Source organism: Carlito syrichta, unplaced genomic scaffold (assembly GCF_000164805.1).
Source record: "Carlito syrichta isolate Samal-C Ts95f unplaced genomic scaffold, Tarsius_syrichta-2.0.1 Scaffold288347, whole genome shotgun sequence".
Lineage (NCBI taxonomy): Eukaryota > Metazoa > Chordata > Mammalia > Primates > Tarsiidae > Carlito > Carlito syrichta.
Window position 1 is genome coordinate 100,397 of NW_007232443.1, and position 57,361 is coordinate 157,757.

A 57,361-nucleotide genomic window follows, 5' to 3' on the forward strand; every position below is an offset into this window, starting at 1 on the left:
CAGAGGGGGTAAACCACCAGGAAGAACAACTGCATCAAAACTTTCTTTGGAAACAGGTGACACCTAAACAGTGAGAACTGTCCCCAGATGGAGGGATGATATTTTCCACTCTCTGGAGCCATCTGGGTGCAGGGAGGGCAGCTACCAGGCAGGAGTGTCACAGAAGGTCCGTCCGAGACAGCTCAGTTGCTCTGATGTGGGAGATCCTGGAGGGCCAGGGCAACTCCCTCCCCGCCCACGACCCACTGCCCACTCTTCGAGGAGGCGGGGGCCAGCTGAGGGTGCCAGGGGTCCTGTCAGAGCCTTCTTACCCAGTTTACTACATCTAATCATGGGTTGTTAGTGATACAACGAGAGCCATGCCGATTATGAGAAGAAGAGAGGGGCTCTGTCCCTCTCCGCTCCCTTCATCTGAACAGGACACCAAGGGGCCGTAAACTCCATGACTAAGAGAAACACTGTGGCTCCTGGGCTTAAGGTTCTAGACTATCTGAACCATAGATCTGCTGGGGGGGCATCAGGTGGTCCTTTAGCCAACCTCACACATCCCGCTCATGTTTATTTTCTGGCTTCCCCTTCCTGGGTGTGCCTGTTCTTTCTCCCTACCCCTTTCCTTTTTATCTCGCTAGAAATAGGAACCCTCAGAATTGCCCCAACAACAAAGTGCCCTGCAAGTCTTCCTTGGGGTTGTCTGAGAGGCCAGCTGTGGACCAAGACTCTGTTTGGACTCATGGGCTGCTTCCTCTAGGCTTGAAAAATAAAATTCCTCCACCCTCCCTGGACTCCTCTTATAATACCCAGAGGCATACCCTCTGACCAAGCACCTGTTGTGAGTTCTGGGACAGTGGCCCTACTGGTCTGTGCTTGGAGATCAGCATTCAATCTTAGGGCAGATTTATACAAGATTCTAGAAAAGCGAAGATTAACCTCTAGGGATGGGAAGCAGATCACTGGTTGCCTGGGGCTGAGGTGGGGGTAGATAGTGGGGAATGACTGTAAGAGACTAGAGAAAAATTTTGAGGTGATGGGAATGTTCTAGATTTTGATTATCGTGGTGATTACAGGGTATATACATTTGTCAGAGCTCATTTAACTGTGTACTTACTAATAATGCATTGTTAATACACACGCACACACTCACACAAATCTTAGAACAGATTGGTTACAAATACTCGTGTCTGGTCATGGTTAGGCAGGCACTGGTGTGCTTGCTTCTGAGGACTCCTGTTCAGCCTCAACAAAGAATACATAGACTGTGCGAATTCATGGGAGACTCAAAATTAAGTTATACTGCACAAAAAAGGATGAACTCACGGTGGATGTTCCCAGTGAAGAGGGCAGCCCTCTAGGGCTTGGGCTGCTCTGAGCAGAAAGGGGCTCACCCTGGGGACGAGTGCTCACTTGCTCTTGGTTGGCCCAGATATAAACTAGAAGGAGCAATCACGAGGGAAAGTGGGGTCCTGCTAGCAAATAGGTAATGAAACGACAAAGTCTAGATGGGAAGCTGATCTTGTCTTTACTCAACATGTTGATGTTTTTTTCCTTGTAGACTTTTGGCACTAATGTTGATTTTTAGCATATACATTAAAATATGACTTGTCTTAATTATTCGGGCACCTTCTTAAATTGTGCAGCCTGGGAGAGTGACTTGCTTGTTAAACCTTCCTGCAGCCCTGAGGAAAAAACAAGAAGAAGAGGTCATTTGGCCAGAGGACTGAGATCAACCTTCTGCAGGCCTGGAGTGGGGAAAGGCATGGCTAGGACCGCTGCCTGGAGAGACCCAGGACCACAGGGGAAGTCTGAATGGGGTTGGAGAGACCAGCCTGGAGCTGGAGCTGGGAAGACTGCTGGACTTCGGGGGGAGGGGATTATAGACTCTGGGAGGGCTAGGTGCCCCTGGCCCAGGGGTGACACCCTGCAACTCACTCCTTCAAGGATGGGCTCAGTGTGTCCTCTCTGACCTGCCAAGCCTCTGAGTATGTGGTCTGGGCCCCAGCTGTTCTCAGGCCTGGAGGGAAGCCCTTCTGTGGTGCCCAGAGTAATGGAGAAGCTCAGAAGTGGAGGGACAAAAAGGGAAAGGAAACTTGGGGGCCCCAAGGGGAGAGGTGGGGGGTAATTCAGGATGAGGCTTGGGAAGGAGGAGCATGGGCTGACTTGGGAATGAAGGAGAAGACCACAAGGCAGAGAACAGAGGGGCTCAGAGTTCTGTTTCCCAGGCTGGAGCCCCAGGAAGGCACTCCCAAGGCAGTGTGTGGTGGCGGCTGGGGCAGCCATGGAAACAGAGCTGGGAGTTTAAGCTCAGAACAACAGTGCGGTTTCCTCACTCCTGACTCTCTCGGCCTGTGCTTGTTTGCATGGATGACAGGGTTTTTGTGTTAAGTTCCCTCACCCCACATAGAAATGACCCAGGTAGAAAATGATCAGGGTATGTATGGCCTAAGAGTTGACCCGGGGTTCCCCTTGGGGGTAAAATGTGGATCCCAGGTACTGCGTTAGTCTCTGGGTGAGGAGTAGCCAAGGGTGGGCCAGACAGGCATCCTCCTAGAAAGTAATGAGGGAGCTGGAGGACAAAGGGCAGGGACCAAGGCCACACGAGGGAGGCAAAGGGAAGTTGGTAGCCAGAGGCAGTCAGGAGGGGGCCACTGCAAGGTCTGGTACTGAGCAGTCAATGCTTATGGAACCAAACTGCCATGGGCAGGGATTCCATAGGGGTCAGATGACTTGGTCAGCAAGGACCCTGGGTCAGGTCAACTTGCATCCCTGATGGGAAGCCAAGGAAAAGAGCAAGAAATATAACCAACATTCCTTCAGAGCCCACCCAGTGCCCAGTGCCAGCTGCACTCTCTGGTTTGATGTGCTGTCCCCATGTTCCAGATGGCAAACCTGGAAGACTTCCAAGTTCACACTGCCGGTCTTCCCCTCAGAGTTGGGTCTTCATTCTCCCTGACTGGCCCAGAACCCCAAACCTGAACTCCTTCCCAGATTGGTGGAGCCTTCAGGGAAGGAGGTTGAGGGTAACCCTCGGAGGCCAGTGGCCTGCCTGGGAATGGAGTGGGAGCCCTTAATGGCAGCCCTGTAGCTCCCTGGTGACCAGAGAGGGGGCTGGGCACCTTTCTAAGAGAGAGGGAAGAGGAAGAGCTGAGAACATATGCTGGCCTCTCCTCAGGACTGGATGACTAGGGGGGAAGGGTCCCTCTTCCATTGGGGGCTGGTGGAGGGCCAGGAAGGTAATGCTGCCTGTACCTGAGTTCTGTTCTCTTGGAGAGTCAGGGAAGTGGCATCCCAAAGCCACCCAAGATTAGAGACCCCCAGGGTCTCTGCCCGAGCCCTCCAGAAGTTCTCTCCTCCATTCTTCTGCCTCTGGATTAGATTTCTCTGTCAACATCCTGAGCTGGAGAAGTTTCCACCTGAGCTAGAATTTTCTGCTGTCTTCAATGTAAATGGGGAAGGATAGTGGTCACTTATTTTTATTTTATTTTATTTTATTTTTTGAGTTGGAGTCTCCCTCCATTGCCCAGGCTGGAGTGCAGTGGCACGCTCACAGCCACCCCAGCGTCGACCTGCTAGGCGCCGGCGATCCTTCCACCTCAGCCTTCCAAGTAGCTGGAACTACAGGCGTGCACTATCATGCCCGGCTAATTTTTGATTTATTGTAGAGACGAGGTCTTGCCAGGTTGCCGGGCTGGTCTCAAACCCTCAGGTTCAGGCAATACACTCGCCTCGGCCTCCCAAAGTGCTGGGGTTACAGGATGAGCCACCGAGCCTGGCCATGGTCACTTACTCTTAAGTCTTTGCTCAGATACCATCTCAAGGGGGCTTCCCTGACCACCCTGCTTCAAATCATGACCCTGCATCCTCTGCCCTCTTGATCCCTTCCCTGCCTGGTGTTTCTGCACAGCACTCTCACTTTCTAAGGCACTGCATTACTGGTTTATGGACTTTAGTCTGCCTTCTCCCCACCCCCAATGCTAGAGCCGTAGGGCAGAGGTCTTTGCCAATTTTTTTCATGTGTCCCCAGCACCCAGAACAGTGCCAGGCACAGAAGAGGCACTCAGTAAATATTTGCTGAATGAATGCATGCAGGATGCATGTAAAGCATTTCCTAGGACACCCAACCCCTTATGATTATTGCAGCTGTTGTTTGTTGTGTGTGCCTTGTGCAGATTCCTTAGCCTCTCTGGCTCTCAGTCTCTCTGTCTGTAAAATGGGAAGATTGAGCCGTTCATGATCTATGAGCGCCTTTCTAAACTGAAACAACTTAGTGTCCCCAAATACTCGAAATTGGGAGGGTTCTTCCCAAAGCTCACCTGAGACTCCTCATGTGGTTCTCAGCAGCAGCAGTGCCGGACTTAGAGGGGCTACGCACCCCCTTCTCAGCAGCGCCCCCTCCATTTTTGCCCCCTCGGCAAGGTGGGGTATGGACCATGAGTTGGCCCAATAGTTGTTGGAACGGTTTCCATTCAGATATTTCTGTTTTATTTTAACTGACTTTGATGTGTTGTTTCACAACATGCTTTCAATAGAGGCAATTCATTACGTGCATAATTAAAGGCCATTTGATTTTAATTTCTTTGTTAAGAGTTTTCATAGAAATAAACAGAGTTCAGAAAAAGAAAAACTTGCCAGCCCATGGGCCCTGATTTTGGGATTTGGACATGTGGTCCTTGGAGATGAAGATTCACACTATCCTGCCCCAGGTGGGGCCCTGACAAGGTTATACCTCAGAGAGCTCAGGAGCATCTGTTTCAAGGGCTCAGGCCAATAGGGCTAAGACCATGCTCACAGGGCCCCAGTCCTTTCCCTCAGAATCCCCCTCTGAAAGAACCCACCCAGCTGCTCCTGTGGGAGCAGTTTCAGGAGTAAAGGTAGCTTCACATTCCCGGTGTTCGTATTCGCTGAGTAACTGGGATGGCCTCGGATGAGGGGCGGAGGGACAGGTCTGGCAAGTTCTGTGTTGTTTATACTGGGGATTACCTCACACATCCCAACCAGTTTCCCCGCCCCATTTGGTAGGGGCTGACCCTCGGCCCTCCAGCCCCCTTTTCCCCACATGTCTAGGAAGCCAGGGGCCAACATGGACCTTCTCTTGGATATCAGTTAAGCCTCGAAGACTCATCCCTCGGAGACCATGGAGAGGGACAGCAGCCGGGTGAGTGTGACTGTGGGCCTCGGGCCAGACCCTCCCGGCACTGAGGAAGCCGGACCGGCCTGGGAGACAGGTGGGGCCGCTACGCATGCGGCTCAGGTTTGGGGGAAATTAAATGTGACTTTTCAAAGTTTGAAGCTACTTGGGATCAAGATTTCTTGACCTCCTTTTAACACGGTTCTAGAATGAGCCCCTGGGAGGAGAAGCTGATAGACTTTGGGGTCTGGTCAGTAAGCACCGCAGAGCTGTGTGGCTGAGTTCTGGATTCCTGCTCTGTGGCTGTGAGCACTCCTGCCAGACATCTATACTAAGAGAATGTCTACTTTGCTGGTGGAGAATCTAATCTGACCTAATTTATTTTAGTCTGATTTTTGCTGTCTTGAGAATCAAATGCATTGGAACTGGTCTTCGAGATCACCTTGTCTAACCTCCTCACTAGACTTCTAAACCTTCCCAGAAAATTGCCTTTCTGCGTGTACTTAAAATTCTCAAGAGAATACTTCAACATCCCTTGGGCACTTATTTTGGGGCTTAAAAACCTTTGCACTTGAGAAGTGCTTCCTGATGTTTAATCACGATTCCTTCTACTACAATTCAAGTTTCTTTCTTCTGCTACTGCTCTTGGGGTGATAGAGAGAACAGCCAGATTGTCCTCTGTGGAAAAGCCAGTCACATACACTTGAAGGCTGCCAAAGGTTTTGTTCAAGTGTGCCTCAGCTTTCTTCTCTTCCAGGAAATCCCTCTTGTGCACTCACTTCTTGTTAGGTCTTGTTTTCCACTTCTCTCTACGTTCTTTGTACTTTACCAATATGGTAGAATCTGGAGGTCTGGGAAGGATGAACCAGCATCAGGTGTGGGAAAAATATTCTCAGCCTATATTCTAGTTTATAGCTGGCTTGTGGTCCCTTCTGAACCTCATATGTGTTTCTGTGAACTTTACCATCATTTCTCCCACCATTCTTCCAGCTTCCTCTTGACTTATCTTTTCCAGGCTGCCTCTCTGCCCTCTGCTTTGGTCTCCTCAGTTTATGTGTCTCAGCAAGGTCACCTGGCTGTAGACATCGGGGGATTATCAGAGTCTCTGTTGAGCAGTAAGGGTGGTGTACTGGGCAGAATGGAATTTTGTCTGGGGCGTGGGGAGGCTGAACCCACACTCACAGCCATGGGGCATCCTTCTTGGTAACTTCCTGGGAGCCTAGAGCTGATGTTCCCTAAACCCAAGGTTGAGAAGGGCCAAGTTATCTGAAGAGCTGCCATGCCCACATTGGAGATAGATGGGGGGGCCCATCCCAGGGACAGGGTCGTGGGGGCAATGTCTGCCTGGGAAGTTCATCTCTCCAGACTCAGGAACCAACATGGAAAGTTGCTGGAGAGGCACAGGATGAAGAGCAGACTTTTCATTGTTGATGGAAAATAAGGATTCCCAATTAATCTATGAATCAAATGCCAGGTAGTTTGGTAGGTGCTGTGTTCATTGTGGAAGATTGTTCAAACTTACCTTGAAATGGAAGAACTGAACCATGACATCCTTACTTAAGGTTCTTAAATTTGCCCCCTGTTTAAGGTAGAACCCCCAAGAGATTGAGCCTGGGGCAGGAGCAGGGGGGCTATAGTTGGAGTTCTTAATCTTATCTGCAACACATTTCTTAAGAATGAATAAATTGGAATTGGCCAGGAGAAAATGGTCATCTGAGGTCATCCTTCTCCCTAAGGTCTTTATGGCAGAGAGATGCATTGTGGTTTTGTCCTTCAACTCCAAAAGGCACCGAGAAAGATAGTGGTCAATAGCTTAAGCCCGATGTTGCTCCCATGGCAGCTGTTGGTGCTCAGAGGGAATTTGGAGAAAGGGTAGAGAAGGCTCTTAGCGTCTCAGATTCAGAAGAAAAACTGCATGTTGTGGTAGACAGAGAACTGACTGCATTCCAGGTCAGATTTGGGCAAACCACTTAATCTTTCTGTGTCTTAGTTTCTTCATCTGTAAAATGGAGTCATAATGGTGTTGTTAAAGAAAAACTTCAGGCAAGTTAAATTCTACAGAATTTAATTGAGCAAGAATGATTTGTAAATCGGGTGGTCCACAAACCAGAATAGGTTCAGAGAGACTCCAGCACTGCCGCATAGTAGGAGAGGATTAGGGACAGGAAAAGGAACGTGATGTGTGGAATACGGAAGTGAGGGCAGAAACGTCCGGATTGGTTGCAGAAACGTCTGGATTGGTTGCCTGGCTTGAACAGTTGGCCGCCTTTGATGGTCAAAACTCAGTGACTGATACAAGAGTAAGGTTACAGTCTGTTTACACGTCCATTTAGGTTACAGTTCACTAGGTACCAAGAAATCTTTTGATCCAAACTTAAAATATGTAAAGAGACAGCTTTAGGCTAAACTTAATTGAACAGTACCTACCTCAAGGAGTCTCAGAATAGTGTCTTTCTCACAGCAATGCTCATTTAGAATAGCATTTGGCATTGATGGATCGACGTAGAGAGATATCACAGAGTTCTGTGAGCCTTATCACCATCACCATCTAGAGTATAGTACTGGCTCATCGAAATTTGGACAAATATCTTCTTCTCTCCATGTCTGTTTCCCTACCTACCAAAGAGGGTTGGACAAATTGTCCCCTGAAGCCCCTTTCTGGTTCCATGGAAGTCTCTGGAATCACAGAATTGCATTACAGATGCATGCTATATGCATTTGCTCTTGATAAATAATGCATATTTTGTGCTTTTTCAAGACGGGTCGCACTTTTAATGCTTAGGGAAGCACAATGCTTGTTAAGAGAGACTGAAGTAGACTTATTGACGAAGCAACATTCCTCTGTGGAGTGGATTTTCTTATGCTAGGTCTTAATGTGGAGCAAGTTCCAAGTAAGCCCAAGACCACAGATGCTATGGACTAGTGAGAACAGGGCTTGGACCCTGGAGCTGATCCAGGATGAGGTACCCTCCCCAAGAGGGCTGGGAAGGTTCCCAAGATGGCATACCAGTAGGCTACAGTGATTACCCAGGCCAGTAGTAGCTCCCAGCCCCAAAGGGCAGGTGTCCTGAGGACCCTGGTACCTGCCCTCCGCTCCTGCAGGCATGCGGCCCTCCCCACGACTTCTGCTTCATGCTCTCGCTGATGCTGGGTAGCCTTCCCCTGCACAGCCTGCCATGACTTCCCCTGCATTGTCCCCTGTGACTCGGCAACTGTGAGTGTAAGCTTGTAGGAGTGTGTGTATCGGGTTCCAGGCTGGGGTGCTGGGAGGGAACTGATGTGACAATGGCCACTTAGTTTAAGTGCCTTGTTTTGGCACACAGCTTCCTCTTGGTATAGCAACAACAGGGGTGGATATGCCAGCCAGGTGGGCAGGGCGCTGGTAGACAGACAAGAGGGCAGCCACCACAAGGAATCCCAGCTTTGTCAAGTGGAGGGTGGCTCTGCTAAATAGAGAAGCAGTTCCTAAGACTGTACAGGGAGTCCCCACTGTGTACCAGCCTTGAACTGATTGCATAGACAAATGGCGAAACTGAGGCTGCAAATTCTTGGGTGATCACATATTATTTGCTTGACAATAGTGGGACTCAATGTTCTTTAAGGTATTTGATGAATGAATGAATGAATGAATGAATGAATGAATGAATGAATGAACGAACAAGGAAATGTTTTGATTCTGATCTAACAGGGTCTCCTAGGCTTTTTCATGTGTGTAGGAGGCATCAGAAACTACAAGGAACTTTAGTGCTTACCTAGGCCAGTAGTTTTTAAGTTATTCATCACAGCAGCCTTTTTTGGTTCAAACAAAATCTTATATGGAGTCCAGTATATAAAACTGAAAAATGGGTCTTCTCTGTTTGAGGTGGGGTAAGGGTTCAGAGCCCCACACCACAGGGTCTAGCAGCTGGTCTGCAAGGCACCTCCATGGAACCTATAATGGTCTGTGGAACCCCATTTGGAAACTGTTGATTGTCCAGACCCTTCATTTTTTTAGATTAGGGAGCCGAGCCCCAAAGAGGGATATGACTGTCCCCAAGGTCACATGACTGGCCGGAAGCATAAGCAAGGCTCTTTTGTGCCTCCCACACCAGGGAAAAGGGAGGCTTTGAGGCTCTGGCTTCTTATCCTGGAGCCCAATCTGACTCAAGGGCTGACCAGGATCCCTGAGGATGACATTGTGTATGCACTGGGGATGTTGGTGGCCAATGCGAGGAGGTGGTGGAGAATGTACCTGTGTTCTGAGGGGAAGCCTGTATTTGTGGGGTTTTTCTGGGTTCCTGGAGGGAGATAGTAGGAGAGAGCCCTGTGTACCCCGTGATACAGTGAAACCTGGGTCTAGCAGTGAGAAGGGGACAAAAGCCACAACCCACCCCAACTCAGTACAGTCTAGTCCTCATTGGGATGGGGTCAAGCCTCCCTTGCCCCAGGCTCCAGAAAGGCAAGGAAGGTTTCCTGTCAAAGGGAGCTCCTGAACTTTCTTGGTACCCCTAGTGCTTCTGGTGGGGTTTAGGGGCATATCTTCCTACCTAGAATGCTGGGGCAGAAGCCCATGGTCTGCCTGTGCCCCCTTCTTTGAGCGTCTTCCATATTTAGAGTCAGTGGAACAGAGAAGCTACCATAGGGGCCCAAGTCTGGATATTGATAAGGGGTACACCGTGGGGAAGCACAGTGTTGTCAACAGCCCAAGGATGGGAGCCAGAAGATCAGGGTTCTATAACTGGCACTGCCCCTGATGGCTGTGTGACATTGGACAAGTCACAATTTTAACTAGGCCTTCATCTCTTCACCAGGAATAAATGGCTTGGGCTTGGACTAGAGAAATTTCTCTCTCTTTCAATCTCTCTCTCTCTCACTCTCTCTCTCTCTCTCTCTGAGATGAAGTCTTGCTGTGTTGTACAGGTTGGAACTTGTTGAATTTCTGGCCTCAAGTGATCCTCCTGCCTCGGCCTCCCAAGTAGCTAGAACTATAGGCACTGCACCACCATACCCGGCTTACAGGGCTTTCAAAGTCCTTTCAGCTCTGATAGCCTGTGATATGCCCAGCCAGCCCTGGGGTGTCGCTTTATGAAGAGATGACCCAGGATTAAGGAGGGTGGTCCACTTAGTTTAGACTGGACTTAAACGGGCATTGATGGGCATTGATGCACCTGCCCTCAGGCTATGAAGGTGTGTCATTGTTGCTGCTGCTGAATATTCTTCAGGTCTAGCAGGAAAGTTCTTTATAGGGGTATTCTCACTGCAAACCTGGGGCTTGAGGTGACCCACAGCATGTATTTTCCAGAGTTCAGACTGTTGCCTGTGGCTGGAGAACTCTGTCTATGCAAAGTCTGGGGCTCAATCCATGGAGCAGTCATATAACTGCTAAGACAAAGCAACCCAAGGACTGGCATTACTCACAGACAGAGGGTCCTATCCTGGCAGTACTGGCTGGACCCACAGAAGATTCAGAAAAGGCCAACAGCAGGACACACTTAGGGGCTTGTTAACTAACTCCCATCCCCATCAGGTAAGGACCCATGGGGCAGAGTCTGTTACAGGAAACAGTTATAATGGCCTCTTCGCCTGGAGGTAGAGGGTCTACCCCTGGAAGCTGTGGTATAGAGAGCACTGGGCTGGGAGCAAGGGCCCTTGGGCTTTAGTCTCTTGTGCTATAAGATGGACCTGAGCAGCTTTGGGCATATTTGGGGCCTCTACTTCCTTTCTGAAAAATGGGAATAATAATCTCTATAGACTTCTACTCAGGCAAATGCTTGGAAAGGGTCCCAGAGTCAGGAACTGCTCTTTCTAGCTTTCTACTGATCCATCCCTCACTGCTGCCTATGGACCTCTGCCCTGCCTGCCTGCCATGCTGCCTCTTGCCCAGAATTTCTGGAGGCCACTGAACAAGCTCTGAGAGAGGACCCCTGGGAGCACAGTGTTGTCAACAGCCCAAGGATAGGATGGCTGGGAGCTATAGAGGTACAGCCAAGTGGCAGCGACAATAGTCTGAACTGTGAACCTGTTTCATGGCATGGCAAGGGCCCACACTGCATCTCCCCAGGGAATGATCCCAGAGACCACCACAGGGGTGACCCCAGAGACCACCGCAAGGTTGAGCCCAGAGACCACTGCAAGGGTGACCCCAGAGACCACCACAAGGGTGATCTCAGAGACCATCACAGGAAATGACCTCAGAGAGCATCACAGGTGTTGACTCCAGAGGCCAGCACAGGGGTGGCCCTAGAGACCACCACAAGGGTGACCCCAGAGACCACCACAGGGGTATGTGGGGAGGACAGGCAAAACCAGGAAAGAATCACTGGCAAGGCTGGACTAGGGAAATGGTCTGGAGTCACCAAACTCTCCTGCTCTCCCCTGTCTTCCTGCCCCTGTGCAGACTGAGAAGCCTCTGGTCTGCAGGCAGGTTGTGAGGAGGCCAGGGCACATCAAGGAGTTGGCCATTTGAGTTCCATTCCTGGGTCTTCTGCTCACTGGCAAAGGCCAAGATTTGGGAGGCCTGGGTTTTGGTCCTGGTTCTGCCCCCTGTAGCTCGGGACCTTGGACAAGAAGTTTCCTCCTTCCCATTCCCCACCTGCTCAAGGCATCTGCTCTGAGGGTGAGGTTAGGTCTCTAGTGAGAGCCTGGAGTCTCTACAGTTGTTCTCCAAGAATTGAGGAAAGGAAACGAGTTAGTGCTACAACAGGTTAGACAACAGGAAGAACTTTCAGCAGGGTGAGGTGGCAGCCTGTAAAATGCCCAAAGAAAGATGGCTGTGGAATCTCCTATTACTGGGGTCCCTGAAGGCAAGAGCTCTTCCTAACATCCTGGAATTGTTTGTTTGAGAAGCAGAGTTAGGAATGGAGCAGGTGACCTAACTCTGGGTGCTGCTGTCTTCTGGTCTGGGGGTTGCTCTTCCAAACAGGTCTTGGGATCCCAGGACTCTCCTCTTGGGCAGGTTCGAGGGACTGATCACTCTCCATCTGCCTCCGACCAGCTCTGACAGCTCTGACCAAGACAAGGGCTGGACGCTTCCGACTCGGGGCCTGCAGGGCCTCACGCCCTTTCCCGGATATTACCCTTTCTGGCTGCTCCTGGTATCCTACCATGCCTGCCCATTGCCAGTTCCCTCTCTGGTCTTACTCCCTCCTGCTACTCCAGCTTCATAGGCACACCATCCCCCCACCCCCCAATCCCCACCTTCATCCAAGGCTTTCCACCCAATTTCCTCTATGTCCACCCATGTGGGCTTCTCAGCCCTCTCTCCTTCAGCCCCAGTGCCTTTGTTCCTGCACACCACGATGGAGTGACAGGGGCAGGATTACAGGGTCTCATTCAAGGGCAGGCAACCTGAGCATTAACTGGAACTTAGAAGGCAGTGCTAGTGCTCTGAAACCTGCCGGCTAGGTTGGGGAGTTAGGCTTGCTGTTCAGTCCCTTGGAGTCCGGGTCCTTGTGTGTAAACGGGACAGTCATTCCTGCCCATCTTGCTGACCAGGAGCCTTACGAAGATCAGATGGTATACTGGGTGAGAAACTGCAAACTGCAAGCCCAGAAGCGATGCAGGAGACCCCTTGGACCTTCTCAAAACTGTTGGTCAAGACTTCTGTGGCTCCTAGTAGGCCTGCTTAGAAGCCAAGCCCTGTCACTTAGCTGATATGCAAATTGGAGCCTGTTCTTACCTCCCTGGACCTTGGTTTCAATATCTATGAAATGGGACTAACAACACCAACTTTAAAGGGCTGTCATGAGGTTGAAATTGGATCCAGTAAAGTGTTAGTTGTCATGGTTCAACACACACTCATAGAGAGACTCTTTCACGTGTATTTCCCATTCATCTGGGGAAGGAGGTAAGATGTGCCTCATTTAACACGTGCAGAAGCAGGCTCTGAGAGGTTACTTTACTTGCCCAAGGTAACCCAGTTAGAAATGGAGGTTGTCATATTCAAATAGATCTTTCTATTTCAAGCCCAGCATTCTTACACAAACAAACAAAACACTGCCGTCAGGGCTTATGTTAATCAAGCCCTGACTGTGTGCTGTGCACTTTGGATATATCATCTATGACTCCAATGCTGTGAAGCAAGTGATTAACTCCACCTCACAGTTAAGGAAACTGAGATGTGAAGAGGTGAAGTCACTTGCCCAGGGCCACCCACTTGGCTTAGAGGCAGGACCAGATTCCAGCGTGGTCACTCTAACATAGAGTACTGGATGACACACCTTGACCCTGCCACTCCCAGCCACTGGGCTCTGCCTGGTCCTCACAAACCTCAAGACCCACTGTGGGTCACATTAGAAAGTATCACAAGACGAGCCAGGCTCAGTGGCTCAACCTGTAATCCCAGCACTTTGGGAGGCCGAGGCAAGTGGATTGCCTGAGCCTGTGGGTTCGAGACCAGCCTGGGCAACTTGGTGAGACTGCACCTCTACAATACATCAAAAATTAGCTGGGCATGGTAGCGCACGCCTGTAGTTCTGGCTACTTGGAAGGCTGAGGTGGAAGGATCTCTGGAGCCCAGCAGGTTGACGCTGGGGTGGCCATGAGCGTGCCACTGCACTCCAGACTGGACGATGGAGTGAGACTTCAACTCAAAAAAAAAAAAAGAAAGAAAGTATTACAAGACCAAGATCCTGCAGGAACCCCAGCATCCCACCCCCCAGGATCCTGCCCCCCAGGCTCACAATGGTGCTCCTGATCCTGCAGGGCCCAGGTTCTGGTTCGTAGGCTGTGTCACAAATGTAAGATGAGCGCCCTGTACACATGTTTCAGGGAGATGACTGCGCCAGGAGACTCTTGCTCTGATCCAGGAAAGGCAGGGGACTCAGATGCAAATGGGCTTGGTGCAGAATCCTGACTGTGATTTTGCAATCTAAGCTCTGAGTCTTGATTTTCCTTATCTGTAAAATGGGCTTTTAAGAGTACCAACCTCCCAGAGATGTAGGGAGACCTCATGAAGCCATAAATGTGGAATCTTCTTATATACTCTAAAGTGCCAGACGCATGTGAGCTGCTAGCATTTTATTCTCCTGGCTTATGGGAAGTCCCCCTGACTTTGGGGAAGACCCAGAGTGTGAACATAACCAGGAGGGAGATGAGACAGTCCACTAGAGGTGCCACAATGCTAGGATCTGTGGCAGGGGCCAAGGCTCAGGCCACTACTCGCAGGAAGCACAAGGCCATACACAGCTGGGGCTTATCCCTCTTATTGAAGGACCTTAGTCTGGTCTTTCCCTGGCACCCTCTTTCTCCCTCAGATGAGCTCACACCACCTCTCAGTCCCTCCGTCACGCCCCACGGCTGTTAAATGTCAGCACAACTGGTGCTGTGATTTCCCATGCAAAGGAGGGAAGGAATGGCCATTCCTAGGTAACTGCTGTGTGGCAGGCATTGGCAGGAGCACCCCCATTTCATCTCATTGGATCTTCAGGATGATTAGTTCTATTTTACAGATGAAGAAAAGGCTCAGAGAGGTACGTGGTTGGCCCAGGGTCACACTGCTACCAAGTAATAGGCCTGGGATTGGAACCCGGTCTTCCTGACTCCAAAGCCAGCGCTGTCGGTGGACACATTCTCTTTCTACACAGCCTCGCCCCCAAGCCTGGTCCTGTTTCATGTGAAGCTGCTAGGAGCGAACCCTTCTGTTTTATGGAAATCCAGTCTTTAGACAATGGCCACGAGAGGCCGTGCAGAATGGGGACAATAATGGTTCCTACTTCATAAGGTTCTCAAGAGGATTCAATGAGTAAATATTAAGGACCCAGACCTCAGCTCTGGGTCTGTTGGGTCAGCGGAGACCACAGGTGCCCTCAGGTTCCTAAACACACACAAGTGTGTCCCCGCTCAGCCACTGGAGCATCAGGACCGGAGGGTATGTACCCACACCTGCCAACTAACCCCGGTAACTTCCTGGAAAAGCTGCTCCTGGGCCCTGCTTCCGGCAAGCCAAGTGTGGTCAGGAACTTGAGATTTCTCTTTGAATTCATCTCACAACCCCAGAAAAATGAGGAAGTGACCAAACCAATGACCTTGATCTCCCAGAAAAGGAAATTCAAAAAATAAAAACACAAGGCACTACCTGGCAGGGATGATGATGTTGACTTGGACCAGGTGTTCTAATCAGGAGGACTTGTACCCGGTCTGCACAGTAGTAACGGTTACATGGTTTTAAGCACAGTGGGAGGTGAGGGATGGAGACAGATGCCAGAGAGTCAGAGGTCTAGAACTTTCTGTCTTCTTTACACAGCCCTATGGACTCTGGCCCCAGGATAGGGTACCCAAGCACAGGTGGGTTTCCTGCCTCCATTCCTGCTATGCCCCAAAGAGACCCACCCTCCTGAGCAGCCAATCAGTTCTCAGCAGAAATTATAATGGAGGTCAGATATGGTCCATGGGCCTGGCCAGTTCCCACCTCATCCTGCTGCTCTGGGGCTGAAGAGGCAGAAGCAGTGGGAGGGAGATCAGAGACCTCTGTAAGGGGCAAGAGGGAGGGGAGAAGATGCCTGCCTGGTTGTGGGTGCCCAAGCACTTCTATCACCCTGATCTTCCGCTGGCTCCCTCTCCCAGATACAGAGCACCTCACAGGCTCAGGCTCTCCAGGGAAGGAGAAGGACTGGCATTCGTCGATCCCCTGCCAGCTGCTGCCTTCTCTCCTCTTCTGCATCTTTCCTCAGAGAGACAGCAAAGCCTAATGATGGAGAATGTGGCCTCCAGAGTCCCACTTCCTGGGCTCAGATCCTGACTCTGCTACTTTCTAGCAATGAGAACATGGTTAAGTCACTTAATCTGGTTGCCTTTACTTCCCCTGTGCAAAATGGGATAACAGTTCTTACTTCACAGGGCTCCTAGGAAGATTAAATGAGTAAAGCATATAAAACACTTAAAGCATAAGTCCTCTGCAACTCTAAATTAAAGTATTAAATCCAAACTAATAAATCTAAAGTGATAAATCACTCCACCTACAGCTGGGTAAGGTTACAAATCTCATCCAAGAGTGGTGAACTCATACCCCAGCCTACAAACACCTGCATCTTGCCTCTCCAGTTTCCCTGATGTACTGGGGTGTACTCAGGTGTGTGTGTGTGTGTGTGTGTGTGTGTGTGTGTGTGTGTATAAAACTCCTGGTGTTACTGAGAACGGTGGGGTTCAAGGCAGGTCAGGTGTTCTTGAGAAGTGCTTTTCAGCCGGGCTTGGTGGCTCAGCCTATAATCCCGCGCCTTTGGGAGGCTGAGGTGAGTGGATTGCCTGAGCTCAAGGGTTCGAGACCCACCTGGGCAGGCGAGACCTCATCTCTACAATAAATAACAAAAAATTAGCCGGGTGTAGTAGCACGCGTCTGTAGTTCCTGCTACTTGGAAGGCTGAGGCGGAAGGATCGCCAGAGCCCAGCAGGTGGAAGTGGCCACTGCACTCCAGTCTGGGCAACAGAGTGAGACTCCAACTCAAAAAAAAAAAGGAGTGCTTTTCACGCTTTTTGACTACAGTTCATAGTAAGAATAATATTTTACAACCTAACCCACATACATGAAAGAAAAGGGTGAGGATGTAAGGGTGGGAGAGGGCAGAAGGGGTGAGAGGTTGGTCACTTCCCCCACAGGTGACCACATTTCCTTGACACCAGGTCTCTCAGAGTGAGTGACCAGCCTGGCAACCTCTCCTTTTCACCCTCCCTAGACATGTGCAGCCTAAGCAGGTGCCCCCATCCCTGTGGAGACTATGGGGAGCTAGGGACAGCGGGCTCTGAGAACTTTTACATGGTCCTTGGACAGGCTTCTCTTCTCAGGTGCTTCCTGGTCCAGGGATTCTGCTCAACTCCCAGCCCACAGCTGGCAGTCGGGGGTGCTGGCAAGGGAGAAGCCTGAGGGATGCTCTTCACTCTGCTTTCAGAATGCTTCCCCTGCAAGGACATCTCCGGCAAGGACATCTTCAGCCAGGGCATCTCTAGCCCGGGCGTCTCCAACTCGGGCGTCTCCGACTCAGGCATCTCCAACTCGGGCATCTACAGCTCGGGCATCTCCAACTCGGGCATCTACGGCTCGGTCATCACCTTCCAGGTCATCGTCCGGCAGGTCATCATCTGCCAGGTCGGCCACCACGACATCCTCCCCAACCAGAGTGTACCTTGTTAGAGCAACACCAGTGGGGGCTGTGCCCATCCGTGCATCTCCTGCCAGGTCAGCACCAGCCACCAGGGCCGCCGGGGAGAGCCCAGGTAAGGGGAGGAACAGGGTAGTAGTCCATGGGCAAGGAGGAAATCGCAGGGCCAGCACTCTCTGCACCTCATGATGGACAATGATGTAGGAGGAGGATGTCTAGGGTGGGTAGTGCGAGACCTGGAGAGGCGGGTCAGAAAGGAACCATTCCGTGAAAACCCAAGACAATAGAAAATCTGGGGCAAAGGGGGCAGGGGATAAGAAGCCAGGACCAAAGAGGCAGCGTGTAACTTTGGAATCTGTACAACTGGGACCAGAGTGCTGATTTCAACAGCAAAGACCCTGGTTAGTGACCAGTATTCTTTCCTTGGGCTGCCCTGTGGTCTGCCTAAGAAGCTGGGGAAGACAAGGACACGATCAGTGGGCCCGTCTGTGGGTGGAGGAGGAAAGAGAGATTCTGAGCAGGCATGCACCTCCACCCCCAGTCTTCCAAACTGTGGGGTGCGTCGCTCAGCAACTAAGAAGTCGGTGAGGTCAAATGCGACTCGGGGCTGGTTCTGCCCTTAAGGAAACAGTTGTTTCTGTCCATCCCAATTTTGCCCTCTCCCATCAAAGACTTCAGATTGTCCCCATGACCCCAACACAGTATGGACAATGTCTGGCTTAGGAGGATCACCCAAGGTTCAGGGTTCATCCCACAGCCTTGCCCTCTCCAGGGTGGGTGAGGTACTTTGGTGTGGTGGGCTTCAGAATCAGACACACTGCATTTGAATCTTGCCACTAACTAGACAAGTAATGTTGGGCAAGCTATTTCACGAATCTCAGTTTCCCCATCTATAAAATGACCTAACAAGACTCAGCTCGCAAGTTTGCTATGAGAGTTAAGTAAGAGAAGGCATGCAGAGTGCCTGGCTAGAAAAAGCACAGTACAAGACAGCTGTTGGCATCGGGCAAGCTGGTGCCATGTTCTGGGGTGGAGTGGTCCTGACGGGACCCTCACAGGCCAGCCTTGTTTCCGTCTTCCCCCCTCCGCTGTGCCGGACTCCTCCAAACAGCCTTACCCTTCCCTGCTGCCGCCCCGCCCCTAGGTCTCAGCTTACCCAAGTTCTCCTGGCAGGAAGGCCAGAAGCGGCTGCCACTCATCGGGTGCGTGCTCCTCCTCATCGCCCTCGTGGTGTCGCTCATTATCCTCTGTGAGTTGAACAGGGGAGCAGGGGCGGGCTCTGGTCACTGCAGGGTGGAGTGGGACCGGGGATGGGAGCATGCTGCAGGGACAGGCATGGGGACCACATGCTCATCCAGCTACCATGACCACAGGGAGACACTCCTGCAAATGCCCTTGGACCATGGCGCTCCTGGCCCCTTGGTTTGAGGGAGCTAAGCTAAGAGTGTGGGAAGCCAGAGGAACCTGGACTTGGGTCTCACCTGTGCCACTTAAGTGCAGCTTCCTTGGGCAAGTCAGTTAACCACTCTAAGCTCAGTGTCTGCATCTTCAGATGAGCTAAAATTCATTCATTCAATTGACTGTGTGCCCCATAGGATCTCATCCCAACTATCATGGGTTATAAGGTAGAAACGAGACAATGGCACAATGCCTGGCACAACGTCTGACTCGCTATTAAAAAAAAAAAAGGGCCGGGCTCAGTGGCTCAGCATGTAATCCCAGCACTTTGGGAGGCCGAGGCGAGTGGATTGCCTGAGCCTGTGGGTTCGAGACCAGCCCTAGCAAATCAGCAAGACCTCATCTCTACACAAATTTAAAAAACCAATAAAAATATGAAAACACCAATTGGAAAATGTCTTTCAGGGTTATTCAGTCAATGAGATGACAAGTTCGGTGTTCGGGGGTTCAGGCCCCCTCAATTGTTCCCCCTGTTTGGAAAAGATACCCAGGACACGTCCTAGGGCTCTCTGCTCAGGAGTCCACCATGAACCCAGCACAGGAGGAAATCTTAGGAGAACCAAACATGAATACGTGTTATACTGTTCTGACCTCAGGGAGACTACTGTATCTTGAGAGGTGTAGCTAGCAATCACGAAGGGCAAGTACATGTGAGTGTGACCTGTGAGGAGCAGGTAACAGCTGTGTGAACTGGATGCAGGGGACAGCTCCGTGGGGCCAGATGAGGGTCTGGGAGACAGGAGAACAGACACGCCCTGGACAGGACACCCTGGTGGATGAGCAGCCACAGGAACCATGGGAGGCCAGACGGGCAAGGACGGCACAGAGGACAGGAAGGGACCTGCCTGACCAGAGAGAAGAATGCACATTTGGGGACTTAGGGCCATGTATTTGGTTTGATAAAGTCAGGCTGAGGAGGAAGAATTCTGTTAAAGATATGGCGGTAAAGAGTGGGGTAGACCAGCAGTTGGAAGCATCGGCTGGCAGGGCTGTTTGAGGAGGGCTTCCAGGAGGAGGTGATGTGCTGGTAAAGCAGGTTTAGTGACACGCAGACCTGCTATAGCTCCCTGGCTCTGCCACTGAACATGTGGGGCTTGGGCCAATTCATTAACATTCTGAGCCTCAGTTTCCCCACCTGCCTAAGCAGGCAGTGGAATCCTGTCACGATGCTCATAAAGGCCCGCTGTGACTTGCTGTCTTTCCTCCTTCCCTTTAGCAGCACAGGGCTCCCTACTCCATGCGAGCAGTGGGAATGATCATTGAGGAGAGAAATGGCCCCCGCGGGCAGGCATGCTGAATAGAATTAAAGTTCTCCACGTGGTTTCACGGCTCTTCCTGAAGTCCCCAACAGTTCTGCCAGGGAGGTGGCTTGACCTATGCAGGCTACAGAGCAGCTATGTGGTAGGGATAGGACCAGAGCCGAGGCTTCCTGGCTCCCTGCCCAGCACCCTCTCCACTACACTTCGACGTGTGGCTTTGTGAGGACTCTGAGGGGGGCTGCCCAGGGTTCAAGGGCTTCAGTATCCAGAGCCTGGGAGGAAAGGAGGACCAGGGCATGGAGAGGAGGGAAGAGCCCAAGGGATTAGGAGGGACTTGTGTCTGGCCCTCACCCTGGATGACCGAGAGCATGGTGGGGCTTGGGGAGAAGGTGGGTGGGGCTGAGGAGCTGGTTGAGGACAAGAAGCAGGGTGAGGAGGTCGGATCCGGGTCTGTGAGGCAGCCAAGGTCAAATCTGGGTTTGTCTCCAGGCAGGAGGGCCACACTGTGGCAGGAGGGCCACAGTTCCTGGTTTGGAAAGAGACTGACGTTAGAGGCAGAGGAAGTCATGAAGCTGCTTTTCACATATGGCTTGTAAAGCTGTTTCCTTTCAGAACCAACTTGTCCATTTGGGAAACTGCCACCTAGAATTGCTCATTAAATGAAAAGATATTTAAAGACAGAAGGACAAGGGGAAAGAGATGAGCACAGGGATGGCTCTTGTTTAGGGGAAAGGGAGAAGGGGTTACAAATACCAGGAGCTTCTGAAGCTGGAAAGACACTAGCAGCCTTTGAGGACAGACAGAGGGTGGCTGTGTGAGGGGGATTGTGAAGATGGAAATATCTTTGCTGTGACTCTGTGGGGCACAGAGAAGATGGGATGGCAGAGGGGTTCTGAGAAGGTGGCTCTGGGATTCTGGAGGAAGTGGTTTCCCTGACCACTATCCCAGCCAGCATGTAGGGTTGGGAGTTCCCATAGTGGTATCCTTCTCCCTCTCTCTCTCTCTCTCTCTCTTTCTCTGTCTGTCTGTCTGCCTCTCTCTCGGTGGCTGGCTGCTCGAGTCTGCCTGGTGCTGCCCTGCTTGCAGGAGCTTTCTGGAGCATTCCTGAGCAGCCTTTCTCTCCATACAGATGGGGGACGAGAGCCCCAGAGTCCAAGAGGGATTGCAGGTCGGTGTCTCAGAACCCCCAGGGCCTTGGGCTGCTGTGTCTTGTCTCGCTGGGGCTGACAGTGATCCAACTGCCTGCTTCTTTTTTTCCCAGTCTACTTCTGGCGGGGCCACACAGGGATCAAATACAAGGAGCAGAGAGAGAGCTGTCCCAAGCACGCTGTTCGCTGTGATGGGGTGGTGGACTGTAAGCTGAAGAGTGACGAGCTGGGCTGTGGTAAGGAGTGTGTGTGTGTGTGTGTGTGTGTGTGTGTGTGTGTGTGTGTGTGTGTAACCATCTGTGGCACAAACTATGTATTCACTTAAATAGGAGGCAATGGACACGGAATCAAGATATTCGGATTCTTTTTATTTAATTTTTTTGTTTTAGTCAGGGTGTCACTCTGTCGCCGAGGTTGGGTTGCAGTAGCACAATTATGGCTCGCTGCAGCCTTGACCTCCTGGCCTCAGGCAATCCTTCTGTCTCAGCCTCCTGAGCAGCTGAGACTATAAGCATGTACCACCACATCCAGCTAATTTTTAAAAAATCTTTTGTAGAGACAAGGTCTTGATATGATGCCCAGCCTGGTTTCAAACTCTTGGACATCATAGATAAGCAATTCTCTCCCCTTGGCCTCCGAAAATGCTGGGATTATGGCTGTGAGCCCCTGCACTCAGCTGAGACCTGAGTTCTCGAACCATAGTAGGTGGGTTTGAAACTTGAATTTGAGTGTTGTGTGACTTAGGCAAGTCATTTATCTTCTCTGGGCTTCAGTTCTTAATTTGTCAACTTAGTGGGTTAGAAAAGATTAGGGGTTCGCTAATAAAATCTAACAACTCTTGAACATCTGACTGAGTAAAGCAAAGCAGCTCTAGCTGGAGGTAGCTGTGAGGTCCGGAGCCAAATCCATGTGACCCTCCTCATTGTCCAGCAGGTGACCTCTGATGTGTCAGCCCTGAGGTTTCTTGAAGGTCAGTTTGTAAACGGGACTCGATGAGCACAAGGATTTCTTTGCACTCTGGTCCTGAGTGGTTCCTGACACATTGTCTGTGTGCACCCCTGCTGTGGGGGTACATGTGCATGTCCCACCAGTTTCACCTGTACCTTTACGTGTTCCTCACCCAAGACTGCATCCATCTGTGACTGAGCCTGTCCGGTGGACACCCAGTCACATCATAGACCTTATTCACCTTGTTACCTTCTTATCTGGGCATGTCTCTGTCTTCTTGGGTGACAGCTCCAGGCAGAGCTTGCCCCTTCTCCCAGCAATGCCCCCCTGACCCCTACTCTGGGTTCTGCCAGATGAAGAGCTCTCTGCCCAGCCCCAGCCCCTTGTGTTAGCTCTGCCCCTACTGAGCATCCTGGGTTCCTGAGTCCAGGCTGACCACCACAACTCAGGTCAAGACCCCGGACATCTCCCAGGTCTCAGGAGGAGCCTCAGGACAGGAGCATCTCAGAGCCATACTCAGCTCCCCCAAGAGTTTAAAGCTTCCTAGGTTCTGAGGATCTGTTCTGCCTTTTTATTGCCCTGCAGTGAGATTTGACTGGGACAAGTCTCTGCTTAAAGTCTACTCTGGGTCCTCCCATCAGTGGCTTCCCATCTGCAGCGACAGCTGGAACGATTCCTACTCAGAGAAGACCTGCCAGCAGTTGGGCTTCGAGAGGTAACCCCCACCCTGCCCCAGGGTCCTAGCTTCAGGGACATCCCAGTTTCAAGTCCTTCACAGAGGCATCTCAAGCATGTCACAGAAAGGTGATAATTAAAAAGGCCCTTGGGAACCAGGGCTGATCTCACTAGCTTAGGACACTTTGGGGGTATTCAAAGAGACAGGGGCCCTGTGATCTTGTGAGTCTGGGCAAGTTGTTTCCATGAGGCCAAAGTAATTATCTATAGAGCTGTAATAGTATCAGCCTCTTATATGCTCTCTGCATCAAAGCATCCTCATGTCCATCATCACACAAAATGACCGCGGGCATGGCCCTGTGAGGTGGGTAGGCGTTTGGGCAGGTCTTTTCTTCTTGCATCTGGGAATTAGAGCCTCAGGCTGTGCAAAGCCCTTTAGTGGACTTTGAACTATAGTTGTGGCTTGAGCTTGAACTCATCAGATGGGAAATGAGATGGGGCAGGTGAGGCCAGGCCAAGTCAAGGATCTTTGGCTCTAAAGATTTTAAACACATTAGCCAATACTGGTGGGCAGAGTAGGGAATAGTGTGAACTTGAAGGAGCATCCAATTTGCAGGCCAGATAGGCTTCTCTAAGCTCCCTCTTGTTTGAATGTTCAAGCTTGATAGTTTTGGGGTTTACCAGTGTATGTGGTTGTGGGGAGAAGGATTTAGGATCTCATTGTGAAAGACCAGGGATAGGGGCTAGGACTGAGAACTAGTTCTCGGCCTCCACCTCAGTCTCAGAGACCAGACTCATAAGCAGGAATCTGAGTGCATGGGCATCTTTCATCAAAGAGTTGAGTGACTTTGTGCAAGTCTGAATCTCCCTTGGGCACCCAGTTCTTTTGAATATCATTTATTCGAAGAGCATTCATTGAGTTTTGATTATGTGCTAGAGTGTGCGGTACTGGAACACAAAGGAATAAGACAGGAGCTTGACCCTGAAGAACCTCTAGTGTGGTTTAGTGAGAGGGGCTTAAGCCAATAACCACAATGCAATGTGGTGTGTGATGATAAGGATAGGCGTGTGGTACTAAGGACACACAGTGGAAAAGGCATCTGGCTGTGCTTGGAGGAGAGAGCAGAGAATGGAGGAACCAGCCCTCGGGGAAGAGGAATAGCATGTGCCAAGGCACGGCGTCATGCAAGGGTCTCCCATGCCCTAGAAACGCACACAGGCTCCACACAGAGAGTAGAGCACATCAGAATCACCTTCTGTGTTTGTGAAAATACACCCCAGAGTCAGGATCTCTGGAATTAGGCCTTAGAACCTGCTTAGCAAATACCCCAAGGGAATTCTTAGGCACACTGTGGTTTGAGATCCAATGGGCTTGTCCAGAGGTTCTCACACTTGAATGGACAAATCAATAACCTGGGATTCTCTAAAATGCAGGCTCAGTAGGTCTGGGGTGATGGCGCTGCTGCTGGTCCACAGATCACAGTTTGGATAGAAAAGGGCTAGCCTGGCATTTCTTGAGCATGCATCAGCATCACTGAAGAGCCTGTTAAAACACTGGAGACTGGGCCCACCCCCAGAGCCCCTATTCAGTAGGTGGAGTTCAAGAATTTGCTTGAAGTTGCTTCTAGCAACTTCCCAGGCCATGCTAATGCTGCCAGTCTACATTCTGAGAACAGCTGGGCAGCACACAGGCCTAGCAGGGGCAGTGGCAGAATATGTGGGTGGGGTCGGGCTCTACTGGGCCTTGACTGCAGTATGGAAGAGTTGGCACTATTCAGACCTTCACAGTCTGTCCTCCGTCAGCAGGGCTGGTGAGGACTCGAACACAGACTGGAGGACTCGGGTGGCTCTGTCTCCAGGGGACTCATTCTCCCCCACTCCTTCTTGCAGTGCTTACCGGACAACCGAAGTGGCACACAGGGATTTTGCCAGCAGCTTCTCAATCTCTGAATACAACTCCTCCATCCAGGAAAGCCTCTACAGGTACAGTGGGGCTGGTCAGGCTGTTGGTTGTGAGCAGGAGAATGAGGGGGTGAGGAGGGGGCTTTGAGTCAGGGGCTCCCTTCCCTTGTCTTTCTGGGACCCAGCTCCAGGAGCCCATCTTGAGCGTGTAGGAATACCTCGGATACAGTCCTCATTCACACTGCCCCCCATTAAATGTTCTTATTTGAGGCTTGATGCAGAGAGCAGCTTGAGATCAGGGGTGCCCCTGAGAATTTACCTGGTTGTCAGGGGCAATTTACAAACCTTAGGACCACCAGTCAGCCAGGTGTTTGGGTGGAAATTGGTTATGAGGAGTGGACCTCGGGATGGGGTAAAGCATCACTGGGTTGGAGATGGGGTCGAGGAACAGCAGCAGGGGGCTGCCAGATGCAAGTACCAGGGACAGGAGGCCCACCTGGGAAGCATCATCCTCCTCCCGGACCTCCTCGTCCTTTGTCATCTTTGCCCTGCAGCCCCCTTGTTCCTGCCCCACAAAGGGGAGGCCTGGGGGTGCTCCACCAGCTGGCACTGGTTACCTTACAGAGGTGAGAGAAGAAATGAGGCTATGAAACAGTGGGGGCGGGGACAGGAGGTGGTAAGCTGCATCTGGATGCCTGCACTGTGCTAGGTGGTTTTTATGCTACACTGAGGAATTATGTTGGAGGAACGTTAGGCCACCTGTTTAGCTGGGGAAAGATGCTGGGACAATAAAGTCCTGGGTTTAAGGAACACGTATCTGGCCAGTGTGTGCAATCTGCCCCAAGAAAACTGGGGGGTAGGGGGATAAGAGTGGAGATGGTTTGCCATCCCCATTCCTGGAGAGAGCACTGGAAGGGAGAATGTTCCACTGGGGTGGAGAAAGTCAGAAACTCCATCTGCTTGTTCAAAGGGTAGCTTCCTTTGAAAAGGGTTTGGAACTGAGCAGGAGTCAGTCAGGAAGTCTTCCTGGAGGCAGTGGCTAACATGCCCTTGTTCTACCTTCTGTGTCTCTTCCTACAGGTCCGAATGTCCTTCCCAGCGGTATATCTCTCTCCAGTGTTCCCGTAAGATGTTCTTCTTGGATTGTGGCCAGTGTGGTGTGAGAGTCAGGAGCAGAGGGGCAGCACCCCTCTGAGGGAGGGGTCCCTTGGGCCCTGGGGGTTCAAGCGAGGAAAAGGGGCTTAGCTAGCAGGCCTGCTTCAGGGCCAGGCTCCCTGTCAGGCACTGGGCTGGCCCAGGGTAACATTTCCCCTTCCCCTGACTCCAGCAGGAGCTCAGCCCAGCAACCTCTCTCACTTCAAGGAAGCTGAATCTGTTTGAATCTCCTGTGCCTCACAGGAAGTTTATTCCCCCTTTGTTTTGAAACGCTAGCGACCCCCATCGCAATGCTCACAAATGCAGGGATGTGTTAGCATTGGTCTGCTTTCCCCAGCCTCTAGTGGCATCACGGCCCCAGGGCGTGGCACAGTGTCCAAAGCACGGGGCACTTAGAAGACTGTGTCTGACTAATGAAAGAATGAATGAATGGGGAGAAGGAGGAGCCTGCCTGGGATCAAACGTCCCACTGGATGATCCCAGAAAGTTGACTCACCAAGTGGTGGCACTGCTTTGGCAGGAAACAACTGTGCAAATCAGATGCGAGCAAACCAGCATCCAGGGGTGGGCAGGTGCTGGAGCTTGTCCTGGGCCCTGGGAGCATGGTGGAGGCTTCCTGAACAGGAACTCAGGAAGAACCTCAGGAGAAGCAGGTTCACAGTTTGTCTCTTCTCTTCCCTCCAGACTGTGGACTGCGGGCCATGACGGGGCGGATTGTGGGAGGCGCGCTGGCCCCAGAGAGCAAGTGGCCTTGGCAAGTGAGTCTGCACTACGGCACCACCCATATCTGTGGAGGCACGCTCATTGACGCCCAGTGGGTGCTCACGGCCGCCCACTGCTTTTTTGTGTAAGTGCTTGACAGAGGGCGGGTGATTTGATTACTGCCCAGAATTGAGGATCGCCAGGAAGGGCTGACTGCTGACTGACTTCTCTGTGGAGGAGGATTTTGGTTGCGAATTCAGCCCCTCCTGGCCGGGAGGTGGTGGTTTGGCTTGAGCGTTTGCTTTAGAATCAGGATTTGCAGTTGGTATTTGGTCCTGAGATTGTAAGTCTGGGATATGTGTTCTGAGCTAGGCCCAAGAATGAGAAAAACCTATGGATGGCCCCTAGGGAGAGGGAGGCAGACAGGAAGAGGGACTTGGGAGCCTATGTCTGAAGAACAGGGCAAAATAAAGAGGCTTTAGGTTTGTTGTTGCTTCCTGCAACTGGAACTCACAGCAGAGGAGCCAGAAAATCAGAAATGCTGTCCCAAAAATTGAGGACCAGGGAGAGGAAGGAGGGACACCACAGTCTGCTTCTGACAGTTATCAGCCAGCCTTGTGTTTTGGGGGGCCCTCAGCCCAGGCTGATGAGCAGGAAAGGGCTCTGAGAGCAGGCCTCAGGGGCACTGCCTCCCCGGTAAGGAGTCTTCAGCGCGTCACTTTGTACTGTCTAAATCTGTTTCTGCTGAGGCTAAGAATACTGAGATCTGTCCCGCCCATCTTTTGATCCTTGGCTACTTGTAGCTGAGACAGTGGGGGTGGGAGCGAGATGAAAGCCAAACCAGAGGTCTTATTTATCCCTTCCTCTTTATTATTGTAAGGTGCAGAGCCCCAAGAATTTGGGGGGGGGTTGTGAGAGATTGTTTTGGACCCCAGAGACAAGATGGAGGACTCCCTCCAGAGGCCATTTTATCCATCCTCCTGCCCTCAAACCAGTGCTCTATATGGATGTAGCAGACACTGCTAGTGAACTCTGCCAGGTGGGTAACTGGACTGTACCCCCTTGTGACTCTTGCAGGACCCGGGAGAAGATCCTGGAGGGCTGGAAGGTGTATGCGGGCACCAACAACCTGCACCAGCTGCCCGAGCCAACCTCCATCTCTGAGATTATCATCAACAGCAACTACACGGATGAGCAGGATGACTATGACATTGCTCTCATGCGGCTCTCCAAGCCCCTGACCCTGTCTGGTGAGTGACTCTGCAGAGTGACCCTTTCCCCATCCCAGCCCACTCCATAGTCCTTGACTTGTCAGCATCTATCAACTCCTCTCGTTGCCCCAGACTCTTAGAGATCATCACATGGAACAGTTCTGTTTTACAGTTGGGGAAACTGAGGCCCAGGGTTAGAAATAAGTTTGCCCCAAATGACTCATTTCACATCACAAATTGGTGATGGAGCCAGGGCCCTGGATACCGATCTTAATTAATATAAATAGATTGAATTGTTTCACTGGTATTAACTGAGCACTTAGAGGCCAAACACTGTGGTGGGCATCGTACATAGACGATTTTATTTACTCTTCACAACCAACCCTGTGAAGCAGGTGCTATTATTAGCTTCATTTGCCCTAGGAGGAAATGGAACTTTAGAGAGAGATAATTACCTAAGGCCATGAGTAACAGGTGGCGGCCCCAGGTTTGGATCCAGGTCAGTCTGATTCCCAAGCAATGCTCTTCCCGCTCGGCTGGCAAATTGCTCGCACTGCCATTGAGAACATAAACTGAGTACACATTCAAACAACACATTGCTACGAAGTTGTTGCTGAGGACCAAATAAGACCACACCAAAGAAAAGCTACTGGGGGTCTCAGAAGATCACAGGGGATGTCAGAGAAGGTTTCCTTCATTCACCCACTCACTCACCAGTTCACTTATCAAATGCTGTGTGTCTACTATGCAGCCAGCCCTGCAGTTGCAAATGGAACGAAACAGGCTACACATACCAAGACAACGTAGAGGCCACTGGATGCGATGTCTGGGGGAGGCAGGAGGCAATGATGGCACAGATGGGGGCAGTTCATCAGTCCTGGCAGGCTAGGGGACGCTTACCAGAGAAAGGATATCTAAGGTGGGTCCTGAAAGGATTGGCGAAGACCGTTAAGGGGACTCAGGAGAGACCCTGAAGAATGGGGTCAGGGTCCTCTGGCATAGGCAAAGTTGCACAGGTGGGAAGGTAGGCGGAGTACCGGGATTTCCGGAAGCCTTGGAGGGCTCTGGTGAGTCCAGCCATTCTCGTGCTCTGAGCCTGTGCGCTGGTGTTTCCCAGCACGTTAATTATGGAGGTGCTGTCTGCCTTGAGTCAGAGCAGTCAGCTCATCAGAGTGGGGTGAGGAGGAGGATCCCTGAGTAGAGCTTGGTTGGACGGGGCTGGCCCAGAACCACGCCCACACAGGGCGGTGACCCACTCCGAGAGCCACGCCCACCTGTGGCCCCGCCCCGCCCCGCCCGCCAGCCCTCCTCCTGCTCCTCCAGCCTTGAGAGTGGAACCTGAGACTGCGAAGTCAGGCTTGCCGGCTGCTTCTTGCTCCTGTACTCATACAAGGGGACAGTCGTCTGCAGGACCACAACAGACTTTCTTCACCTTGTAAAACCCATTTGGCTAACCATCCGAATCTTACCTCTCACCCACTCTCCCCTTAATATTATTTGGAATTCCAAAACAAATTTAAAATTCCTAACCTGATGAAGACTATTCTAATATTGCATATGCTTTTCAGATGGCAGCAGTCACTCTCCAGGCTCTGATGGTCCCTTTGGCGGGAAGCAGACCCTTAATATGCAAATCACAGCTCAAATTTACATAGTCCTGCACTCAAAACATGTGCCCTGATTTTTGGTTTAGAAATCAGGGCAGATTTTCTTAAATTCATTTGGCAGGCCAAGCACCTTGAGATCTCAGTACTTTTTGAGAAAACCTGTGAAAACTCTATTTAATTCCCGCATAAAAGCAAGCAGAATATATAATAATGTAGCTTATGACAGTGTTACATGTTTCTAAAACTTGATATCTCAAAAATGGGCTCAAAAGAAATCACACTTCGCATTTTATCTAATAACGGATGCTATCCCTGCATTTATTTTTTTGTTTGTTTACTCTCTGGCAGACAAAATGTGGTAGACACCAATGTTTAAAGTCCAATTTGTAGAAGAATTTAAAATCCATTCATCCTTCCTCTCCCTCCTTCCTTTCTCTCTCTCTTCTATTAGTTAAGTGTTTATTGAGCACTTAATATGTGCCAGGCACTATTTTAGGTGCAGAATGCTGCAGTGGACATAGCAAACGACTGAGAATACTGCAGACATTCTCTCAAATAATATTTTCCTCCTGCAAATTGGAGTTTGGTGGCCTTTGCCCTAGTCCATCTAGGGACACCAGTCCTCAGAGGGAGTTAGGAAGTAATCCATAACAGTCCTTCTAAATGTTCCTGAGTGTGGGACTGAGTTAACAGGGGGTTGTGATCTGTGTTCTCTGGATGTGGTCTTTCTGCTTGGAAAGGTTTCTTATCTTGTGCTGGGGGAACATTTGGAGGGAGAGCCATGGATCCTGGCCAACCAATAGGCATCCTCTCCAGACCAGGCCATTGGGATGTCATGACCGTAATATCAGGGACTTAGTCTGTTGCTGTTCCTTACTCTGATGGAAGACATTGAAGAGGGTTAGGAGACTCACTCTTGGAGGGAAGTGACCCTCAACTTCCACAAGGGAGCTTCCAAGACCCCTGCCCACAGGGTAACCACAGGCTAACCACTGACAGCACCCTGCAGGCTAGAGGGAGAACCACCAACCACTGACAGCACCTTGAAGGCTAGAGGGAGGAGATACTGTGAGTTTCTTACCTGGTCAGTGTGAGGCCCTGGAGAACTTCAGAGCTACTCCAGAGACAAGAAGAGGGCTTCTAGACGATGGTACTCCTGTCCCCTGTCTCTCCTCTGAAACTTCCAGCACTGTTCCTTCACTGATGTCTTGCGGTCGTATTGCAGCTCACATCCACCCTGCCTGTCTCCCCATGCATGGACAGACCTTTAACCTCAGCGAAACCTGCTGGATCACAGGCTTTGGCAAGACCAAGGAAACAGATGGTGAGAGGCCAAGATGCTAGGCGGTGTGGTGTGTGCATGGGTTTGTGCTTGTACATACACATGTGTATGTGTGGGTGATGTGTCCAAGTACATAGATGAGGCCCTGTCTGAAGGAGAGTGTGGGGATGGTAGAGTCACAGGCCTGGGTATGGATGTGTGTATTTAGACACCTGCATATAAGTCAACACAGTCAGTGTGGCAATGCCCTCCAGTCAAGACCACCAGAGAAACCCCTGTAGTTGAACTAGGTGGGTTCCTTGTCTTTGCAGTGAGGGAGACCACACACCCTAGAGAGCCATGGAGTGTCTCAGCAAGAGGGTATTAGAAAGGACCTGTCATAGGATTTGGGTGGTTTGGAAAGGGTTCGAAGACGTGGGGCTTTTCACTAGATTGGATGCTATTGGGAAGCGGGGGTTACTCTGATTGGGAACCTTAATTGTCTAGGAGAGAAGAGTCTAAAGCTCTGATTGGTCAAGAGCAGCCATCACGCATATCAGCCAGGAGAGGGCTGTGTGCAGTTTTCTTGTGGTTTGCACAGTGACCTTCTTTTTGTCTGTCCTTAAACAGCATGATGAAGTGGTCTTGTCATTTTGTCTCACTTCATCCCAATCCTGGAGTGCTTTGTCCTGTAAGATTGTTTATGTGCAGCAGGAGGACTTAGTTTTAGACTCAGGCTGCTTCCATGTTTCAGGACCACTCTTCCCTTAATCGTGAGATGGAGCGATGGCTGGTGTGGGCGCAGCCTTCTTCCGATCTTGCCTGACTAGCTGTGTGACTGTGGGCAAGTTGCTTCTCCAGCCCCAGGTTTCGCCACCTTAAATGGATTAATAAGACCTGCCCTCTATTTTTTTTTTTTTTGAGTTGGAGTCTCACTCTGTTGCCCAGGCTGGAGTGCAGTGGCACGCTCACGGCCACCGCAGCCTTGACCTGCTAGGCTCAGGAAATCCTTCTGCCTCAGCCTTCCAAGTAGCTGGAACTACAGGTATGCGCCACCATGCCTGGTTAATTTTTTGACTTATTGTAGAGATGAGGTCTCACCAAGTTGCCCAGGCTGGTCTCGAACCTGTGACTTCAGACAATCCCCTCACCTCAGCCTCCCAAATTGCTGGGATTATAGGCGTGAGCCACTGCACCTGCCTAAGACCTGCCCTCTTTAAGGCACATAGTTTCTGAAAACAAATGATACAACTGATACAACTGCTGGTGCTTTGAATGTGGACAAAGGTCATGCAACATGTCAGATGGCCTCGTAGGCTTGTGTGTCTGTGCACGTGTGTGTCTCTGTTTTATGTTCAGTGAGTTGTGTCTCGTGTGAGAGTGTATGTACCCATAATCCCTGGGTGCCCAGCCACAAGAGGTCTCCCTTGAGTCAAGGCCAAGCACGGGGCTTGGTGCCCTCTACTTCCAGGAGACTAAGTCTGGGTCCTGGAGTAGGCCCTGGAAGGTCCTGAAGTTATCCAGAGTCTCACCAGCTTCCTGTCCTCTTTCTCCTCCACCCCCGCTTCACTGAAGACAAGACATCCCCCTTCCTCCGGGAGGTACAGGTCAGCCTAATCGACTTCAAGAAGTGCAATGACTACTTGGTCTATGACAGTTACCTTACCCCAAGGATGATGTGTGCTGGGGACCTTCGTGGGGGCAGAGACTCCTGCCAGGTAAGGATGCCTATGGGTGGGGCTCAAATCCCAGGACCTTGAGGGTGGGTCAGAGTGAAGTGTTGGGGCTGGTATGGGATTTCCTGCTCAAGGACCACCTCTCCCACCCTGTTGATGTGCTCCTTCTCCCCTGTAGGGCGACAGTGGAGGGCCTCTTGTCTGTGAGCAGAACAACCGCTGGTACCTAACAGGTGTCACCAGTTGGGGCACAGGCTGTGGCCAGAGAAACAAACCCGGTGTGTACACCAAAGTGACAGAAGTCCTCCCCTGGATTTACAGTAAGATGGAGGTGAGAGCCCACCCCAGGACACTGTGCCCAGCAGACTGGGAATTCCCAAAGGTGGGGAGGCTGGAAGAATGCCCAGGCTTTCCATGGGGTGTTGGCAAAGGTCCCCTCAGACCTTACATTCAAGGGTGTTCAGGGTAGGGTTAAAGTCAGGACTGGGGCCAACCCTGGCTGCTTGGGTTTTTTTCCCTCCATGCCTCAGAACAGAGCTCTGAGGGTTGCAGAAAGGTGGGCCTAAGCCCACATTGTGCCAACCCCAATGCCACTCTCCTCTTGCCAGTGATGGCCGAGGTATGAGTTCACACGGGCTACCTTGCACCGCAGGAAGTTAGCGATCTGCCTCAACTCTGCTACCCCAGTTCAACCGCTGCCTTCCCTGGGCCTTCTGACTTTCCCAGGAAAGCAGGGGATGCTCTGTTCACCCTTCCCTTCTTGGCCCGGGTGAGGCCAGAACAGCAGAGAGTTCAGATAGGGCAGGAAGGGTCACTCCAAAAGTACAGTGAAGAAGGGGGCTCTCAGAGCTGCTTCCGTTGTACCCCTTTGCCACCCCGCCCTCCGAGAAGCACTGCCAGGTGACAGGTGAGCTGAACTGTGGGTTCCCTGCTCCCTGCCCAGCCAGTAGTCCCTCACCTTGTTCTCCCGTTCTCATCCTCAGAGTGAAGTGCGCTTCCGGAAATCCTAACCAACTGGCCTGCCTCTCCTCACGGCACTGGCTGCTGTGAAGACTCCGGCCAAAGTGACCAGCCATGTGCTGCATCATATGGGCTAATGGCCACCAGGCACCTTTGTCCTCCTACCTCCACTGTCTACTGCCTCTGTGTGGGCACACATGCACATGTGTTGCTGCTCTCCCAAGATCTTCAGAAACCAGAAGAGCTGTCAACTCTTCTAAAACTCCCAAGCTGGAGATCATCTGGAGATAAGAGTTTGGGTACCATGGATGCCCCTGTGTGGGTGTCCATAGATGGATGGAGGAGGTAGAGCTCAAACAGAGCCCAGAGAAGGGTCTGGAATTCTTGCTTCTCTGACCCTGACTTGGAGACTAGCCCAGTGTGGGCTGACGCCAGCAGCCCAGGTGATACCATTCCTGTCCCAGGACGGATAACAGGCGTGGACTTCCCAGTATCTAGACTGTCTTTCACAGAAACCAGCTCTCATTGGCATTATGACCATGGTGCCCTTGCTCGGACCTCCTGCTGGTGCCATGGACATCATGAGTTGGGCTGTGCTTGGCTAACCAGGCTGACGACTGTGAAGCGGGTTCACTGTACTTGTTTGGTCACAAGCTGTTGGGGTGGGTTTTATTTTATTTTATTTTTATATTCAAGAAATGGAAATAAATGTATTTTTAAAGAGTCTCCAAAAATTCCAGGAGCCTTGTGAGCGAGCATCAATCACCCCAAGAACTACAGGGGACTCATGAGAGTGTCACAGTTTAGAGTCCTACAGATTGTTTTGGCTTCAAGGGACTAGATGAAGGGATGGACAAAGTCTCCAAGTTGACATCTCCCAAGTCAGTGTTAGTGTCTAGAGTCCCTTTGAGATATTCAGGGAAATGAATCTTCATTTGGGCTGGTGAGAAAATCTGACACAAAGAGACCCAAAAATTGTTCCTGCATCCAGGGCCTCCAACCAAGGCACTAGAAAACGAATGCCGCCTCTGTTTCAGCTCCTGGGGCCCAGGAAGGTCCAGGTGGACAGCGTCCCTCATACCCAGGGACTGTCCTGGGGGTTTTGGGGTTCCGTCACAGCTCTTCCCACCTTTCGGTTTCTCAGTTGTTCCCGAAACATAGCACTGACATAAAAATTGCCATGGAGAGAAAGCTCACATTGTCTCCAATCCCTTCAAGAGCCCTTCTGAAGGATTGAAGTTGGCCCTGCTCTGTAGGCCATCTATGTGGCTGACCTCCTCAGCAGCCAAAGGACCCAGCCTTCTCCAGCCTCTTCTCTGGGGTACCCGTTCCTCCGGTCTCCCCCTCATCAGCTTCCTTGAGCCTCTCTGGCCCCTTGTGGTGCTATGCTTCTCAGGGGCGGGGTCCAAGCAGATCAGTCCAGCCCAGGTTAGGCAGGCAGCTGCTCAGGGAAAAGACTACCCAGAAGAGCAGGCTGGCATTAACTGTAGAGGCTGGGCAGGGTCTGATGGACCTGGATACATTGGGGGCCATCAGCAAGGCTTGGAAGAAGGGACCACATTCATGTTTACAGAATCCCCCAGGAGTGACCCTCAGCAAAAAAAGTTGTGTGTCCTGAGGAATTTATCTTTGAATGTTTTACTGGTACTCTAGATAGAAAATTGACTCTGGTCACTCAGGCACCCAAACAGTCTCAGTTTGGGCTCTTAGTTTTGGTTTCTTATCCTTGGGTTCTGCTCACTTAAGTACACACATTTCTTTAATTCTCCAGCTGTATCAGTGCCTATTCTATGCCAAGCACTCATGCAAGGCCCAGGGGATACAAAGAGCATGATGGTGTCCTCAAGGAACTGGGTCATGACCCAATGTGATGGGAGCTGTGATTGAGTGTGGATACTATGCTAGGAACATGAACAAAGCAGCCACCACCCACACCTAGAGATGTCAGAAAAGGCTTTACCGAGGAGGTCAGGTTTCATATGAGTCTTAAAGAGTAGGTGATCCTTCCCAAAGCAGATAGGAGGGAGGTGGTAGGACTCCCCAGGGCCTACCCTACCCTCCGTCCTCTTTCTCTACCTCTGCCTTTGCTAGCTCCACAAGAGGCATGTTTGCAAGGAAGCCCCAAAGCTTATCCCACCATCTCCAAGTTAATTGGTCCCACTGGCCTCTTCTGAAAGATCTGCCCCTTCTTGCTCTGCACTTAACTTTTCCTGTGTTTAACATATTGACCTCGACCATTATGAGCCCACTGCTCCTCCCACCCCACCCAGCACACATCCATGCCTCTAGCCACAAGCACAGAATTCTCTAGGTCTGTTCCCCGTGTCTGACCCCCAGACACCTCAGGCTTACTTGCTTTAGTCTTGCATATCAATGCTAGGGTAAGTCCTTCCTCTGATTCTTTTCTTGCTCCCTTTGCACAAGAAGGTATGGGTGAGGTGGCAGGTGCCATCTTTTGAGTTTGTCATCTACAATGTCGTTGACTTCTGGCCAGAAAGAAAACATGAAGAAAGCTTGTCCACATCTTAAGTGCTCTAGCCCAGAAGTCATTTCCACTCAACATTTTATAGGTGCAAACATGTCACACGGCACTACCTAGATGAACTGGACCTGGGAAAGGCAGTCCTTGGCCAATCCCCAGCAAGAGTAAGCACTCATAGTGGGAATCTGTCTGGGGAAGGAGGGGGCATACCTCATCATCAGTACCGGCATAATGAACATCTGTATACCTAACCCTGAATTGTACCCCACATCTTTAAAATAAAAAAAAATTAAAAGAAAAAAAGAGAGTAAGCACTCATTTCGGAGGACAATCAGTCATCTTTGCTCAACACAGGAAGCTGGCTGCATCCCCAGACACTAGGCCTGGGCAGAGAATTAGGGCTTTAAGCCATGTCTGTTTCTTTCTTCTGAGAAATCAGACCCTTTCTCTCTTCTCTCAAGGGTTTCCTAGGGCATAAATTGATGGACAAGAGCATAGGGATGGGGAGGTGGCAGATACAAGGTCGAGAAAAAAGCAGAATCTAGATAACAAAAGAAAAATACATTCTTTAGGCCCAGGACATCTATAGATGCTAAGTCCACAATCATGAATTGGTGATAATGGAGCATCCCAAACTGGTCCAGATTCTATATAGAGGTGTACATATGTTTCAGGCAAGGGGGGGGGGAAGTTGAGGTGACAATGTCCTATGTCCCTGGATCCTAGGCATCTCCAAACTCTCTGGCTTTGTCAACTCTATTGACAGATGAGTTTCCATGGAATTTCTTTAGGGAAGGACGGGAGAGCCAAGTGGGTATGTGGGGGGTGGGACAGATGGCGGCATTTTGGAGAAGGAGTCACTTACAGCCTAGCAGACATTCCAGCTGCCTCTGGAGTTTGATCAGATTCCCAAAGGCCATTGTTTCCTCTAATTGCTTAGCTGTTGTCCTGATGCAATTGGGTGGACATCGGAACACGCATGTGTAGAGCTCCCTGTAATGACAATGATGAGGAGAATAACAACAGCCAACACTTGCTGAAATGTTTGCTGTGTGCCAGATGCTGAGCTAGACACCTGACGTGTATGATCTCCTGTGAGCACAATAAGCCCATGAAGTGGGCATTGCTATTACCCCTGTTTTACAGATGAGGAAACAAAGGCCAAGAGATGTGAAATAAACCTCCCAGAACTACGCAACTGCTGCGTGGCAGAGCTGGACTTTGAATCCAAGGCGTCTGATTTTAAAACTGCTTTCCGACACTCTATGCCGTGCTGCTTTCCAAAGTGAGGTGGAGTCCTCCCTGCAGTGACATCATAGTGTCTGCCACCTGGCTCTGCGTATCTTTCCAGGAGTGACATGGTGAGACAACTCCCCAGAAAAGGCTGGGCACACCCCTTCGAGTGTCACGTGAACAGAGGTTTCTGGAACCTTGGACAAGTGCATCATGAGTGGGAGGAGGCCCTCCCCCACCCCATCCCCATCCCAGAGTGAATGGTTTCTGGGAGCGCTCCCCCAGCCCCATCCCACGTGCATGGTTTCCATGAGGCCCTCCCTAGCCATGACAAGCTGTCACCCCAGGATGTCTCCATGTCTCCTCGATGTGGGTGGGTGGCTCTGAGAGGCACATACCATTCATTCCCTACCTCCTCTGCACTGTCCCCGGGCTTCCTGCCTCTTGGGGAAGTCGCTCAGCCCAGGAAGTGAGCACCATACTGGTCTTACAATGGGTCCTCCCAAAGAACAGGGAGGACTACGCTCTGGAGATAAGCAGCCATGGACCACTCAGGCAGGAGGTTTTGTGAGATGAGACCTCAGAGAAAGGTGAGGGCATATCCTGCTCCTTCATCCTGCACAGCTCAGCTCCTCCTAACAGGACATGCGATGTGAATATGACAGGATACCCTCTCCGTCCAAGCCCTGCGTCCCAGGAGTGCTTTACTTTTCCTACAAGGAAGGCACTGAACATCTGTTCTGAATAATTCCCCCTAAATACACTGTGTTGCAGTGGAGAGAACACTGCAGTTGGAATCAAAGTACCTGGAGGTACAAATTCCAGCTCTGTCACTTATTTAGCTATGTGATCTTGGGTAAGCCATCCTCTCTGTTTCTTCATCTGTAAATGGGCGTATCTACCCCACATTTGTCATGAGATGAAGTGGGATGATACACGTAAGCATGAAGGACAAAGTGATTCAGATGTTGAATCTGCAGCAGAAAGACCAAATCCCTCACCCCCAGATTCCTTCACCAAACAAAGGAGATAGGAGAGAGAAGTTTGGATAAATCTTTAGGTCCTAGGAAATTTACCGTTTCTCTGCATAAACTTTGCTCCTAGTCTTTGAGCGACGAGCTGAGCTTCTGTGGAGGTGACACTATCACCTAGGGCAGGACATTTCCAGCTGGTGGCTTCTCTAAGTCACGGAGCTCCACTGAGTTGAGTTCGCCCTGCTTTCTCTTGTCACCGATGGGGCCAGGACAGCTGCCTGACCCCGGAAGAATTCTCCTCTGGGAGAAGTTAGTGCCTGGTCCTGGTGGCCTTTGACTGCTCAGCCAATGGAGTCAGACAGTTTAGGGCTTGAGGGTCACTTGTCCTCACCCCCATAACCATTCAATCCATAGCCATCTGTCTCCTGCCCTATCATACCAGTGAACCACCATGTTACCAAGTCTGATAGACACTTCTTAGCCCTCATCTAATTGAAACTCCCAAAGCATCTACATGTTGAGTACACCCTACTTTATGACATTGCCATGACTTCCCTCCACTCTCTTCTCAGGGTAAATGGTAAAAGTTCACCCTGGGCATCTCACCTATTCCCAGGTTTCCAGCTAACACCTATGGAGCTAGCAGAGACTTATTCCATGTCACTAAGGTGCAGGAAATGTCATCTTTCTTTCTAAAATCAGATTAATTTGACTTTGAACTGTCATAGTCTGGCTGAAAGACATCCCTTGCCATGTCTTTCCCCAAGAGAACCTAACTATCGAGCTCCAGGCTGGGTGCTCCATCTGCAGCCTCTACAGTCACCCCTCAGAGTACTTCACAGGTAAGGGCAGAGTTCCCAAATCTGAGTTCTCTTTACCCTCAGTCTCAGGAATCTTACTCTCCCAGGGTAAGGTAAGACTGCTTCCCTCTCCTCCACCCTCAAAGCCCCTTTTCCTAGCAGAGAGTTCAGGCTTGCCTCTCATATGGACATTGCACAAAAGTTTGTAAATTCTCTTTGGGGTTGAAGTCATTTTTTCCTGTTGAGATGAGAAAAATCAGGATGAGTATAACTGGGCTTGGTGGCTAATGCCTGTAATCCCAGAGCTTTGGGAGGCTGAGAATCATTTGAGGTCAGGAGTTTGAAACCAAGCTGGGTAACATAATAAGACCCTTGCATCTCTACAAAATTTTTAAAAAATTAGCTGTGTATGATGGTGCGTGCCTGTAGTCCCAGCTACTCAGGAGGCTAACGTGGGAGGATTGCTTAAGCCTAGGAGTTTGAGGCTGCAGTGAGCCATGATTGTGCCACTGCACTCTAGCCTGGGTGACAGAATGAGACTCTGTATCAAAAGAAGGAGAGAGAGAGAGAGAGAGAAAGGAGGGAAGGAGGGAGGGAGGGGAAAAGGAAAGAAGGAGGAAAGAAGGAAGGAAGGAAGGAAGGAAGGAAGGAAGGAAGGAAGGAAGGAAGGAAGGAAGGAAGGAAGGAAGGAAGGAAAAGGAAGAAATCAGGAGGAGTACTAGATTTAAATAATTGTGTACAGGTTTTCTTGTGAATATAAATTTTTATTTTTCTGGGATAAATTGCTGTAGGTGGGATTATTGGATCATCTGCTAATTGTTTAACTTTTTGGGAAACTTCCAGGCTGTTTTTAGGATGGTTGCACCATTTTTTATTCCTACCTGAAATATAAAAGTTGCGGTTGTTCCCATCCTCAATAGTACTTAGTACTGTCAATAATTTTTATTGTAGCCATTTTAATAGATACAATAAAATACAATGGTATCTCTTTGCAGTTTTAATTTGAATTTCCCTAATGACTAATGATGTTGAAATCTTTAATGTGTTTGTTATCTGTAACCTCTTTGGTGATGTGTCTACTCAGATATTTTGCCCATTTCTATTTGGGTTATTTGTTTCTTGTTGAGTTTTGAGAGTTCTTTATATATTCTGGACACAAGTCTTTGTTGAATATGTGATTTACAAATTATTTTCTCCCTGTGTGGCCTGTCTTTTCATTCTCTTAATCGTGTCTTTAACAGAACAAGGATTTTTAATTTGGTGAAGTCCAACTTAACATTTTTTCTTTTTAGATTGTGCTTTTGGTGTTAGTCTAAGAACTCTTTGCTAAATTCAAGCTCATGAAGATGTTCTCTGATGTTTTCCCTTAAGAATTTTATTATTTTATGTTTTACATTTGGGCTTATGATCCATTCTGAGTTAATTTTTGAATACTGCTGAGGTTCATTTTTATTTATTTGTTTGCAAAATAGTGTTCTGTTTTTCCAGTACCATTTGTTGAAAGGACTATTTTTCCCATCCAATTGCCTTTGCATTTGTCAAGAATCAATTGAACATATTGGTATGGGTAAATTTCTTTACTAATAGATAGAAATTATCTAGACAGAATAGATCTGTTCCATTGATCTACATGTCTATCCTCTTACCGATACTATCCTGTTTTAATTATGGTAGTTTTTTAGTATGACTCAGAATTGAGTAGGGTGAATTCTTCATATTCATTCTCATCCAAAACTGCTTTGGTTCTTTTACTTCTTTCATATTTCCATGTAAGTTCTAGAATAAGCTTACCTCTTTACAAAGAATCATACTGCAATTTTGATTGGGATTGTACTAAGTCAATAGATAAATTTGGAGAGAATTAACGTGTTAACTATGTTGAGTCTTCCAACCCTGAACATGGCATGTTACTCCACTTACATAGGTCTTTGATTTCTTTGATCTAGGCTCTACAGTTTTCAGCATACAAATACAGTACCTTTTTTGTTAGATTTACAGCTAAGTATTTACATGATCATGTAACATTTTCATTAAAATAAATATAATCTTTCAAAGCAAATAGGGAGAAAAGTAGCATTGTTGTACATGTTTAAAAATCTCTTTAATGACTGGCTTAATAAAGGATAACCAGATTCTCATACTTGGTTCTGTATTCAATCTGTTGTGATATGTTGTTTTGGTTGAAATACATGAAGAAAATCCAGTCTCATACAGATAGAGGATTGGAAAATGGAAAACTATTTTAATAGCCTTTTCAAATAATTGTGGACCCTTTTCTTTGATATTATACTCAACCTTGACAAGTGGTCACTTCTTAAATGTTAGTTTTAATGTGGAATGTGAAACCACATTAGTTAACTTTTTGTGCTGGGTTAAATTAAAATCTCTTGGTCTATGCTGCACTCTGAAATGGGTCTTTTACCCATGCCTAATTTTGTGGAATCACACTCATTGATCATTTGGAAAATATTAGTTCTCTGAGTTATGAATGACTTCCAAATGTTGACATATTTCATTACATAACATCAAAAATTATATGTATTAATATCACCACTGATCTCATCAGAAAAATTTTTAAAATTAGAAATCTGTCAAGCTCTTCATAAAAGATGCAATTTCTCTAAAATCCTAATTTTTAATTGAAAACATAAATTCTATCATTAGCAATAAATATTGTCATTTTTTTGAGGTGACAAGCTCATTTTATTCACTTCTAAAAAGAATGATTGCTAACTATCAAGACCGAATAATTATAGTTGGTCAATCTCCGGTCAAGCAAATTGGAGTTTCATGAAAAACGTGGCTAGTTTAGCATGCAGCTCAAAAATGCTTTTCCTTCAGACAAACTTAGCACTTTAGTATGTGGCAAAAATACTTTATGCTTACTTCACATTTTGACACACTAAGTATTAAACAGACATGGTTAGGTTTGAAAATTAATACTATTAATATATATTTCTTTGAGTTGGAGTCTCTCTCTATCACCCAGACTGGAGTGCAGTGGGACACTCATGGCCACCCCAGCATTGACTTGCTGGGCTCCAGCGATCCTTTCACCTCAGCCTTCCAAGTAGCTGGAACTACAGGCACGCGCTACCACACCCGGCTAGTTTTTGATATATTGTAGAGACAAGATCTCGCCGAGTTGCCCAGTTGTTCTCAAACTACTATTCACTTGCAGTTTCTTCAAGGATACTCAAGTGAAACTAGCAAGTATAAGGAGGTGAAGGATGCAGTGACTGCATGTACTGTGTGGTTTGGTGCCTCTGCCTTGATGTGTGTTCAGGAGCCAGCAGTTAACTCATCTGTGTGTTTGTGCCATTGGTGCAAATGTCAACCCAGTGAAAAAGGCAAAGAACATTACAGTGTCTTTATGAAAATGTCTCAGGCACCCCCCGGCCCCCGCCATGGGTCCTCAGACCATACCCTGAAGACTGCTACATTAACCTATACAAGACAAAAAAAAGGGAAATCTACAAATATTGATTTTGGGTGAGTACTTCCTAGAAATTGTTGGAAGCATATCTTTATCTCACCCTCACTGCCTACTCTTGAGTGAACAACCTATCACCTGAAGAGGTCTAAGTCTAGTCAGTTTTATGCTGTGATGTTGGTTCTTGTTGAAGAAGAAGGATGAAAATTTAATTGCAGCTTAATAAAGAGCACAGTGGGTGGGAGAAAGAAGAGCAATTGGGAATTTGCATTTTCTTAACTTCCTGAGTTTGATGCATCCCAGGTGAGCACTAAAATTCTAGTTAGAAACACTTCAATCATTCTCCTCAGGTTTCAGAAAGCATAGCTAATGCTTTACCTCAGTATCAGTGATGAAGTCTGGGTGGGGCTGACTTTCTGGTAGAGACTAGAGATCAGAACTCCATCAGTTTCTCTCTGATAATCCTTCTAACCGGACTAATAGATAACTCAAAGCCAGTTAAATTCAACAAATTGTCACAGGAACTTACCAATACCAAGGACTATATTAAACACTGGCGGCAGGGGCTAAAGTTGTGTTAGAAGATACACATTTATCAATAATTTGTCAAGTATAAACCTTGCTGGCCCTTTCTATTCTGGTCTTCTTTTTTAAAGCTTGATTATTTTGTAATTTAGCTCTCATTTCAAGAGCATTTTTACAAATACAAACTGGCCAGGCATGGCGGCTCACACCTATAATCCAGTGCTTTGGGAGCCTAAGGTAGGAGGATCACCTGAGCCCAGGAGTTCAAGGCCAGCCTGGGCAACATAGTGAGACCTCCTCTCTACAAAAATAAAAATAAAAAAAATTAGCTGGTGGCACACATCTGTAGTTCCAGCTATTTGGGAGACTGAGGCAGAAGAATCGCTTGAACCCAGAAGTTCGTCTGCAGCAAGCTATGATTGCGTCACTGCACTCTAGCCTGAGTGACACAGAATGAGACCTTGCCACTAAAATAAATAAATATATAAATAGATAATCCAAGCAATCTTGAAAACTATAAAAATAATATAAAAGGCACTGTTTATCTGTACTAAGGATTATGCTGCTTTAAACTCACCACATTGTCACATACTTTATTTTATTTAATCTCTCAACAAAATTATGAAATAAATACTATTACAAAGAAGAAAGTAAAAATCATCTTCAAGCCTACCATCCAGAGATAGATATTGGTAGCATTTTTGTAGAATCTTTCTGAAACTCTTTTGATATATCCATAGATAGAAGTCTACAATTTTATATCAATGGGATATCAGACAGGTTGTTTGTGTATCTTGTTAGATATTATAAGTAGTCCCCTCTTATCTGGGGGGGATATATTTCAAGTTCCCCCAGTGGATACCTGAAACTATATATATATATAGTTTTGGTACATAATATACACTGGCTGGGCGCAGTGGCTCAAGCCTGTAATCCCAGCACTTTGGGAGGCTGAGGTGAGGGGAACATGTTCAAGAACAGCCTGGGCAACTTGGCAAGATCTCATCTCTACAATAAATCAAAAAATTAGCCTGGTGTAGTAGTGTGTGCCTGTAGACCCCGTTATTTGGAAGGCTGAGGCAGAAGGATCGCCTGAGCCCAGCGGATTGATGCTGGGGTGGCCACGAGCATGTCACTGCACTCCAGCCTGGGCAATGGAGTAAGCCTCCAACTAAAAACATACACACACACACACATACACAAACCCTATATGGTTTTTTTCTATATATACATACCTATGAAAAGTTTACTTTATAAATTAGAAACAGTATGAGATTAACAACAACTAATAACACAATAGAACAATTATAACCATATACAGTAAGAAAGTTATGTGAATACGGTCTGTCTCTTTTAAACTATAATGTTGAACATACTTACTCTTCTTGTCACGATAAAGGGATAGACCTGATGGCACAAGATTTCATCACACTACTCGGAATGGCATGCAATTTTAAACTTATGAATTGTTTATTTCTGGAATTTCTCATAGAATATTTTTGGACCTCAGTTGACTGTGGATAACTGAAACCACAGAAAATGAAAACGCAGGTAAGGGGGCACAAATATAACACCATTTTAAATGGCTTTAGAATATTCCATTGTATGGATGTGTCAGTTTACTTAATCCATGAGTGGACATGTAAGTAGGGTAGTTTCTGGGTTTTGATAGTATAAGCAATACAGCAATGAATTTCTTTGTGCATGCATATTTTCATTTTGAAGCAATGATTTCCAAAGAGTAAATTCCTAGAAATATGACTGGTTGTATTTTTATCCCAAATGCTAAACTGTTTTCAGAAGAGCTAAACTAACTTCCATTCGTCCAACAGTGTCCAAGTCTTTACTCCATGCTTCAAAGAATGCTAAAAGTCAACACAAACGTACATGTGAGTTTATTCTTATATGGATACCTGCGTATCTATGTGAGCTGTCCACATGTGTGACGGCTCATTTATTCATTTAACAAATATTTTTAAGCATCTACCATGAGGCAGGCAGTCAGCACGGAGTTCAGCTGTGAGAAACTCAGCATAATTCCAGCTTTCATGGAGCTAAACATACATTAAAAACAAAACAAACAAACAAAAATACTGCCATCAGTGCATGAATAAAAATTACATAAAGATATGATCACCTATCCTGATGATCTGAATGGTCTGGTGTTGGTGGCTGGGAGTAGCAGAGGAGATCAGGGAAGGCTTCCTTGAAATGGGGACCTTAGTTGGGCACAGTGGCTCATGCCTGTAATACCAGCACCTTGGGAGGCGGAGGCCAGAGGACTGCTTGAGTTCAGGGGCTCGAGACCAGCCTGGGCAACTTGGCAAGCTCTCATCTCTACAATAAATCAAAAATTAGCTGGGTGTGGTGGTGCACACCTGTGGTTCCAGCTACTTGGAAGGCAGAGGCTGAAGGACTGCCTGAGCCCAGCAGGCCACGGCTGCAGTGGTCGTGAGCATGCCACTGCACTCCAGCCTGGGTAACAGAGTGAGATTCTGACTCAAAAAAAAAAAGAAAAGAAAAGAAAGGAAAAGGGAATCTTAGAGCTAGTATCTGAAGTGTGAGAAGGCATTCACTAGACAGAGAGTAGGAGGAACCTCGTTCCAGGCAGAGAGAAAATTTTCATCTTGTGTTCCACCCTCAGTGGGAACTGTCTTGCCAGGAAAATCTACTGCCTTTTCTCACACATGAGCAGTCCTGCCTTTCTGCCTCAGTATGCTGTTCTCGTGACTTTTTTCCACCAAAGCAGGAAAGCTATGACTCAAAAAATGCAAAGAAGGCTGGAGAGGTTGGAACCCAAAGAGCGAGAGGGGGTAGGGGAGGACGCACCTGTGTGCATGAGGCTTGAGGATATTTGACTTGCAGATGGGAGTTTGCATGTAGGCATGCTCACAGAAGGGAGCCACTCCATCTCACTTGACCTGGGCCTCTCAGAGCTCTCCTGCATGGAGGGCAGGCACTCTGGGGTACTCAGTACATCTTAGATGCCGATGGTAATAACGGCAGCCAGACAAGTCTCCAGCAGAGCCCCGATTCTGCTCCAGTCCCTGAGTAGAACAGCCACGAGGCGCTCTCCTTTTATCGCAGACAGAAAGGTAATCTCAACAGTGCGGAAAGCAGGAGGTTCACACTGGGAGAGCAGGAGACATGGCCTTTTCAGGGTGAGGAAGACATCTCTCTGCACTCCCCTTAAACAGATTGCTGGGACAAAGGAAACCATTTCTGCCCTGCTCTGGGTAATAATGTCTCTGGGCACGTAGACAGACAGAACAGGGGTGGGTGCCAGGACCCCAGTCCCACATGGGACAGGGGGTCAGGGATGGCTAGAGACTGAGGGAGGGGATCCTTGTGTCACAGGATCACAGGATCACACCTGGTGGGACCCCCATGGAGCAGGGTCTCCTCATGGGAAGAAGAGGCTAGGAGTGCACCATGCCTGAAAGCTATGAGCCAAGATCACATCTTCACCAAGTAAAACCCCAAACAGTACTCGCTTTGCACCCAGATTCCAGTCCTGGCTCTACCACTTATCAACTGAGTAACTTTGAGAAAATTGCTTCAACTTTTTCTGGCTCAGTCTCCTTGTCTCTGAAATGGGGATTACAGTAAGAGCCACATCACAGGGCTGTGGTGCAAATGTGACAAATGTGAACTGATTAGTAGCATGCCAGGCATATAGTTAATCCTCAGTTAAAGATGCCCGTTGTGTTTGCATTGCTTCCTGGAAGCGTCTCCCGATCAGAGAGTTACATTTACTTCTCTTACTCTACCCCTTGAGTCAGCTCAGTAAGTTCAATTGGCTTTGCCAGAGCCCCACAGGCATGGAATTGGGTCAATGACTCTTTCTTCTCTCTTGGAGCACTTAGTTTCTGGGCAATTTGTAAAGGTCTGAAGCAGTGGCCTATTCCTCTGATTCCGTCTCTGCAGCCACTATGACTTTATGTCTTAACGGTCTGCTGCAGGGTGGAATTCACCATAAAGAGAGTCACAGGTTAAAAGGGGATAAGTAATACCTAGTTCGTCACGTTGTGGTGTGGTAAGGTGTGTGACATGCCTAGTTCTGTGCCTGGCCCATAGTAGGTCCATAACAGGTGTTGTGAAAGATGAAGTTCTATCTTGGGGTTGGTCAAAGTGTCTTTGGTTAGTACAGGAAAGTCAAGAAATGAGTTTGTATTGAACAATGACCATTGCCAGGCACTGAGGCAGGTGTTTCACATGTGTTATCTCAATCAATCTTCCAACAATCCTATGGAAGAGGTAATACACATCATTAATATCACCTTAACAGAGGAGGAAACTGATGCTCAGAGAAGTTAAGTAACTTGTTCAAGACCAACAGTAATTAAGTGGCAAGTCCTGGAGTCCAGTGAATGATGATGTGTGTTCACTCTACAACCTGCCTACTGCCTTCCAAAAAAAGAGCCCTGTTCTTTGGCACAGAAACTGCAGACAGAATTATTGATCTCTCCCTGAGAAAGAATTACTTGCCAAGGAAATAAATTCACCAACCTGGCTCATTTTGCCCATTCTGACCACAGGGAGAGTTCTTCCTGCTACCTGACCTTGACCCCTTCTACCAGAGGCAAAATCCCTTTTCTCTTGCTCAGGCCTCAGCAAAGGGCACTGGGAACATTTAAACAGCTTGCTCCATGACCAGCGGGTCTTAGAAGAATGGGAAACTAAAAATAAACTCAGTTGGGTGGGTTGTCTGAGACCTTCTCCAATGATAAAGGAGGGCAGGACTTAAGGGAAGGACAGGCAGAGAGAAAATCCAGACACCAGGTTCAGAAACCCTTGACCTGGCTGATTTGGTTTCTGCAGCTGGCCCTCTTCTAGGCCCAGTTTTCTTATCAGCACATGGGGCCCAGGAAGTCTGGGTTAAAGGCACTCCCACTTGGGCTCCAGCCGATCCTCCATCCCCTCTGCTGGTGGAGGAGCCAGATAAGAAAAACAGGCCTAGACAGAAACTCACAAACCGCTGTTCCTTCCCCACAGGACTTCCTGGATGCACTGAGCACCCAGGCTGTGCGCTCCACACATCTCTGTGCTTCGGCTTGCCCTAACCCCACCACAAACCCCCATGGTCCTCCTTCACAGGAAGATGGCCCTGATGAGTCCCACCCCCTCTTCTGATCCCCTCTTATCCTGGATGCTATTTGTAGTTCCACCTTCAGAGGGACATTAATAACCAGCACTCCCAAGGACATAGCTTAGTCAACATCTCAATGTAGGTTTCAAGCATTTAGGACAGTATGTATTTTCTCACTCCTCAAGATGCAGAAATCTTGAGAGACAGATGACGCAGGGGAAGGGGAACGGGACCAGTCCTCAGGAGACCTTGCTCAGGTCCCAACACTGTCATTAATGAGCTGTGTGACTCCAAGCAAGAGTACCTCTCTGGGCCCCTGAACTCCCAATGTGTAAAACATTCGACTCATACACTCTGCTTCCTTTGACTGTCCTTGCCATGTCTGGTTCAGGGCTCCACACAGGAATCTCTCATACCTCGTGTATTCCAAGTCACGGTCATGGCTGTCTGATCTGTCCCTGGCCCAGGCTGCTGATGCTCAAGCTCACTGTGTGGTCCAAGACTTCAAACCCACGGTGTTGTCTGTGAGTCACGCATGAGGTAGCCCATGGGAGAAGTTACTGGGAGACTCAACTCTTAGTCCTAAGGAGGGCCTGTTAAAATACAGAAGCTCAGGTCCCATCCCTGGAGAATTTGATTCATGGGCCTAGGGTGGGGCCCTATAGCCTTGTTTTAGTCATCTGCTGCTGCAAAACAAAATGCCCCCAAACTGCGTATTGAAACAACGACCCCATTTCATTTGCTCCTATCCATGAGTAAGGCCCAGCAGAATGGTTTCTGGCCAAGGTCACTGGAGGGGCTGCCTTCAGCTGGGAGCTGGCCTGGGCTGGAAACACCCAAGTTGGCTACAGGACTCTCTCCATGTGGTCAATCTTTTTCCAACAGGGTAGTTTGACTTCTTCTTCTTTTTTTTTGAGTTGGAGTCTCACTCTAGCACCCAGGCTGAAGTGTAGTGGCACACTCACGGCCACCCCAGCGTCAACCTGCTGGGCTCTGGTGATCCTTTCGCCTCAGCCTTTCAAGTTGCCAGAACTACAGGCATGCGCTACCACATCCAGTTAATTTTTTTATTTATTGTAGAGACGAGGTCTCACCAAGCTGCCCGGGCTGGTCTTGAGCCTGTGGGCTCAGGCAATCCAGTTGCCTCGGCCTCCCAAAGTGCTGAGATTACACGCTGAGCCACTGAACCCGGCCAGTTTGATTTCTTAAGAGGCAGCATTCAAACAGCCAAGGCAGAGGTTGTAGATTTGTTAAGGCCCAGTCTAGAAAGTTATACAAAATAGCTCTGCCTCTTTCTATTGCTCAAAATAAGTCACAGAGCCAGAGCAGATCAAAAGGGAGAGGAAACAAAACCCTTCTCAGTGGGAGCAGTGGCAAAGTATTCTTGCAGAAGAGCACAAGGGATGAGGAGACGTTGCTGGGGCCATCTTTGGAAATACAATGTACCACAGTTTCAAAAACACTCTTCAGCCGAGTCTGATACACTCAAGGTCCATGAACCACGTCCCAGAAGGCTGCTTCCCATCTCCCCCTTTTTCCTTCCTGTCAGACAAGGAAGGTTCAGCGCGGGACTGTCTTACAGACTAATGGGGGGCTAATTATTGATACATCTTGGTTTTCTCTGTAACATCATTCCTATCTTTTGCATTCAGTAAATACTCATCAAGCACCAATTATACTGCTAATGGTGGGGGGAGGGTTAAAAACATAAACCAGGCACTCTTTCTGTCCTCAAGTTACTTGGCATCTAAGAGTAAACATCTTAGTCAGCTTCCTAGATTGAGTCATTGCCTCCCTTCTCTTGAATTTGAATTAGAAAGTTCCAAGGTAAACTTAGGAAGATAACTGGACTCTCTTTTTAACAACATGCCGGGAAGGAGATATATTTTAGGGCTCTATAAATGTTTAATAGTAGAGTAGATGGCCAGACCCATCACCTCCCACTGGCCATATCTAAGGTTCTTATAAGGCCTGAAAAACGAAAATCAATAGAGATAATGCTTTAGATGGTGGACATCAAAGCTGTCTGGATTGCACCTCTGGTCTGGGAAGCAATTGCAACAACAGCATTATCAAAGAGGAGAGGGGAGAAGTCAATGGACCCAGGAGCCCATTACAAATAGACAAGAAAATCAGTGCCTCTATGGCCACAGTGATTTGCTAACCTGCCCAGCAAACCTCTCAGGTGCCCAGTGTCATCAGAGATGAGCCCCTTTCCCAAAACAGACCAGGCGTCGTCCCAAGGTGCCAGGCCTCTGGACACTGCTGTGCTCTCCTTTGGAGAAATGCAGATTTGTCTACAGGCACTGAATTTGCCCTACAGGGGAGGTCCTCTCTACCCTGGTAGGAGTTAGTCTGCAGGCTTCATGTGACTGTGGCTTCCTGATAGAGAAGTTCAACAATCTATCAGCCCCAAGTCATTTTTTGTTGTTTTCCTAAACCCTAGCTCAGGCTCTGGGGTGGGGGTGGAAGCAGGAGAAGCAAAAGAGAAGAAGCAGATTCCAATCCTTCTTACTTGCCCATCGCACATGATAGACTAGTGGGTTATTGTCTAGTTGCAAAGTGTTCTCCAGGCTGAATGGAGGTGCCTGCTGGTCCCTACAATTCCTCCTGGCTCAAAAACTCAACTCCAGCCTCTGTTCTGAGCCCAATCCAGTGGGTTGGAAGAAAGTATATGATGATAAACAGGTGTCTCTCCCCATGAACGCTGGCTCCAGGCACTCAGGGAGGGGTGGGGAGATCGGGCGCCTGCTTTTGCTAACAGGCTGTCAGCTTCTCCGTGCACCAGGAAAGCAGAAACACGAAGCTATTCTGGTCTTGTCTAGGGAGCCATTATGTCTTGAATTTCTAGCGTCATTATCTCCAAAGGGCAACACCGCTTCGTTTCTCTCCCATTTGCATTCACTAGGAAAAGACAAATGGGTGTGTACTCGCAGAGTGGAAAGGCTTGGGGGAGGGGTGGTCAGGTGCTGGCATGTGGATCACCAGCAGCTCTGGAAGATGCTGCTCTCGTAATTAGAGATCAGCACCTCGAGGTGACGTTTCACACTTACAAGACAAGTTTAAGTTAATCAGGCAGCAATTGGTTCTCTAGACTAATTGGGATTGGGGTGGGTTTTTCACTTAGAAACAAATCTCATCCACGCCTTGGCATGCTTCAAGAATGCTTTTCCCCTACATATGTTATGGTTTTCCTGCGGGAAGGCGGGGCAGGGGTTTATTTCAGAATTCCCTCATGCTGGCTACATTTGCTTTCTCCCTCTCCCAAAAATTAAGATCCCAATTTAAAGGTAGCTAAAGAAAGAGACTGCACAGGCCCCACGTCCAGAAAGAGAGGTGCTGGTGTTTTCTGTGTCTGATGGTGCCTGCGCATGACAGGGGTGTGCTAACGGCGGCTGGAAGGGGCAGGCCCAGGTCTTCTCAGGGAGAAAGACTCGTGCTGAATTCCTGCCTTCTCGTGATAAAAAGCTGTCCCTCCCTTGCTGTTGCATCCCACTTATATCGGTTAAAATTGTATTGGCAGGGCATGGAACAGAAAACCAGCTACAGCAGCTTTACGTAACAGGAGTTGAAATTTCTCACATAACAAGAAGTCTGGAGCGAAGCCATTCAGATGTTGTTGATGACTCTTTCCGCTTCCTGCCCACCATCCTTACTCAAAGACCTATTTTCTTCATGGCTTCAAAATGGCTGCTTCATCTCCAGGCATCACATCCATGTTTCTGAAAAAAAGAGGAAAGATGGAGAGGAGCTGGAGGGGAAAGAATGGAGGGCAGAGGGCAAAAGGCACATACCAGTGTGCCTTTCTTGAAATTCTTATCCGTTTTACTTCTGTTTCAATCTCTTTGGCCAGGACTAGGTCATATGGACACCTCTCAATCAAAGGAGTCTGGAGAAGTGAGTAGTTTAAACAGCAGAAAAAGTTCCAATGGAAAGGAAAAAGAAGAGAAAGGATCTGGCTAGGGAACCCGCAGTGTCTGCCATCCTGTCCCAACAGCGCCATACATAGTTATCCCCCAGTGTCAGTGTCAGGGTTATCTGCTTTTCCCCTGTGAGCTGTCTGGCCTGGGAGGTCCCCAGGAATCACCACCCAGGAGAAGGCCTTCATTTGGGACTCATCGAAGCCCTGTGAGGCTCACAATCCATCTCTCTTCCACCTGTGGCCTCAATAGCACTGGCTGCCTCATCTCTTCATCCCCAGAAGTGGAAGAAAAGCTAACACATTTTGTAGGCATGGTCTAGCCCCAGGGGACCAGTGTTCAGGGAACCAATTCTGAAACTCTCTAAAGCCCTACGGTTAAGACCTGTGTTTAAGCCAGGAGGTCACCGGCTGCAGGGAGAGCAAGGAAGAAGGTGATCAAAATTGAAAATGAAGCGTCTGCTTGGGGCAAGGTCCTGCAGGGTCTTGTGGGTCAACAGCTATGATCCACTTAAATGCAACCAGTTATGAATGGGTCGCCACGCAAGGGTGGGGTCTATAAATGATGTAAGATGTCAGTTTTGCCTTCAAGGAGCTCCTGTTCTATCAGGGCAGAAGACACATGCAATTAAACACAGTAAAGTTCAGACTGTGATACATACAAGTACAGATGAGAAACACAATGCTGTTCATGACAGCATGGGCAACACAGCTAATCAATAAGCTAATCTTCGAATTTAGCTTTGCAGGGTAGGCAGGACTCTTGAAAGTGGAAAAAGGAGGGAGAAGAGGTTTCAAGCGGAGAAAGCGATGTGAGGAAAGGCTTGGGGCAGCAAAGCAGACAGTGTATTTGGAGAAGTATGTATGGCTCTCTTGGGCTGGGACACGGCATTTACAAGGATTGAGGTGACAAGGGTGATGGGGTGAAAGTAGGACATAGAGTAGGTCAGGAGATAAGGCAGGAAAGGCCTGTGGTGTTGAGTTGTGAAGAATAAATGTCATGTTAAAAACTTGGACTTGCTGGGCGCAGTGGCTCACACCTGTAATCCCAGCACATTGGGAGGTGGAAGCGAAAGATTGCCTGAGCCCAGGGTTTTGAGACCAGCCTGGATAACTCGGTGAGAACTCGTCTCTACAATAAATCAAAAAAATTAGCCAGGCATGGTGGTGTACGCCTCAGGTACCAGCTACTTGGAAGGCTGAGGCGGAAGGATCACCTGAGCCCAGCAGGTTGAGGGTGCGGTGGCTGTGAGTGTGCTACTATACACCTGCCTAGGTGACAGAGTAAGACTCTTGACTCAAAAAGAAAACAAGGAACGTGGACTTATACTTGTAGAAAATAGGGAGCCATTGAAAGTTCGAATCGCATTTGTGTTGTAGAAAATAACTCAGCCGGGCTCGGTGGTTCAGCCTGTAATCTCGCGCCTTTGGAGGCTGAGGTGAGCGGATTGCCTGAGCCCGCACGTTCGAGACCTGCCTGGGCAGTGAGACCTCATCTCTACAATAAATCAAAAAATCAGCCGGGCATGGTAGCGCACACCTGTAATTCCGGCTACTCGGAAGACTGAGGCGGAAGGATCGCCGGAGCCCAGCAGGTCGAGGCTGCGGTGGCCGGGAGCGGCCACTGCACTCCAGTCTGGGCGACAGAGTGAGACTCCAACTCAAAAAAAAAGAAAAAAAAGAAAATAACTCGACCAGACAAAAATTAGTTCGTAGAGGTGGAGGAGAAGAGACTGAGGCGGAGTCACCAGTGGGTAAATGGTACCGCGAAGGCCTGACCTAGAACAGGAGCAGTGAGGATGGAGAGAGGTGCTGGGGGGAGAAGCTTGAAGGTGGCACGTGTTTCATTGGGTGAGTAACTGGGTTGAGGGCAATGTTAAATGAATTCAAGGGAGTCACGAGAGGGAGCAGCTTTGAGGTGTGGGACAGTGGACTCAGCATGAGCCAAGCTGAAGCCTGGGGATTACTCGCCCGGGGGGTCCTGGGGAGAGGACTCAGCTAGAGCTTGTGGACTCATCATGCCTGCCTGAGTTGTGGATTAGATTGTCCAGGAATTAGATTGTCCAGGACTAGATTGCCATGTAAGGTGACAAAGGGCTTGACACAGTTGTTTGGGCGGGGGAAACCGTTTGAAAGGCGAGGGAGGGGGGAAGCAAGGGAGAGGGTGGGCTCAAGGAGTGGTCTGGAAGTGAGCAGAGCTCTTTCTGTCAAGGAGCCAGGAAACAGTTGCATCCTAGGGGGTGGGGGCTTAGCATCTGGCTGAGGGGGCAGGACCTGAACAAAGCCAAGTGGGGGTGAAGGGACACAAAGAAGCAGTGAGTGGGCAGGATCTGCTCCCTTCTCCAGCCTGCCACCCAGGATGACATGGCACCTCAAGTCCTTCCTATGTCTACCTTGGAAGGCTCCCTGCTAGGATGGGCAGGGGTCTTCCAGAGACTCCTTTTCTCTCTGCTTTAATTCCCCCCTTGGACCTTCTGCTTCCTGTCTGTGTGACCGGGACACTGACATGAGGAAGGGCTATTTTTGCCACAGTACAAGGGAAGCAAAAACAAGTGCAATCCAGATGGGGTTTTAGCTGCACAGTTGTAATTTCTTTAGCCTGGTGAAGCTTCAAAGCTTGGAGCAGTCCCTTAAGCTCCCAGCGGTTATGCTGTCCTCTGAAGCTGAGGTCTTCCCATAGCTCCAGTTTCGGGGGCAGAGAGTATTTTGAGAGTGGTTTCTGTTCTTTCTTACCCTACTTCCACACGGCTGCACAGCCGGGCCCCTGATCTCTCTTCTTGCTCCTTGGATCTGTAGAGAAGCAAGGTTCATCAGTGGAGATCCAGGCCCATTTCTCAGCTTCTGCTTCCTTCACAGACCCCTGGATCCTGACTGCAGGGGCCCCCAGGAATATCTTCTTCCCCATTCTTACTCGAAACAGTTTTCTTGCTGCCCTGCCATAGCATCCTATTGCCCTGAGGATAAAAGTTGGAATCACCTCAGAACTGCCAGGCCTGATGTGTCTGTTCAAGCACCACACTGGCTCCTTTCACACCATGCGCCTCCTGCCTCAGGGTCTTTGCATATGCTGCTTCTGTTCCAGTGTCAGAATCATTTCCCAGTCCTATATGACACCCTGATTCTTGATTCCTTCACTTCAACTCTTTAACATACCTCCTGTTCCTTTTCAAATGCTACATCCTCAGGGCTCCGACCCTTGGTTTAATTGTACACTCATTCATGGGAACATTTGATAAAAGTCCTCTCACTCCATAGCCGTAAGGGACCATGACTTTTCTTTCCTTGCTGTATCCCCAGAACTTGGCCCAGGGATCAGTGAAGAACAGCTTCTTCCGCCCATAAATGTGTTGAAAGAATGAAGCAGCTGGTGACCTCTTTTTACGAATGCCCACATTTTCACAGGGGTAGATGTGTTTCTTCCCTCCATAGAAGGGAGACGTGACTCACCCCAGAACAAGCCCGTGTGTGTTGCTTGTAGCAGTGACACCCCAAACTCCTCCAGCAGTACCCCTGGATGGAACGTGCTTTGAAAGTCAAGGCATGACTATTCCTCATGGAGGTTTATCCCCTGTTACTCCCCCCCACCCCGCAGCCTTGGCTGGTTAGCATCAGGCAGGGACACCTGGGAAGTATCTGGCCAGAAAAGGGCTGAGCCTACAGGTGGCTCAGTTTTGAAGTTCTGTGCTTTCCTTTCCCAAACCGGTTTGCAAAACCTGGGTTTGATGTGTCCTTGCTGGCAGGTTCTCCAAAAAATAACACAGAAAGGAGGCAATCCAAAGACAGGATTCAAGGACAGCTGGAAGGATGAATGTACCTGCCTAAGGACATGGGCCTAGAGAGTGGTGTGGTTTTACACCTGCCACCTAGAGCTAATAAAAAGGGGAAAGGACAATAGTAGCAACGTCCTCAGCTTCTAGAGGAAAAACCAGGAACAGAAGGGTTAGGCACCGGCATGGGTGGGCAAGATTTCAGGTCGGCTTTGGTGAAAGCGCTTTAGTGTTCACAGGAACCCAGGAGACTTCAGGACTGGACCAGAGTGACATCCATTCAGTCCAGAGTCCCGTGCTGTCCCAAGGGGTCAGAGTCCTGTGCTGTCCTCCCAAGAGGAGACTTCGGCTATTCTTTCTCAGTAGCTATTTATGGTTTCTCTACTGGTACCAAAACGTTCTTGAATTCATGCATGTTTCCTGCCTTGGGGTTTTGAGGCCCAATCATTTTAAAAAATCCAATCATTGGCGGGCACGGTGGCTCAAGCCTGTAATTCCAGCACTTTGGGAGGCCCAAGTGAGAGGATCGTCTTAGCCTATGGGTTTGAGAACAGCCTGGCAACTTGGCGAGACCTCATCTCTCCAATAAACCAAAAAATTGGGTGTGGTAGCACACGCCTGTAGTTCTGGCTACTTGGAAGGCCGAGGCAGAAGGATCTCCTGAGCCCAGCAGGTCGACACTGGGGTGGCCATGAGCATGCCACTGCACTTCAGCCTGGTGACAGAGTGAGACTCCAACTCGAAAGAAAAATCCAATCATTCAGGGCCAGAGTTGCAAGGGACCTCAGGATTATCTAGTCTGTCTGCCTCATTTCACAAATAAGAAAACTAAGGCCCAGAAAGGGAAGCATTAGAGGAAGGGCTGGGTCTCTTCCTAGCCGTGCCTGTTATCCGAGGGCTTGAGGTTCGGAAGGAAGTCTCTGTGGCCCTACCCAGGCTTGGACCAGCATAGTCGCCCTCTGTAACTGCCCCTCCCCACTGAACACACCTCTTGGCTGACACTGGACAGCCTCTATCACAGCATGGCTTCTGGCTACTGACACTTGTGTTTCTACGGTTTCTGCCAGTGCCTGGCATCTATCCTTTCCTACAAGCTCTGCTCCTAATAGTAAGAGCCAGTTTATTGAGCACTCACTATGAACTGAGTCTCCCACGGGGTCAGCATTTCAGTTACCATCTTCCCATGTGAGGAAGCCCAGACTAGAGATGAGTGCAAAGATGGGCTCAAGGTCATGGCACAGGTAGGGTTGCAGAGGTAGGCTTTAGCTCTCCAAATTCAGTTTGTCATCTTGAATTTTTACTCTGGGGACCTGAGCTAGGGAGGGAGTGAAACTGCTGCTGGCAGGGCCAGAGTTGGTGGGGGGCTTGAAAAGGGGGTTCTGGGCAGATCCGTGGCTTGGGTGAGGGCCGTTCCCTGGCACCCCTCTGGTTTTCGCTGAAAATGCCAACCACAACCAGAGCTAGCTCCTGCGTCTGCGACACAGCCATTCATGTTTTGGGTGCGATTCCCCTTAATTGCCAAGGCTCCAATTAACGTGGGTTGCTGTGTCTGGTGCTGGGTTATTTCCTTTTATTTTTCCGTTCCTCCGAGTTTACTATTTCAGAGAGACGCTAGCTCTGTCATGGTGTCTGTCTCGCTCCCTTCCCACCCTTCCAGGGGAAAGCAAAAAGCAACAGCTGATGGCAGATCCGCCCTGGCGCTCGCACGCCCCCTCGGCGGCGGTCTCCTGTTGCTTCTCGGAGCTCGATCGCCCTTCGCAAAAATCTCTCCGCCGCCCGAGAGGAGCGAGGGAGGAAGGCGCGCCAGCACGGAGCGGGAGGGAAGGAAGGCGGGCGGGCGGAGAGAGGGGGAGAAGGGTCTGCGCGCGGACGCTACCCAGAAGCCCCCGGACGGCAGCCAGCGAGGCGGCGGTCCCCGGCGCGAGCCCCCGCCCATCGCCCCCCGGCCCCGCAGGACGCGCCTCCCAGCCCGCCCCAGCTCCGG

The 57,361-nt window shown here is 49.3% G+C and overlaps 1 protein-coding gene across 1 annotated transcript; it reads left to right on the plus strand.

Moving 5' to 3' along the window:
* Window positions 1–5,128: 5,128 nt before the first annotated feature.
* TMPRSS13 (transmembrane protease, serine 13) lies at window positions 5,129–33,205 on the plus strand. Its single transcript, XM_021710262.1, has 17 exons — window positions 5,129–5,219; window positions 6,963–7,072; window positions 8,225–8,273; window positions 9,214–9,349; window positions 12,024–12,195; window positions 16,984–17,308; window positions 18,338–18,442; window positions 21,172–21,294; window positions 22,592–22,721; window positions 24,572–24,664; window positions 25,664–25,707; window positions 26,423–26,585; window positions 27,518–27,690; window positions 30,484–30,582; window positions 32,095–32,237; window positions 32,374–32,526; window positions 33,179–33,205. The coding sequence occupies exons 1-17, from the start codon at window positions 5,129–5,131 to the stop codon at window positions 33,203–33,205; spliced, it is 2,136 nt and encodes a 711-aa protein (XP_021565937.1).
* The last annotated feature ends 24,156 nt before the right edge of the window (window positions 33,206–57,361 follow it).

Excerpts from the sequence above, each read along its gene's own strand:
- TMPRSS13 (XM_021710262.1), top strand. The coding sequence starts at position 5,129 with ATGGAGAGGGACAGCAGCCGGGTGAGTGTGACTGTGGGCCTCGGGCCA. Across the intron at positions 8,274-9,213 it reads CATGCTCTCGCTGATGCTGG|GGAAAAGGGAGGCTTTGAGG; the intron begins GTAGCCTTCCCC and ends CTCCCACACCAG. Across the intron at positions 18,443-21,171 it reads GGTGTCGCTCATTATCCTCT|TCTACTTCTGGCGGGGCCAC; the intron begins GTGAGTTGAACA and ends TTTTTTTCCCAG.